General features: G+C 42.4%; 1 long non-coding RNA gene across 2 annotated transcripts; it reads left to right on the top strand.

Annotated features, from left to right (window-relative positions):
- Positions 1–27021: 27021 nt before the first annotated feature.
- Positions 27022–58198, top strand: LOC124723062. 2 transcript variants are annotated; one of them, XR_007006491.1, is made up of 3 exons: positions 27022–27274; positions 32669–32876; positions 56668–58198. It is a non-coding gene; the product is annotated as an uncharacterized LOC124723062 (long non-coding RNA). The 2 variants fall into 2 exon arrangements; XR_007006492.1 differs by lacking the exon at positions 56668–58198 and adding an exon at positions 33336–33850.
- Positions 58199–72089: the final 13891 nt, after the last annotated feature.

Raw genomic sequence — 72089 nt, 5'->3', positions numbered from 1 at the left:
TACTAACCTAAGGACATCACACACATCCATGCCCGAGGCTGGATTCGAACCTGCGACCGTAGCGGTTGCGTGGTTCCAGACTGTACAGCCTAGAACCGTTCGGCCACTCCGGCCGGCGAAATATTTACATGTCAGGAGCTAGCGGAAGGTATAACAGAGTACAAGGACTGCCCATTGGATGCAAATGTTGTCATCAGACAGTAAAGTTCATGAGATGGTATAAAGAAGTACAGATTCTGTTGATATTAGTGCTACTTGAATTTGAAAACTGTGACAGATGCATACACCATCTCCAATGTTATGGAAACGTTTGACATTGTAGGGCAATGCCAATACTTTACAGCAATAGATCTAAGAATTGGATATCACCAGCTAGATGTAATCTCGAAAGATAGACTGAAGACCGCTTTCACAGTCTTGTGGACACGTCACCAGTATAAAAGAATACTGTTTGGGCTGAGAAACGCGCCAGCCATGTTCCAGAAGTTACGTGGTTCAAAGCCAAAAACTTTCATGGTATACTTGAACGATATCATTGTATTCTTAAAGGAAATGCGAGAGAATGTGAAACACTTGGAAGACGTACTCAGCAGGCTACAATCAGCGTATTTGATGCTTAGAATAGACAAATGCGATTTTGTGCAGACACAGCTAAACTGCCTTGGGTATGTGATTAGCAGGAAAGGCATTAACTGATTCCCGCCAAACAGAGGCAGTTTGGAACTTCGCAGTACCACAAACCACAAACAAACTACAGTCATTCCCAGGTTTATGCAGTTATTAACACAAATTTGTAAGGAATGTTGCACAGATTGCAGACCCATTGAGTCATTTGTTGAGGAAGGGTGTGAAAATCCAGTGGTCACCAGAATGTCAAACAATGTTTGCAGCGCTGAAGGCAGCATTAGTTTCTGGTGCAGTACTAGTCTTTTCTGATATTGAGAAGGACTTCACCTTGTAGATGATGCTATCACTTATCGACTTGTAAAGTCATCAGAAGATCAACACAAATTGCTATATGATTTAGGAAAGACATCTGTATGGTGCAAAAATTGGCAGTTGAACTTAAATAACAAAAAGTGTGAGGTCATTGACACGAGTGCTGAAAGGAACCCGTTAAACTTCGGTTACACGATAAATCAGTCAAATCTAATGGGCGAAAATACAACTAAATACCTAGGAATTACAATTACGAAGAACTTAATTTGGAAGGAACACACAGAAAATGTTGTGGGGAAGGCTAACCAAAGACTGCGTTTTATTGGCAGGACACTTGGAAAATGTACCAGACCTACTAAAGAGACGGCCTACACTATGCTTGTCCATTCTCTTTTAGAATACTGCTGCTCGTGTGGGATCCTTACCAGATAGAACTGACGGAGTACATCGAGAAAGGTCAAAGAAGGACCGCACGTTTTGCATTATCGCGAAATAGGAGAGAGAGTGTCACTGAAATGACACAGGATTTGGGGTGGACATCATTAAAACAGGGCCATTTTTCGTTGCTGCGGAATCTCCTCACGAAATTTCAATCACCAATTGTCTCCTATGAATGCGAAAATATTTTGTCGAGGTCGACTTACATAGCGAGAAACGATCATCATAATAAAATAAGGGAAATCAGAGTTCGCACGGAAAGATATAGGTGTTCGTTTTTTTCCGCGAGGTGTACGAGACTGGAATACTAGAGAATTATTGTGAAGGTGGTTGGATGAACCCTATGCCAGGCACTTAAATGTTATTTGCAGAGTATCTGTGTAGATGCAGATGAATGTTGTCGCGACCAGCGCCTTCTCCAGACCTCTCAACTACTGAAAAAACATGATCATGAGGCTCCAAGAGACTGGCATTCAATTCCATTCTCTCTCTTCTTCTTACTCTCTCCAGTTTATTTGACTACCGTTTTCCATAAGCAATGTATTTTCCACTATGAGGGCAGCCTTATTCACAGAGCGTTTGAGTATAGAACTTTGAACAAAATGAAATGAGACTCTGGATAGGCGTCGGGTAATCGGGTGCTAACGCAGCGCTCGGTCCTGTTGGGGGTGCGATTAGCCAAATTTTCAATGTGCCACAGATGCCTAAGATTTCAATAACAATAATAATAACGTTAAAATATATTAAACGCTTTACTATAATAATAATAATTTGTTAACCGTAGTGCTTAGTACATCTCTACAGCTACACTTAAAAGAATTTACAATTCAGATAAATATATCGTTTGTATAATATTTGCACGAAAAATAGAGACATAAACGTGTGATCCAACTGATTAAGAAAAATAATAGCTAAAAACTCTCACAACTTTCACAAAGCCAATATTTACTCGATAAATCGAAATGTACATTCACCATGAATCAGTATTTCACTTAGAACTAAATACCTAGGAATTACAGTTACGAAGAACTTAAATTGGAAGGAACACACAGAAAATGTTGTGGGGAAGGCTAACCAAAGATTATGTTTTATTTGCAGGACACTTAGAAAATGTAACAGACCTACTAAAGGTGAATAATGTAAACATGGGTCCACAGACTATTATTACAAGAGTGTCCAAATGTGAGTAATTCTGTTTGTTTCAGTCGTTTCCGTCCGCGTACGGGGAAGTCCGTCATTCTGTTACTTACTGGAGGACCTTTACATTTCGGTTTTGCCTCACACAATTTCCTGTGGTTTGGAGATTCTAGCTGTGTAATCAGATTTGTTTTTGTCAACATGGCAGTCTGTGATTGTGAACCTTTTAATGGATGGCTGGAATGATTTCTACAGCCAGTTGCGCCACATACCAATCAGCTACGTGGTAAGCAACTGAAAATTAATGAGTCTTAATCATTAGTTGTTATTTTCTAAAATTCCTTGACGTCATCAGTTAGTATTTGTGCTACTTTATTCTACGAAAGTTATCTGAGAAATTTGGCAACTCATTTATGTAAACACATAAATGTCTTTAGTTAAATTTTATGTGGGGTGGAGGAGACTCATGATCCCCATGACACCCCCCACCTCCCCCTCTCCCCTGCCAATACTCTTCTGAATTCCCACCACTAAGTAAAGGGTTTTCATGGGTTAAGAGTTCAAAGCGATTTGAAATGGAACGAGCACGTAAGGACGGTAGTAAGGAAGGCTAATGATGGACTTCGGTTTATTGGCAGAATTTTAGAAGAGTGTAGCTCACCTATAAATGACGCCGCTTATAGAACACTAGAGCTACCCATTCTTGGGTACTGCTAGAGTATTTGGGATTCCCAACAGATCAGATTAAGTAATGACATCGGAGCATTTCAGAAACGAGCCGCTAGATTTGTTACCTGTAGGTTCGAGTAAAACGCGAGTATTACAGAGTTGCTTCATGAACTCAAATGGGAATCCCTGGGGGGAGGACGAAGTTCTTTTTGCGAAACACTATTGAGAAAAATTTGGAGAACCGACATTTGAAGCTGACTGCGGAACAAGTTTAATGCTTCCAACGTATATTTAATGCAAGGATTACGAAGATAAAGTAAGGGAAATTATGACTCGTATGGAGACATATAGATAATAGTTTTTCCCTCGCTGTTTTTGCGAGTGGAAGAGTAAAGGAAATGAGTAGCAGGGGTACAAGGTACCCTTCACCGTCCACAAAACGGTGGCTTGCAGAGTATGTACGTAAATCAAAGTACGAGGGTTGGAACTTAGTGTCAACTATTTATTCACAACCGATACAAAAGAGTTACATGTTTGCACCTGTCACTGTCCTTCAAAGTAGTCACCAGCGTTGTGTAGAACCCGTTGCCAGCGATGTGGAAGGTGTAGTATACCGTTAGCAGAGCCTGTACTCTTTATGGTGCGAATGGAGCGGTCTACTGCCTTTCGAATCTCTGGAACATTTTTGAAGCGAATGCCACGAAGTGGTTCCTTCATCTTCGGAATCAAATCAGAGTCACAAGGACTTAAATAGTATTACTGCTCGTTTTTGGAGAATCACCTGCGAACAACTTTGCGGAAGAAGCGGCGACACTTTCTGCGCAACACACCTATCATTTTGCGCGACAATACGCCGGCGCATACAGCGCAAGCTGTGGCTGCTCTGTTCGGTCGAGGGGACTGGGAAGTACTGTACCATTCACCATCCACCATACTCCCCGGACTTAAGTCCTTGTGACTTGGATTTGACTCTGAAGATGAAGGATCCACTTCGTGTCATTCACTTCAGAACTGTTCCAGAGATTCGACAGGCAGTAGACCGCTCCATTCGCACCATCAATAGAACAGGCTCTGCTAACGGTATACTATGCCTTCCACATCACTGGCGGGTTCTACACAACGCTGGTGACTACTTTGAAGGACAGTAACAGGTGCAAACATGTAACTCTTTTTATCGGTTGTGAATAAATAGTTGCCTCTATTTAAGTTCCAACCCTCGTATATACGTATAATGCTGGGATGGTTCCATTCAAAAGGACAGTGCCGATTTCCTTCCCCCGTCCTAACTTGTCCTCCATCCCAATGATCTCCTTGCCTAATGAGGTCATTAGAGATGGAGCATAAGTTGGGATTAGGGATGGAAACTGGCATTGTGCTTTTCAAAGGAACCATCCCAGCATTCAATATCACCAGTTTCATATATCGTTATGTCGCTTGCAGTGAATCTTTGGGGGATTTCCAATTCCTGTCTGTCGTTTGCCAGGAAGCTTTTAATGAATTTTGAATCAGTATATAAAACGCCATTCTGAACCCTGCACAGGGGCATACAGTCTGTATGGAAGCTATACTTACTTTTACTCTTATGTTTGTGAGTTTCACAGTTCATCTTGACTTCTTATTATTGGAGAGCAAATGTGTTAGCATGTGAGTGTAATAATCCATAAGTCACTGAAGAAACTTCTGAAAGATGTTAGATTACCAATTTCATGATTGTGGAGAATACATTTTTTAACCTTGGCTGCATTGATCCAGAGGGTTATGCCACAGGATAGCAATCAGTGAAAGTATACTAATAATCCTATTTGCACAGATCAACGCAGTAGAGATATTTCTGAGCTCAAAGCAAGCAAAACTGAGATTTTTGATCAATTTATCCACTTGCTGGTATGTCACCTACATTTATTATCTGTCACAATGTCCAGGAATTTCGCACATGAAGCCTATCCAGCATGTGCCTGATGAACTTCTAACTTTTATCGTACTATGATCATTCTTGAAGACAAAAGCTATACAGAGATTAACTGTAATTGCAGTTTACTCAATGTTTTGAATAATGCTGCCGCCACTTGTCTGTAATAATTTTTATTTTATTGTTATACAATCCAATATATCGGCCTTAGGCCATTTTCATGTATCAAAACTTATTTACATGTCAAAAGACATCAGACTGTTATGAAATACAGTATAACCAATACGCTTTACCGACAGGGACTTGTGTTTTATACCATTCTGATGTCTTTTGACATATAAATAAATGTTTTTACTTAAAAACGGCCTAAGTCCAAAGTCTCTATCATGTAACAATAAAATAAAAATTATTATAGTCAATGGTGACAGCATCATCCAAAACAATTACATAGACAATGCAGATGCCAAAAAACTACAGTATCCTAGCCAGTCAACAACAAACCACTATCTTCTTGCCAAGCTTATATTCTCTTACAATAACGTCTCCTGCCAAAACTCCTGACACTATGTCAAAGATTATAAAATTTGCACACTTAAATACTTTCGTTAATATAAAATAATTCTTCATGCTTTTAAGATTTTGGTGTACTTGTTACATAAATATGAAATTATGAAAATTAATGTTGTAGAAGAAAATACTTATTTAGAATAGTTCTTATTCCATATTGTAATTGTTGTTGTTGTTGTGGTCTTCAGTCCTGAGACTGGTTTGATGCAGCTCTCCATGCTACTCTATCCTGTGCAAGCTTTTTCATCTCCCAGTACCTACTGCAACCTACATCCTTCTGAATCTGCTTAGTGTATTCATCTCTTGGTCTCCCTCTACGATTTTTACCCTCCACGCTGCCCTCCAATACTAAATTGGTGATCCCTTGATGCCTCAGAACATGTCCTACCAACCGATCCCTTCTTCTGGTCAAGTTGTGCCACAAACTTCTCTTCTCCCCAATCCTATTCAATACTTCCTCATTAGTTATGTGATCTACCCATCTAATCTTCAGCATTCTTCTGTAGCACCACATTTCGAAAGCTTCTATTCTCTTCTTGTCCAAACTATTTATCGTCCATGTTTCACTTCCATACATGGCTACACTCCATACGAATTGTAATTAGGAAACATAAATGACAAATTCACCATAATTGATTTTTGGATATGGCAGGATGACAAAGATAATTAATTACTTATGTAACCCTTACTCCTGAAGTAAGTTTATAATTATTTGTTAGAATTTTACACACGGAAATAACAAACTGAACTTATAGATAACCCATTCTGACATAAAATGTATAGACTAAAACCCACTGAAACTAGCTCCCACAACTTAAATATATTACAAGCTCTACCTCTGATACTTGAAACTAATTTTTGTTTCATATTGTGCAATGTGGGTTTTTGTAAGATTAGCTGATAAGACGCTAGTTGTCAAGCTGTCTGCCAGTTGTAAGGCTGTTCTACTATTCTCCTGGATGTTAATGTGAGGGTTAGGGCCTTTATCAACACTCGTGTTATTAGCTATAGCATATGTTCTGAAGAATTCTCCACTGTTCATTCTAAATCATCTTTGTTTGTTAAGAATGTCATATTTAAACTGTTTTGTCATTAATGTCTTTAAAAGGCTACAAGAAATTTTGATGTGGCTCATGTAAACATGTGATTAACCCTCACTATTGCCCTGAGACTGAACTTCTCTCAGTAGATACTTGACAATGCATTTGTCTCCATATGTGTGCATTTTGTATTCATATTCACATATGCAGTACAGAGTGATTGATGATAAGATAGTATGTCTGCTTTTGTGAGTGCCTGACACCAAAGGTAATATGGTTGTGCTATAGAAACACGAAAAAAAAAAAAGCCTTTTGATGGGCAATGTCTTAGCAAAGATACGCTTTTCATAATGTACGTAAGATTTCGTCTGTGTAAATTTAATATTTCTGTTTCATAGGTCAGCTGAAGCACGTGCAAGGCCAGTATATGGATATTAACTTTAAAACTATTATTAATTATTGATCACGCTTATCCTAATAATGTAATTATTTGAGAATCGTAAAAATTAAATTTCAGAGTTATAGTCTTTAAGAGAATTATGTGGCTTCCCATTAAATCAAGTAACTATTTTTTGACTGGTCTTTATAAATAGAATTTAGTTAGAAAACAGCAAATCGGACTGCAGTGAGCTATTAAAGTTGAGAGGGCTGCAAAAACAGCTCAGCGAATTATTTCTTTCATCTTACCTGGGACCTTAAAAATCACATATGATACTAAAATCTGCTCGAAGCAGATAATTTAAGCAAGAAGTATAAATACTGAGTGACTTTAATTACTCAGGTTTAATGTTTGATTAACCTATGGGCTACTTAAAGCATTGTTTCTCTTTATGAGATGAATATTTATTTCCTTTAATTAAATGAGGCTTCAAGATTTTCAACGGAGCATTTCTCTTACTGACTGAAAATGACTAAATACTTGTATCCTAGGTGCACGTGCGGTAACATTGTAAACTAAAATAAAATAACCTTCAAGTCGGCCATTTTAACTCTGCGCTTAATTAACATTTATTTCAAAAAAGGAAAATGATATCCACTTGTGGCATTGGCGCTAAATAAACTATATTATCACTAAGACGCAATCATTAATAAACGTCTAACTCAGCAAAACTCCGGTAATTCTCTGATAGTTGACAAGTAGATTCTGGTATTCCTGATAAGAAATTGTTTAAAGGAAACGACACATTTACGACCTTCGAGAAATTAAAATAAGAACGGGCCTGAATGTCAGTGTGTCGGACTGGGAACTGAGACAAACGAGAAATACTTCTTGCTACCGTCACATTTATAACAATAAAAATCCTGCTGAGAATTTTCCCGAAGGCTGACCGGAGTAATTGCAAGTATTCTCCATTATTCCCTGCAGTAACGCGCAGCTTCAGCAACAGGCAATTGCCGGCATTGTTATCTCCTGACATCTCAGTATTTGACTGGAACATTACAAACCCTTGTAACACACAGCAATATTTATTAACATATGACACTGGAGAAATTCGCAATGAAATCGATACCTATTATAAAGTGAATGTGTGTGTATGTTCCGCATCACCCCCTAACATAGTAGACCGATTTTAACCAAACTTGTTACAAATACCCTTTACTGTCAGGCAAAAATCGCTGTAGGGGTAAGAACCACTTACCAATCATAGTCCAGGAGATATGACGCCATAAACAATGAGATGCGTGAAAAACTGCCCATCATGAATGACATTTAATTGTATTAGTTCTGTGCCACTATCTTTATTCGCAATAAATTGCGCTGGCAGTACCCACATATGACGCTGAATGTATGTACACAAATGTAGCTTTGTACGGCACATTGTTCAAGAGATATGACGTCATAAACAATGATATCGTGAAAAATGCCGCAGCATACGTGAATTTTAATACATTTATTCTTTACTACGGCTTTACTACAGTCGAGTCAGCTTAAGGAAATCCCTGACACGTGGCAGCTCTTTTGACAGCTTTTAACTGCGAAGCGCAAATGGCTGTAGGTGAAAACAGCAGTCTATAGAACTATGAAGAGGCGTTGCCATAGAGACGTTTACAAAATCGCGCTGTAGACAAGAAAATCAGCTGCGCCCAGTGTACAGAAATCTATGTTTCATAATTTGGATACTGTACTTACACATTTGCACATTATGTATATTTCTTCGTACAACTGTTTCATAATTTCAAAGGTGTTTTCACGAATACATGGAAATGAGATTATTGCGATATTTCTCTACAAACGCAGTTCATTTTTTTTCTTTTCGTTTCTAACAAAAAATTGGCGTAATGAATACCCAGGCAGTGTCGGTTTGTCAGATAATAAACACATATTAATCTGATGGTGCTACACAAATATTATCTTTTACATGTTACTATGTGTTCAGCATTTCCATCGGTCTCAAATGCTTGCTTGTAATAACCAAGCAATGTGTATCCTTACAAGGATTAATTTGTGTCGTTTCAGGAACGGGGGGTTCTCAAATCTACAAAAGTGGAGTCAGGAGTGTGCTGGGCAGATGGGGTTTGAGGCGGCGCCCACCATTTCCAAGGGGTGTCCCTAACTGCGAGAGTCGAGGTTGGTGGAGCGCGCTGAAGCCATCGCCTAGTCTTTTCAGTCGATAGGCGCATTTAAGAAACTGGAGTCACTCTTCGCATTTGATAACGTGGAAAAGTAGGCCTAAGTGTTTAATGTTAAATGAAGACTCGGATCAGGATCCAGATTTCAGCTCTGGGAAGGAGTCACAATTCTGTCTCCCCACCAAATATAAATTACCATCCACAATTTTAATGCCACGGATGGATAACACTTCACTAACAATAAAAATTTGCATAGGCTCTTCGTGCATCGTTTTCGAAGCTAAGGAAAATACATCATTTGAACACAATTTATTTGTGCGTTTGAGAAGTACATAAAATGCTATTGGTTTAAGAACTTACAACAAACTCTCCCAACTTCGACAACGTGGTACTTTATACAGTATAAGATTGTAATGTACGGGCATCATTATCAGTGTTTCACGCAGCACTATGATTCTGAACACAAGTCAGCTGACTGTTTCTTTGTGAGCGTTTAAATGAGGGAAATACTTTTTTTCAGTCCTTTCCACCTACCTTCAAGAAGTCAGTCTTTCTGATTTTTTTTTTCTCGGTGAAGGATCTTCCTTTTCAGTTTTACTATACTCGACTTCCTGTGGTTTGCTAGTTATACCCGGGAACTCACAAATCGGTTGGTTTTGTTGTTAGCAGCAGGTGTGGTCAGCCTGTGAAGGGCACTTTTGCCTGACTGGAATGTTCTCTGCGTGTGGTAAGACCGCAGGCCCATCTATGTACTTCATACTCTAAAAGTTGGCAGAGAAATTTGGAAACTGGTAAATGTGAAAATATAAACGTTCGAACCCAGAAGGTTTTTGGGGTTCGTAATCTCCCATGCTCTCCGTCCTCAGTCTGCCGGGAATCCACACCTATCCTGTAGCGAGCTGATTTCCGTCTGTGTAACTAAAAATGTTGTCGCGGATGAATTTATGTTCTGTTGGACCCTGTAGAAACTTCCAGCGAGAAAGTTCTTAAGAAAACTATTAAATTAATTTTCGTAGTATCTGAGACATCATCACTGTATCGTGTCACACAAAAACGCATTTTATTTACGGGAGACTCCTTGTACGACAGCGCGCGAGTACTTATATGCTTTTTTCCTCTTTATTGAGTTTCTATTCCCCCCAAAGGAAGCGGGCTGGCAGCAGCCTAGTACGCCGCTCTTCAGCCTACAGAATTTTTGAAACAGAATCAGAAGATAATAAATAATAAAAACAGGCGATAAAAATGGGGGCTTTTAAAGTGTAAAGTGGCAGAAATTTGTGGAAGTTAAAATATAAAACAAAGGGTAGGCGATGCTAATTAAATACACAGGAAGCAGACAGGCACAATAGTAGACAGACAATTAAAAAACACGGTGACAGTCTGGTTCCTATTCGCAAGAGACAAAAAAATCACACCCAGTGACAGTATGGTTTCTGTTCACATCACTCTGGAAAAGACACACAACACTTAACACTTACTTAAACACTGCACTAAAAACTTGACACAGAGATGACACACTACAGCCTAAGGCAAAAGGGGGCGGGGAGCGGACCCAGACAGATGAGGGAAAAATAGGGGGGGAGGAGTCGGTGGAGGAAGAGGACGCATAAGGGGGGGGGGCAGGGCAACTCTGGGGGGAGAAGGGAGGCAAAGAGAGGATAGGCAGGTCATAAGGGAAAAACAGGATGGGAGGGGGACGGGGGAGAGGGAGCACAGGAAAGGAACAGATGTAGGGAGGAGGGGGTGAGGATCAGAGCTGATAGGAGGGATAATTGGAGGGAGAAAGGGCATCACCTGGGAGGGGCAGTTGACGGAAGCCACCTTGGGAAAGGAGATGAAGGTGTAGAGGTGGAGGGTAGGTGGGGAATAACAGTGAAGGCGCGGCAGCGGGTGCAGGTTGTAGAGGAGAGGATCAACCAGGGGATGGGGGGATCAAGTCTGTGGGAGGTGTAGAGGATGCAGATATGTTTGAGGAAAAGGAGGGGGGAAAGAAATCAGGTCATAGAGGATCCGCATCAGGGACAGAAGGCATATGTGGAAGGCGAAGCAGAGTGCATGGCGCTCGAGGATCTGAAGGGACTTTTAGAATTTGGGGAGGGGGGGGGGGGAGTGGAGATCCAGGCAGGACTGGCATAGCAGAGGATGGGGTGGATCAGGATTTGTAGGTGTGGAGGTTGGTAGAGGGGTTCAACCCCCATCTTCAGCCAGAGAGGAGTTTAAAGAGACTCAGGCAGTTGTGGGCTTCAGATTGGATAGAGCAGAGATGAGGGGTCCAGTTAAGGCGATGGTCAATGGTAAGTCCAAGGTAGGTGAGAGTGTGGGACAGGTGGACAGGACGGGTGCAGATAGTAAGGGAAAAATCAAGGAGCCGGAAAGAGGGTGTGGTACGACCTATGATGATTGCCTGGGTCTTGGAAGGCAGGAATTTTAGGAGCCATGGGTTACACCATGTGACAAAAACGTCAAGGTGATTCTGGAGAAGGTGTTGGGATTATTGAGGGGTAGGGGCGAGGGCAAGGAAGGCGGTGTCATTAGCATGCTGCAGGAGGTGGACTGGAGGGGGGGTTGGGACATATTTGCTGTGTACAGGAGGTAGAGGAGAGGGTAGAGGACAGAGCCCTGGGACAGACTCAGAGAGGGGTAGAAGGTGCAGGAATCGGTGTTGTGGACAGTGATGTAGGAGGCAATGAGACTGACATAGTTGATTGGAAGAACACAAGTCTGAAGTTTAAACAGGAGACCAGGATGCCATACATGGTTGTAGGCCTTTTTGAGCTCTAGGGATACAAAAATGGCAGAGTGACAGGAGTTAAGCTGAAGGGAGAGGAGATGGGTGAGGCATAGGAGTTGGTCGTCATCAGAAGAGGAAGGTCAAAAACCACATTGGGTGTTGGGGAGGAGGTGGTGTAGGTGGAGGTAGTCATGGATGCGCTAGGTAAGGATGGATCCGAAGAGCTTGCTGACCACCGAGGTGAGACATATAGGGCGTCGTGAAGAGGTATCAGACAGAGGCTTGTTAGGTTTGAGGAACATCAGGGTATGGGAGGTTTACCACAGGTTTGGGTAGAAGCCGGTGGCAAGGATTATGTTGTAGAATGTGGCAAGGTCTGCAAGGAAGGAGCGAGGGCAGTGTTTGAGGTGACGGTAGTTAACACGGTTGCGGCCAGGGGCAGTGTTGCGTTTGGTGTGAAGGGTGAGGATGATGTCCTGTGCAATGATGGGAATGTTAAGTTCCAATGGTAGTGTATGGCCCAAATACTGGAAGCTAGGAGTAAGGGGAGGAGTGGAGGTATCTGTATGTTCGATGACATTGGGGAAGAGGGACTAATCAAATTGGGGATCATCTGGAATGGAAAAGACTTTGGATTGGTGAGAGGCAAAGTAGTTGGCCTTACTGAGATTGTCAGGAAAGGGACAGTTATCATGGAGGAGAGGGTATTGTGGGGTAGGACGGTTCACAGTAATGTGGTGGAAAGCAAGCCAATAATTGGAAGAGTTTATTGGGAGTGTGGAATTGAATTGTGTGCATGTCCATTGTTAGGCATGGGGTTTCTTCACAGTAAGCATGTTGCGGATGTGTCATTGTAAATGCTGGTGATGTGTAAGTGTGTCCCAGTCACTAGTGTGGAGGGGTTGGGTTGGATTGTTTGGGGAAGGAGAACAGACAGCGAGGTCATGGGTCTCATCGGATTACGGAACGATGGGGAAGGAAGTCGGCCATGCCCTTTCAAAGGAACCATCCCGGCATTCACCTGGAGCGATTTAGGGAAATCACAGAAAACCGAAATCAGGATGGCCGGACATGGGATTGAACCGTCGTCCTCCCGAATGCGAGTCCAGTGTCTAACCACTGCGCCACCTCGCTCGGTTTACTAGTGTGGAGGAAGGATTGGTAGAGTGAATGGGATTCTCGAAGGAGAAGGACAACCTGGGGGGGGCAGGGCTAGGCAGTGAGAGTGGATGACTGTGGTTGTGATATGGGTGGCTATGGCGTCAGTCAAGGTCTGGTGGAGGAAAGTAGCGGTATGGAAGATGTATCCGTGAGATTGGAGAGTAAGGTTGTGGTGTTCAACCTGGGTGTGTACAGAGTCCTGGTAGGCATCCCAGTTGGTGCGGGAGTAATCGTGGACAAGTTTAAGGGGACCGTCAGGTCAAGGAACAGGATGGGGATGGCGACCATCAGAGATAGTGATGAGGATGTGGCCATGGTCACTGTCAATGAGGTCAAGGGCTCCTGAGGTGATGCGCCCAAGGAGGTCGAGAGGGGCTAGGATCACATCAGGAGTGGTGTGGGATTCAGGTCAAATGTGTTGGGGGAAGGGAACCAGGTCTCCCTGGAGGGTGGTGATAAACCAATGCCACCACTGGAGATCTGCAGGAGCACGACTGAGGATATTAGGTCTGTGGCAATCACATAGGTGGAGATGGTGCTGCCAATGTGGGTGAGGAAATTGTACGGGATGGGGATGCGAGGGCGAATGTAGATGGTGGCACATGTAGCGGTAAGGGTGGGGAAGCAGAGGCTGAGGGTGAGATGCTTGGTGGGATTGTTGAGGAGAGGTTGGAGCGGAACAGGGAGGTGTTTAAGGTGGCAGATAGCAACCCCGCCATGGACTAGGGGGTACGGGTTATCGGTGTGGTCGAGAGTGTAAGGTGCTGAGGAGATGGAGAAATGAGGTTGGAGGAAGGTTTCATTGAGTATGAAGGCATCCATGCGGTGTTGATTTAGGATGTGCAGGAAGAGGTGTTTGTGGGTGGGCAGGGAGCGGATATTATGGTAAAGGATACTGTGATACTGTTTCACCATGGTAGGGGAGATTTAGATCAGGATGGTGAGAGAGGTGAAGGTAAAGCAGGCCTGGTTGTGGGAGTATGTGGCAAAGGTGGTGACGCGAAATACGGAATGGTTAGGGAGGGCGATTTGGGAAAGGGTGTGGGGGCGTTGGAAAGGGTGGATGGTTTGTAGGGCTACGGTGACTAAGCGGATAATGTCATCTGCAGTAGGAGGGCGGAGGGAGTTGTGGGTGTGGATGTATCATCTGCTGGACGGACGGGGACAGTGAGCTCTGGAGTGGTGAGAGGAGGCTTTGCTCTACTTTTACACGAGTAGGCAGGATAGGATTCGTTACTTGTATGCTACTGCCAGGATTTTAGTTGCGACGGCTCGCGTTAATACGACCGAGAATATTCCCTACCTACCGGTGTTTTTTTTTTTATTTGCTGCTCTTCCTCACCCTTCGTCACTGCACCAGTTACCTAAGTCGCCGATGCACGCTATACAAAAGCAACTGTGGGTATTTTCAGGCCAATATTTCCATTGAAGTCGTGCGAAATATATTTCTGCGTGTTGTTTTGTGAAATCTGAGTTTAATGTCTTCAGCACACTGTACGTGCATTTTACACGAAACTTTGTTCTTGTTGCTGTGATGGCTCTGCAAACCGTTAAAAATTTTTGTCCATTGTTATTCTCTCCGATTAAAAAACCAAGTGAACAGAGAAGACAAAGAACGGAGAATTGTGGGAAAAAATAATCAGTTTTTTCATGGAGATTGTTCTGTATTTTTATATTTGTCAGATACTCTCCTCTGCCGTAGTATTGAAGTACATATCTATTCACTAACTTTTCGTCGGGATCGTCAAATTCCGTAATTTCTGTTTTCATGTGCTCACGTCTACAGATTCTTCTGGTGTTACTGCACTGTTGATACAAAATACAGTCAATTCGGAAATACTCCAAGGTTTTGTTGTCTTTGTATGGACTTGCACAAAATTTATATTATACGTCGGCTTTTCGCCGATGCACGCTATACAAAAGCAACTGTGGGTATTTTCAGGCCAATATTTCCATTGAAGTCGTGCGAAATATATTTCTGCATGTTGTTTTGTGAAATCTGAGTTCAATGTCTTCAGCACACTGTACGTGCATTTTACACTAAACTTTGTTCTTGTTGCTGTGATGGCTCTGCAAACCGTTAAAAATTTTTGTCCATTGTTATACTCTCCGATTAAAAAACCAAGTGAACAGAGAAGACAAAGAACGGAGAATCTAAATCAGGATGGCCAGAGACGGGTTTGAACCGTTGACCTGCCGAATGCGAGTCCAGTGTGCTAACCACTGCGCCACCTCACTTGGTGGTGTGGCCGTGAGCTGTCCAATTTCGTGATGGCTACTCTACTGATGTGCCTGAGTCAGGGCGGCACTGCCAACCTTCACTGTTGATGCTCAGTTCGGGGTCCACCGCTATGCTGATCTGCTGTACAATTTTACAACCTTTATGTTCCAAATACACAGCCATCACCTTCGCTTTATCCATCAAGGCTGCCAAAAGATAAAGCAACGTGTGCCACCTAGAGAGTGCTAATTGTTTGCGGAAGTTGTCGAAACCATTATAAACGCAGGGCAGCTTGTGGCAACAAATCGTTACTTGCTAGTGATTTTAACTCCGCCAAAATTTGTTTTGGCGATATGTCACGAGTCGGTTTTTCTCGTAACAGTTTATGTAATCTGTTTTCTAGAGTTAAGGAATATTCTTCAATTAAGCCTGCTTTAAGGACCTCACAATTCTGCGAAACTAACAAATCTTCTTCATGCATAATTTGAGTCTCATCCAAGTGTGCCACAATACAATGAACTCTGTCTAGCGAAGTCAGTACACCATGTTCCAAAACAATTCTCTACATGCTGGAACCATAGATGCGGTCGTTTAGTCCTAAAGGTGGGAAGTTCTACATTTCCAAAGTTCCTACCTTGAACTGTAGAGACTAGGGGTGCATGAGAAGAGCTTGCCTCTGAGTTAACATTCCATGATGCCGAGTGTGGAGGTGACTACTGTGGCTCGAATTTGATCATAGTGTCGCCGGTATTGTTACCCACGATATCTCGCTTATCACATTGGGGTCACCACTTGAGTTTTTAATGTGAATGCTAGGGATGAAAAGAAAGCACACTTGCAAAATAACATATAATAATATGTCTAGAAAACAAATTATGGATCCGCTGGTTAGTGACAAAATTATGCATAGCTCAAGAACAAAGGACTACGCACAAGAAGATAACAAGCACTGACACAGGTCACTGAAGTCTTTGTCAGTCCAAGCAATATCGCTTGTAACTATACACTCTTTGCACAGAAAACACACAAATCGTAACAAAAGTAAAGCCCTTAGGTAATTATGTCAGAGAACCTTGTTTTGTTTGTACTACTAACAGCTGAGAGCAATGGAAATGACCCCCTGCTGTTACTACTGTAATTTTTCTTCAGGCTGTGCAGCTCTACTGCATGGCTCAATGATGATGGCATCCTCTTGGGTAAAGTACTTTGGAGGTAAAATATCCCCCCCCCCCCTTTGAATTTTGCGGACAAGGACTACTAACGATGATGGTACCGACAGGAAAAAGAAGACTGGTTCACTACAGGCCAGAATGTGGAATGTTAATTTCTTAGATAGGTTAGAGAATTTAACAAAGGAAAATGAACACAGTCAACTGGGGTAGCTTTGTACTATTTCTTTCTATTTTTTGCAAATACTAGACATAATATAGTTTACACATTACAACAGACATCGTAACATACGAGGGTCGGAACTTTAAAAGTGACAACTATTTATTTACAGCTCGTACAAAACAGATACGTGTTTCAAAGTTTTGCTGACCTTCAAAGCAGTCACCAGCATTATGTATAACACGTTGCCAGCGATGTGGAACTCGTAGGATACTCTTAGCAGTGCCAATTGTGTTAACAGTTCGAGCGGCGCGGTCTATTGCCTGACGAGTTTGTAGCAGTTCTGAAGCGAATGCCGTGAAGTGCTTCCTTCAGTTTAGAAATCGAGTTGAACTTACGAGGGCTTAAGTCAGGGTAGCGCAGTAGGTGGTATGGGACTTAGCAACCCCATCAGTAAAACAAATCAGTAACAGCTTGCAGTGTACTTGCCTAATCATTGGTCCTGCAAAATCATAGTCAGGTCCTGCAGAAAGTGTCATTACTTCTGTCTCTATGCTGTTCATTTTTGGTACACAACCTACGACCAGCTTAGAGACAGAAGCGATGATACTTTCTGCAGGACATGACCATCATTTTGCAGGACAATGATCAAGCACGTACAGCGCAAGCTATTACTGATTTATTTGACTGATGGGTCTGCTGAGTGCCATACCACCTACTGCACTCCCCTGACTTAAGCCCTCGTAACTTCAACTTGAATTCTAAACTGAAGGAAAGACTTCACGGCATTCGCTTCAGAAGTGCTATAAATTTGTCGGGCAATAGACCGCCCCGCTCGAACTGTCCACACAACTGGCACTGCTAAGACTTAAGAGTATCCTAAGACTTCCTCATCGCTGGCAACCGGTTATACACAATGCTGGTGACTACTCTGAAGGTTAGTAAAAGTTTGAAACACGTATCTATTTTGTACGGGCTGTAAATAAATAGTTGCCACTGTTCAAACCCTCGTATTACATCTGTAGTTACTGAGTGCTTGAGAAAATTAAAATTTATAGTAAGTATGCCCTATTAGAGTAAAATTTCAGTTTTAATACTGGTACCAAGTCACGCTGTCACGTAGGTTAACTCTAGACCAGTCTTTAAGAAATAGTATTTTTCTATAACTAATGCTCTGGGTAAATTTAGATCATGCCAAAAGAAAATCAGGTGTTAGTAAGGAGTAGAAACAACCAATGTTAATTCAGTATTGCATGTTTTCTTTGAAACATGAAGATGTTTTTATTGGCCTGGTATTGTTCAGCTTAAATCACTATCGTCAGAAGCTCTCTTCACAGCCAACACAATTTAAGAAAAGTTACAATCCTAAGAGCATGTAGGAAGGTGTAAAGACAATTGAAATAATGACAAGAAATCACAGAGGTTAGCACAAAATAATGCAGCTTGGAGGCACACCAGGCATTTGAAACAAAAGTAATAAGTGGTACAACGTTATCCTGACTGACAGTAGAATAAAACTAGATATAGTGGAAAAAGTGTGGTGGCAAGCAGAAGAGGACTTTTGGTCAGGTCAGAACAGGGTTATGAATACAAAATCAATTTAGGTTAATACAGAGTAGGCCTAACAATGAATAACAAAATAGGAATGCAGGTAAGCTTCTATGAACAGCATAGTGAATGCAGTATAGTAGAAGAAGAGACTGGAAGAATATATAAATCAGATAAAAGAAATTATTCATATAGTTATGGGAGATACAAATGTAATTGTGCTGGGGGACTGGAATTCAATGGTATGAAAAAGATAAGAAGGAAAAATAGTAGGAGAACGTTAACTGGTGGAGAGTAATGTGAGGTGAAGCAGTCTGAGAGTTTTTTGCCCACTAGAGGGTTCCTCAAGTCATCACATCTGACTGTGGAAGACAGTTTGAGGCTTGTTTGTTTCAAGAGCCTCTTTGGTCGCTCAGATGTTGACACATTCGGACAACCAGTTACCATCCATCAAGCAATAGGTTAGCTGAAAAAGTTGATCAGACTCTCAAGGCAACATTAACGGTGCATGGTTCGAAACGAATTTAGGCTTTACCTTTGGTGTTATTAGGCCTTTGTTCCGGCGTGGAACAGGATGTAGGCTTTCCGTTGGTGTAGTTGGTTTTTGGTGAAGAAGTGTGCCTTCCTACATATCTGCTTAAAAACAAACAGCAGGCCTTCCATCTGATGAGCAAGCGTCAGATATCTGTCGGCGTTTCAAGGAAAGAATGCCACTGATCAACGTGGACTCACCAAAACATCATGGTAACGAAACAGCATTTGAACACAGGGATCTGGCCACATCGACGAATGTGTGACGACGCGGTGATATTGTCCACCCTACTCTTCGCCAATCATATAAGGGGCCTTTCCAAGAACTGCAAGGTTATCCAACAACTTCGTGAGAGACTGGAATGTGGCTGCACTCTGCACACCTCGATACAGATGGCGTCGTACCTTCGAGTTTGGCAACCATGAATAACAAATCTCGAGTTGCACCTAGACCTCATGATACATATCTCATCAGTGTACCAGACAGCACTCTAACATTCGCGCTGGTGATAATCGGGGCCAGTAGAGCTATTGGCAACCAGTAGCCTGGTATCCCTGGGGCACAGGACTTCAAAAAGGGGGGTTGGCTTAGCGACAAGTGATATCGATTGGAGTGACACAGCCGCGCGTTATTAGCCGAGCGGTCTCAGGCGCTGCAGTCATGGACTGTGCGGCTCGTCCCGGCGGAGGTTCGAGTCCTCCCTCGGGCCTGGGTGTGTGTGCTTGTCCTTAGGATATTTAGGTGAAGTAGTGTGTAAGCTTAGGGACTGATGACCTTAGCAGTTAAGTCCCATAAGATTTCACACACATTTTTGGAGTGACACAGACTGCAGTGACCTGTATCAGTGTTTGTTATTTTTATGTGTTTACTTCTTTGTTCTTGTGCTATGCTTGATTTTAGCGATAACAAATGGATCTTGTAATTCGTATTTTTAGACAAATTATAGTGTGTTATCTTCCACGTGCGAACAGTATACTCTATTTTCATTCTAACATTCACGTTAAAGAAAATAACTAAAGGTGCTTATAATGCCTTCTTTTGTCGCTCATTCACGTTGTAAATTTGTACCACATTTTATTATGCCTGTTGTTGCACTGTTTGTAGTTACTGTGACTGTTGTTGAACTTGTAACATGGATTTTGACTTTGTTGCTACAGGACTCACAATATTTAGATTTATTGTGAATGTACTAAAAATACACCGAAGCCTTGTAAACTCATACTGCAGAAGGCGAAAATGCTTTCTGCTGTGGCAAACTAAAGGTGTACAACTTTGCTTCCGCTGTTTTTCCCCAACATTTGATGCTTTAATGAAACAAACTGGTTACACATGTATAATTCAAAGTATTTTCCATCGCTGGCCACTACTTTCTCCCATCCTTCGGGCAGTGTACGAATCCCGCGTCGAAAAAATTGTTCATCTTTTGAAGCGATCCACGAATCGATCCAATTTGTTCAAATAGTTCAAATGGCTCTGAGCACTGTGGGACTTAACATCTGAGGTCATCAGTCCCCTACAACTTAGAACTACTTAAACCTAACTAACCTAAGGACATTACACACATCCATGCCCGAGGCAGGATTCGAACCTGCGACCGTAGCGGTTCCAGACTGAAGCGCCTAGAACCGCTCGCCCACACCGGCCGGCGATCCAGTTTGCGACTTCTTCATGAGATCAGAATTGTTGGTCAGCCAGGCCATGCGCCATTGATCTAAACAGGTGATAGAGAGAGCAATGTCGGGAGAATACGGCGGGTGGGGTAGGACTTCCCATTTTAACGTTTCCAAGTACGTTTTGACCTCTTTTGCAACGTGGGGTCGAGCGTTGTCGTGCTGCAAAATCACTTTATCGTGTCTCTCGCTGTATTGCGGCCGTTTGTCTTTTAACGATCTGCTCAAACGCATTAATTACCTTCGATAACGAGCACTTGTGATTGTTTCAATTGTTTTTAACACCTCATAGTATACGACGCCGAGCTGGTCCCACCAAATGCAAAGCATGAACTTGGAGCCGTGAATATTCGGTTTGGCCGTCGACGTGGAAGCATTGCCGGGATATCCCCATGATTTTTTGCGTTTAGGGTTGTCGTAATGAACCCATTTTTCGTCCCCGGTCACAATGAGATGCATAAATCCCTTCCGTTTTTGCCTCTGAAGCAACTGTTCACAAACACACAAACGCCGTTCAACGTCTCTTGGTTTCAGCTCACACGGGACTCAAGCTCCTTCTTTTTGAATCATGCCCATAGCCCTGAGAAGTTCTGAAATGGCTTGCTGTTCACTCCCACTAATCGTGCCAATTCCTCTTGAGTTTGACGCGAGTATTCACTCAGCAATGTCTCCAATTCTGCATCTTCGAAAACATTCTCTCTTCCACCAATATGACGGTTACGACGTTAAAATCACCGTTCTTGAAGCGCTGAAACTACTCACGACACGTTCTTTCACTAATGGCGTCCTTACCAAACGTACTTGAGAGCATTCGATGAGACTCAGCCGCTGTTTTTTTTCATATTGAAACAAAACAGTAACACCTCCCACAAATGACGAGAATTATGCTCGTAAACTGACATTTTCAATCAAGAACAACTTTATGATGCAGCCACAAATCGAATAATGATTGAATGAGTTTATGTTGACGGAGATCGAAGCTAACTACCTGATGTCTGCGATCTGTTTCTTTTGACCGCTACTTACCGTTGTCGCCACCTATCGGCAAACGGCGGAAGCTAAATTGACACCTTCTATTTATTGCACAAGAACTAAACATTGTACAGATGCCATACATATTGCATTTTGAAGAGAAACTCTGAAAGTTTTTTTTTTACAAACATTCGATTTGCGAACCATGAGTGACCTGGCAGACGTCAACACGGTAACCGAATTCTTGCCATACCCGTCCCAGTATAGCATAGTCGACTGTGGCAGTCGCTTCCCGTATTCTCTCCCGAGGCTCTGTTAACATCATGTGGTAAAGGCGGTACATACACCAGATCTTTTATGTGTCCCCACAGAAAAAAGTCACACGGGCTGAGATTTGGTGATCGGGGAGACCATTTCATGAAACACCTGACCCCTTCTGTAGCACGGCCAATCCAACGATGCGGCAGCTCCGTGTTCAGGTACCCACGAACTTCACGATGAAAATGTGGTGGAGCCTCATCCTGCTGAAAGATGGAGAGTTCGATTGCATTTGAGGCATCAGCCACAGGATGTCCAAGTAGGAATATCCAGTGACAGTGCTCTCGGCGAAGAAGAATAGCCTGTACAGTTTTCGACGCGACAAGGCACAAAAAACATTTACTTGGGAAATCACGCTCAAATTCAATGCATTCGTGTGGATGCTTTGTACCACAGATTCGACAATTATGCCTGTTCACTTTCCCATTAGTGTGAAAAGTGGCTTCGTCGCTAAAAATTAAGCGATCAACAATGCCATCCCTATCCTCATTCAATTGTTGCAACTGCGAACAAAACTCAAAATGCTTTTCCATGTCGCCGTCGTCATTGAGCTTCTGCACTAGCTCCAATTTGAATGGTTTCATAGACAGCTTCTATCGCAGGACTTTCCACACAGTCATTGGAGCCATTTCGAGTTCACGCGATGCACGACGCACCGATTTCTTTGGACTCCTTATGAATGTCTCTCGTACGCGCTCCACATTCACTTCACTCACAGTGGGACGTCCGCTTCTCTTTGCCGGACACAAGCAACCCGTCGTGACGAATTTTTTGTGCCAGTGGCAAATAGCCTTCCTTGTTGGTGGCTTCTTACCGTACTTGGTTCTAAACATCTGCATCTACCTGGATACTCTGCAAATCACATTTAAGTGCCTAGCAGAGGGTTCATCGAACCAACTTCACAATTCTCTATTATTCCAATCTCGTAGAGCGCGCGGGAAGAATGAACACCATCCGTTGAACAGCTGTAGCACACTTGTTTTTGTCGAACACAAAGAAAGCTTGCTCCGCACCTAAATTCGGCATGTTTGCGACTATCGCTGACTATCGGCAAATTACCAAACTACGCTGTGTCAGAATACATGAAAAAAAAAACTTTCAGGGTTTCTCTTCAAAACGACATATGTATGATATCCGTACAATGTTTGGTTCTTGTGCAATAAATAATTGAAAGTGTTCGCGGACTTCAAAAATCTGTCAAGATTGTGGGACAGATCTAAAGAATGAATTTGCAAATATTGTATGCACACACACACACACACTGCTACAGAAAATTAAAGATAGATTGTTGTTCTTGGAGTTCCAGAAGCTGCGAAAGTGTATCTGCCGACCGCTATTTTCACTTTCAGTAATAAAGCGAAAACACGCTGAAATCAAATGGAGTGCAGCGGGTATTACTCCACGATAGCTACGACAGTGTGCATGTGTTTCGAATTACAGCCAACAGGGAGCAGTGGTGGGAGGAATGTGGACTAACAAAGTACAACCAAGGTGAAAGTTTTGTGCCATGACAAGAGTTGAGTCTCTTAAGCTGCGCCACTGAGAAATGAGAGTTCACACATGCAATTTCGTTGCAACTACTGTATGCCACTAGCTGTGGCTATACTTTTGTTGCGTCTGTTAACTCAGCTTTACCCATTTCAGTAAGTTTCCTCCATTCTCACCTCTCCAGTGCGGTTATTCACCATTTTCAGGCTCTGAGAGATTTTGTATCTTCTTCCACATCGTTTGATCTTTCAATGCTTTCGTGGCATTCCTATCTGTCTTCTCCAGTTGGCCTCTGTTAAGGGCATATCCAAGCCAGGCTATCCTTCTGCTTTTTATTAATCTTACAATGGCAGCTCCTTGTATGAGGTGACCAATTAAGCGTTTGTTCTAGATGAAACAATTGTTATTCTGAACTGTTGGTTGGTTGTGATTCTTGAGTTTCTCCTGGCGTATTTGATAATCAAAATATCCACGGGTATGCTGCCGGTCTATAGTGTCCAACGGGCACAATATTTCGGCGATCATACATGTCGCCATCATCAGGTGAACTGACGGACTGAGCTCCCGTGAACGTGCCGGCACGGAGATCCGTACGCTATGGCTGCTCAGAGGGAACTGGGTTCGGTCGCGGCGGCGGCCGATTTAAATACCCTCCGCCCGCGGCGCGCTCCCTCCGCCGTCCGCGCCCCGCGCCACGGTCGCGCGGTGGAACAGATTGCGACGGCGTCTGAGATGACGTCGGTGTGATGGCTCTATCCGCCGTGGTCGTCACAACTATACGTTTGCTCGATTTACTCTTGATTAACCCGATCGCTGGTTCCCAAGCCTTGCTAAGATTATAGCCACAATCACGGTTTATGAGGTCGTCATTGGTGCGAATTTCGATGGCCTCTCTAACAACGCTGTCCCAGTATCTCGACGTCTGTACCAGAATCCTCGTGCGGTCATACTCCATGGCGTGATTTTCCGACAAACAATGTTCAGCGACCGCCGACTTGCTCGGATACATCAGTCGAGTGTGCCTCTGGTGTTCACGGCATCGATCCTCGACGGTACGCATCGTCTGACCAATATACGACTTGCCACATTGACACGGAATCCGGTACACGCCGGCCTTCCTCAAACCGAGGTCATCTTTGGCGCTCCCCACCAGTGCACAAGTTTTATTTGGAGGACAAAACACAGTTCCGACCCGATGTTTCTTCAGAATGCGAGCGATTTTCCCCGAGAGTGCGCCTGTGTATGGAATAAATGCAGTGCCTACCTCCTCCCTCGAGACTTCATCCATCTCAACAGGTTGTGCTGCAGTGGTTGGGCGGAGAGCACGTTGAATCTGCCACTCTGAGTACCCATTTTTTCGAAATACAGTTCTCAGATGTTCCAATTCTTGGGGTAGACTACACTGATAAGATGCAGAGCCTGCTAAATGACGATTCCTACCGGAAGATCAGCGTTGACCCTACAAAGAAGGTGGAGAACAAGACGAGGGCGCTTCTCAAGGACGCAGATTAACCGGAGGGTGACGCTAAGAAATTGTTACCCCAAGGTCCGGTACCGTCTAGACTATATGGACTCCCGAAGGTTCACAAAGAGGGGGTACCATTACGCCCCATTGTCAGCAACATCAGGGCACCTACATATTTGTTGGCCAAATACCTGACGGGAATATTAAGTCCTTATGTGGGTAAATGCCTTCATCACATCCGTAATTCCGTGGATTTTGTTAAACGCCTTGATAGCTTCAGGTTGGATGAGTCAGATATCATGGTGAGTTTTGACGTCGTTTCCTTGTTTACGAGGGTACCCCTGCGAGAGTCACTAGAATTGATTAGTCAGAAGTTTGACGAGAAGACCACTGAACTCTTTAAGCATGTCTTGACTTCCACGTATTTTCTTTTTAACGGAGAATACTACGAACAAACGGAGGGAGTCGCCATGGGTAGCCCACTCTCACCGGTGGTAGCGAATTTGTACATGGATAACTTCGAGGAGGAAGCTCTGTCGTCATCCGTATGGAAACCTACTTGCTTTTTCCGTTACGTGGACGACACGTTCGTCATCTGGCCACATGGTATGGATAAACTCCTTGACTTCCTTACACATCTAAACTCCATACACCCCAACATCAAATTCACTATGGAGACTGAAACGGAGGGTAAATTACCTTTCCTTGACGTCTTGGTCAAGAGAAGGGCTGACGGCACCCTAGGTCATGGGGTGTATCGGAAGACTACGCACACTGATCTGTGTTTGCACGCAGACAGCTGCCACCACCCTTCACAGAGGAATGGGGTACTTAAAACTCTAGTGCATAGGGCGCGCACTATCTCTGACGCAGAGAGTCTACCCCAAGAATTGGAACATCTGAGAACTGTATTTCGAAAAAATGGGTACTCAGAGTGGCAGATTCAACGTGCTCTCCGCCCAACCACTGCAGCACAACCTGTTGAGATGGATGAAGTCTCGAGGGAGGAGGTAGGCACTGCATTTATTCCATACACAGGCGCACTCTCGGGGAAAATCGCCCGCATTCTGAAGAAACATCGGGTCGGAACTGTGTTTTGTCCTCCAAATAAAACTTGTGCACTGGTGGGGAGCGCCAAAGACGACCTCGGTTTGAGGAAGGCCGGCGTGTACCGGATTCCGTGTCAATGTGGCAAGTCGTATATTGGTCATACGATGCATACCGTCGAGGATCGATGCCGTGAACACCAGAGGCACACTCGACTGATGTATCCGAGCAAGTCGGCGGTCGCTGAACATTGTTTGTCGGAAAATCACGCCATGGAGTATGACCGCACGAGGATTCTGGTACAGACGTCGAGATACTGGGACAGCGTTGTTAGAGAGGCTATCGAAATTCGCACCAATGACGACCTCATAAACCGTGATTGTGGCTATAATCTTAGCAAGGCTTGGGAACCAGCGATCGGGTTAATCAAGAGTAAATCGAGCAAACGTATAGTTGTGACGACCACGGCGGACAGAGCCATCACACCGACGTCATCTCAGACGCCGTCGCAATCTGTTCCACCGCGCGACCGTGGCGCGGGGCGCGGACGGCGGAGGGAGCGCGCCGCGGGCGGAGGGTATTTAAATCGGCCGCCGCCGCGACCGAACCCAGTTCCCTCTGAGCAGCCATAGCGTACGGATCTCCGTGCCGGCACGTTCACAGGAGCTCAGTCCGTCAGTTCACCTGATGATGGCGACATGTATGATCGCCGAAATATTGTGCCCGTTGGACACTATAGACCGGCAGCATACCCGTGGATATTTTGATTGTTGGTTGGTTGATTGATTTGGGGGAGGGGACCAAACAGCGAGATCATCGGTCCAATTGGATTAGTGAAAAATGGGGAAGGAAATCTGCCGTGCCCTTCCAAAGAAACCATCCCGACATTTGCCTGAAGCGATTTAGGGAAATCACGGAAAACCTAAATCAGGATGGCAGGATGCGTGTTGAAACAGTCGTCTAGTCGCCCAGTCGCCCGCCGGATTGCGAGTCTAGCAGAGCCACCTCTCTTCTTAAACTGTCAGTCTGCCACACAGGTCGTCAGAACACTGCGTTTCCAACACCCAGAACTGCTTCTCGTCAGCGGTCGTTAACCCTTACACTGCGAAATATGTGTACCACTGGTCATAAATGCTGTTTATTGCTGTATTTATTTCAAATAATGGATTGTATTGGTTATATTTTCAATAGTTTATCTAGTTACCATTTTTATGTTTGCAAGTTGGTGGGTTTGAGATAGCCGCGAACAAGTGAATAAAGATAACCGAACAAACATGGGCCCTGACTGCCTGTCGTTTGCTATCGCAAGTAACTAAACGAATTAGCGCGAAGGTTGACTGTGATTTATGCACGGCCGTCATATCCAGGGAATTACAAATGCGCGTGCTTAGTTACGCTGCTGGAAATTTATGCACATGTGCAGAGTTGAACACAAAAAAGGCATGGTGTGGATGCACCTTAAAAGTTAGTTATTCAAAATAACCTTTGACGCACTTGTCCTCAGAGTTGGATTTGCATTCAGGTAGCGTTTGCCATCCGTAGATTTTTTATTCTTCTAACATAAGTGACATAGCTCAATTCACAGCAGCAATTCCCACATTATGAAGTATAAAATCAGTAGGGTACTCGTTTGTAAGCGTATGTACAACTAGATTTCTTCCTCGCCGTATGTATAAACAAAGAAATTGTTGGAAATTCAGTTACTAGTTAGAAAACAGTTATAATAATTATATGCTGTGAAATGCTACTTCTAATGAAGAATGAACATTTCGGTTAATATTGTTTCACAAGTTATCACGAAAATGTTCACAGGTGAGATAATACGAATCATTTCTGCTGAAAGTGCAGGTCTTGGATGATTACTGAAAATACACAACGTAACTAGAGTAGTTTGACACATCTGAATGTAATAGGCATATTAAGTTTTCATTTATGGTGAAGTTTTGTAGATAGAGGGATCAAATTAACATTTGTGCGCATGTTTACTTTCTTTAGACCTGCACGACTGACTTCATATACGTGGTATGGAACTGTGGCAGATTAAGTTGTAGGTGTTCATGTAATGAACTGCTGGGAAGAGATTACAGAAGATGACACAGAATGTTTGGAATTTGAAAGAGACTCTGGTGCAGATGATGTTTTGCTCTACTTCCACACTTTCCAACACTCCTGCAATAACTAATGGTAGTGTGTGTATAACACAGTGGCAAGTAGGCTAGTTGATGAAACATCCAGTACAGATTCAGCCAGTAGGATATACTGTTTGCTTGTGCTTGAAGCATTTCATGAAAATTTTGAAACAGATTGATACTGAAATGGCTGCAAATGTGGATTTTTGTACATGGTCTGAAGTTTCCTGCAGATTTGTTTAAAAAAATTTAGCTCACATTTTGTGCTCCTGGTTCATCGGCATGAATATTAACCACCACACATCTTGTGGTGAACTTACTAATATGTAATAGAGTACATAGGGTGTAGTTACATTGATAACTATTACCAAAGAACACATACTGTTTGTATTTGAGTGTTACATGGGATAAAACATAATTAAAGGATGAATGTCCATGCTGCATATCTGTAGGTTACAACTGGCCTGATTGTAACCACACATATTTGCAATTTTAGCTGTCTGTCTGATAACTTGGAGACTAATAATTTATTAAACATGTTGAAGCATCTATTCTGCTTAGTCTCAAATATTTTATTTCAGTTGACATGGAATATGCCATGTTAGTTAGTTTGATGTTCCGTAGATCATTTGCACGATAATTAAAATTGTGTGAAACAAGTTATTTTGCAGTCATATTGCACATTAATTAGTAAATATGGCTACAAGCTGAACATTTTATAAGTTTTTTGTGTTGTCGCTAAATGTACTGATGAGTCAGTAATTTCCACCCACCACCTTTTACACTTTACAACAGAAATTCTCCTGTGGGATAAGAGTTGTCAAGGAGAAACTATTTCAGTTTTTCTAAATTTCTATGCAGTTTGTCTGACATTTCATATCAGAGGGGAAGTAGTCAAAAGTTACAGTTGCAGGATTATGCACCCCTTTTTGTACTAGAGGCAACTGTAATATTGTAATTACATAAATCATTGTTTCTTTTGAACTGCAGTGGATTATTTACGAAGGACTTCATGAATGGATAATATACTGTGAAGCAGTATTCAGAATGCTGAACTTCTTAAACAGATGTCTACAAGATGATTGTGGGTGAGCATCCCATGTTAGTCTTACAGCATTTTTTTTCTGTTAATATGAAAATGCAGGTAACCAAAGTTCTGCACACCTTGGAAAGTAAGCTCTGCTGCTGATAGTTCATCGAAAGTGTTGTTTTCCTTACTGCTGAGATTCATGCCCTTAGCCTTGATTTCATTTATAGCAAGTTCTCAAATTATGACTTAATTCAGTTCACATATTCTGTCATGAAATTCTACTGCTTATTGCATCAGAGCATATGCATGTAAGAGTTGACTTCGTGTGTATGTAACCTGATACTTGAAGCTTTTGAATGGCTACTTAGTCAGATTGAAAAGCTTTGTAAAGAGGGTAACCACAAGTCTGGTTCCTTCAATAATGCTAAACCAATTAATTAGTTCTCTATCCACTCAAACTGAATCCTTGGAACCAGGAAATGTTGGTAGAATGAGTGTGTACCAAGTAGTAACAAATAATTTATCATTTCTGCCCTGTGAAGACTATCAAAGGCCTGCTATAAGTCTTCATAGACATTATGAAGCTCAATATTATATGCTAATGCCTTTTCACATATTTGCCATAGCTCAATTATCTGATCTGGTAGGCTGAAATTTGCACTGATTCTCCCAGAATCTCAGCCTAAGGAATTAGCTTTTTGTTCGTAATGCTAGTGATAATTTTGTAGGTTATACCCAGCAGAGTAATCCCTTGATAATCTTAACAAGTCTTGTCTCTCTCCTTAATTAACTGTATAATTACACCTAAGAACCACTCTTCCAAATCATCCTTCCCTGATTACTGTAAACTTAATAGTTTGTGGATTCACTTATGGAGACCAGTTCTGCCAGTTTATCAACAGTTCTTGGTGCTTTCTAATTTTTTAGATTGTGCACTACCTTCCACACTTGCTATAATGTGGGCTCTTCTATCTTTCCATCTGCAGTGTAACAGAGTGGCTGCTCACTACTGGTAGCATTGCCCTCAAAAATTCCCTTAAACTACTCTCTCTCCATTTGTGAAAGAGGTATTGTTTATATGCCAGTAAATTTACTTCTTCACACTTACATGCAGTTACTTTTACTCACATTCTTCAGTTCCTTCTGTAATTTTCTTACAAAATTTTGTTTCATTCCTTTGGTAGTACTCTTCCATCGTTTTCTCCTTAGGGTTTCTTTTTTTTTTACCCCACCAATACACCTTTGCTCCCTTGATCCTATTTTTATTGTATAATGCTTTATTTGATCTAGTATTGCATTGTAAGCATTTGTCTTGCTTCGTTCTTATGTTTCACTGCCTGGCTATATTAATCACTCTCCATTTCTCTTTCTCGTTGTTTCCCCTAGTATTTCATGTGATGGGTAAAAGTCTGCAATAGGGTCAGTGGTGTACTTACATGTGTCATACAGGAATGTTGTCAGCACTTGCTGTGAGGTATCATGGGAGCAAAAAGTGTGTCAGCTGTTTGTGTTACACAGCCAATGAGAGAGCAGCAGCCAAATGATGTGTTTGGAAATAATACATTTAGGAGAAAGGGTGAAGCATGTTTGTAAATGAGGATTATAAATTTAATTGCTCCTTATTTGAGCAACTGGTATTTAAACTACTCTAAAACCAACAACAGCATCACAGCCCATGATATATTCAAAAAAGCAATGAAATATTTATCTGCTCTTTGTTCCTACACAATGATACGCATGAGCACAGATCAGTGTTTTTTAATTAAATCATGGAGAAAGGTAGGTAAATCATTGTTTATTAATATATCGAATACGTGACTCTATTAGTAATAAACATCGATCCACCTACTTTCTCCCATGAGATAATTGAACAACACTGGTCCACTTACTCAAAGTGGTGGCATTTGTTGCACTTTCAGATGATTCCATCCTTACAAACCTTTGACTCCTTAAGAGTCAGCACACTGGACTCGCGTTCGGAAGGATGACGGTTCGATCCCGCGTCTGGCCATCCTGATTTAGATTTCCCTAAATCGCTCCAGGCAAATGCTGGGATGGTTCCTTTGAAAGGGCATGGTCGACTTCCTTCCCCATCCTCCCCTAATCCTAAGAGACCGATAACCTCGCTGTTTGGTCTCTTCCCCCTAATACCCAATCAACCTTAAGAGTCATTTGACCACCACATTTGATACGTTTTCATGTTTCTGCAATTAATCCACGAGACATGCACCAATGGATATCATCGCCATGCAGAACTAAAACACTGAAATCAGTCCACTTTACAATACTCATTAACATAATCACAAAATATTTCTCCCAAAACTTGCTAATACACTGAAAAACAGCAAACAAGACAATGGTTTCAATTTTGGCACTAGAAATTCATTGCCTCCATTCTCGCATCTCATTGGTTATTTCAAAGAATCATTCCATTGGCCACACGAAACATGCGTTGTCAACCTATGAGCAGGTGATAGTCACTGCAGTGACTGCCGCAGACCCTGATGTAAACTTTAGCCCATGTGCTGTTGTTGAAGCAGCGTTTATTTTTTTTAACTCTTGAACAGTAGACCTCTCTCTGCTGTACTATATTACATTTATGAACTCTTCTGTTGTTCTTTGGAAGCCGTAGCAAGCTTCTGCCTTTTTTTTTTAGGTAATTGTAAGAATTATAATTAGCTCCTCAGAAAGCATGCACATTTTTTCTGTATCAAGATACTCACCTCTTTAGTACTAATAGGTATTACTTTTTCAGGTCCCTTTGCAGATATTGTTCTCAGGAGACAGTCATTTGCAGCATTTAACTAGTTTGCAGCAGCAAACTGGGTGATCCTCATATTATACTGGTTTGATCGTACAAAATTTTCCAACAACACACTTCTTAAATGATCTTCCTTGCTATGTTGGGCATTATAGTTACCAAGGTCTAATATCTAGGCATTTTATGACATGCTTCATGTAGTTACTGATGGAAACCACATCTTCATTTTATTCTTCTGTTGGCACATATGCATTCATGAAGGTCACAATGTGAAATTTCCCTTTGATATGCACAGTACATATTCTTCCATCATGAGGAGTGAAAGCAACTCCATATCTTTATTAGTTTTCTCTTTTTATGAGTAGCACAGGGGGAATTTCAGCTCATTTGCCTCACAGCTTCCCTGAACCTGATATCTTGGAGTGTGACAACTCCCATTCCATGCCTCAGTTTCTCTTCAGCAGGGTTCTTCATAACTTCTGTGTGAACACTGACATACCCATTTCAAGTGTCCTGTGAGGAGGACCTCTGTATTTTTACATTGTATTATTTAAATTTCACATTTACAAAAAAATTATTTCACAATAAAGTAAAAACCTTTTATTCATATTCAGCACTGTTATTCCACTATGTATTAAAATATGAAATTCCTGAACAAACTTTAAATGGTGATGTATGCTAGGATTGTGTACTTGGCACCCTTGGTATCCTATATTTAAGTTTTTTCTAACAGAGACATGTATTTTAAAGTTCAGCATTTTTTAGTGTCCATCACTGCTATCATTCCAACTCATTGCATTTCATTCACTTTACCATCCTGGACTGCCCATTTTATGTCACTGAAGTTCATACATTTAGTAACTATCTACAATGTATGGCTTTTATTTAAAGCATTGTGAACCAGATGTATTATGTATATGTACTGTCCCACAGTGAAAAACTATAGTATAATTTCAGATGTCTGCTTTAATGAAAGTTACGTTTCTTTCATTTCAGATTGAAGATAGACCGTTATGTTTGTTAATGATGGAGCTAGACACATTGTTTAGGATGCCAGTACTAAACACTCTGTACACAAACTAGATAATAATTTTGGATCAGGAATGCTACCCTGATATGTCAGAGCTCCACTACTTTTCACTCCAAGATGTCACCCAATATGATGTGTTATTTGACAATTTCCAGGCAGTCTTCTGAACTTCAGGTATGTTTGAATCTCATATCATTCCTAAAGTGCAATTTTCGCCCCATCTGACTCATCATATTCATGCACTTACAGCTTAATAGATAATACAGTTGTAATATTATACGTTATAATATGCATATATAAATTTCTTATTCCATCTATATTTTTCTGAAATTCATTATTCAATGTATAGTTTACAACCTGCTTATAAGAACTATGTAATTAGTTCATATAGTAACATTTTATTAAAATAATTAAAATCTGATTCCCTATAATCATGTGCAGTTCGAAATTTCATCCATCATCTAATGGTTATTGTATAGGTCTAAATAGCATTTTGTTTCTTCTGATATCCATTTCAGACATCATCTTTATTCAAAATTGTCAGTTTTCACAATGTTTGAGTCTGAAAACCCAATCCTTTCAAAAATCGTGTATCGTTGTGCTTTAGCCATGATTTTTTTTTTTTTTTTCCAGAAATCTGTTGCGTATTCAAATAGAGAGATACGTCAACAGGAAGAATATGGTTCTTCGATCGGCAATGCCTATATAAGACAACAAGTGTCTGCAGCATTTGTTAGATTGCTTACTGCTGCTACAATGGCAGGTTATCAAGATGTGAGCGAGTTCGAACGTGGTGTTATAGTCGGCACACAAGCGATGGGGGCGGTGGACTGAGCCCTGTGCTTACTGTAGGCTATGGCCACTGCAGGCTTCCTGCGCATTCCGGCGTGCACAGAACCATTGTTCAGTTATGTTCTTCCTAAAAACAGTATACCCTCTATGGTCACAGTGGTTATAGTTTCTGATAACCACGAAAGAGAGCTTCGAAACTAACCAACACTTTGTTATATGTTCATTGTTCATTTTGGACCAAAAAGCAGTTGGTTTAGAAAAATGATAGGAACTTTTTTAACAGTAATTCCTGTAACTTGAGGCTTTTAGCATCGATATGTATGTCTATAACATATTAAAATTTCATTAACATGGAACGAATGTGTTTCAAGATATATAGTTTTAAAGTGAGTAGTGTGTAGCGGAAATGCCCAAATCTCACACAATTCTTCCTACTATCTTAATTAAAAAATAATTACAGAAATTTAAAACCAAATTGTCTCCTGTATCTGGACTCAGAGTTAAACAAAGAATATATCTGGATAACTCATTTTGCGATAGGCCCATAGCTTCGTTTGTAATTAAAGCCTAAAGTTAGTTCTCCACAGTAAGAAATTGGATAGTAAACGTCTGCCTCCTTCTTGCTCGCTGTTTTCTTTTTCAGCTTGTCATGTTTGATATGGTTTATTTTAGTGGTTTCCCAGCCTCATTTTTGATGCAGGATTTGGACTGCCGCTGGCTGAGTTAAAAACCACTTTACTTTCTTTTTTATTTTTATTTTTCACATTTCTTTACTTGGAACATACACACTTACCAAAACATCCTAATATTTCTTTAGTGTGTGATATTTTTCAAAACATAGTGCCATGCAGAGAGCCACATCACATTTTTTGCATCTTATGTGTGTTATTTTTCATTGTGAATGAGTAGTACATACTACCCAGCGTCTCTGGGAAATCTCCTTTTTGTCTATTGCTACGAGGAACCCTGGATAATGTCCCTCTTTATTCTGCAGTTGGAAAGGGCTTTCTTCTTTGATTGTTCATGGGATCGCACTTTTACACGTTGGACTATGAAATTTATCAAGCAACTGACGAATTATTTCGAAGTGGTATTTCGCTAGTGGTATGTTCTGTTGCTTTTGTATTTCAGAAATAGTTTTTGCATTAAGCAGATACAAGTCAGTCAAATGAAAGAATACTTTCTTGTACCACTTCATTGTCTTTCGGATGCATTGTAAAGAAGATAAGAGCACATCTGTCTTATCAACTGCGCCCATTGACTTATTATAGCTGACAAGACAGGCAGGTTTCAATTTGTTTTGGCCCATTTTATGTTCTTTTCTCTTTGTCTCCACAAACTCTGACAATGGTGGTAGGTGTTTCCTGTTTTTGCATACTGTTCCGAAGGCGTTTGTACGTTTATCATGAAGCCACAGGAATAATTGGGGCTCAAATACCAATTGTCAGAATAAATGGTATGACCTACATTGAGGTATGGCAATAACAAACTCAAATCATCATCGTCTGGTTTTCCCCATTCAGCATTTCTAGATTCTATTTCTGTGGCGGCATCAGTGTAGACAATATAATCCAAAATATAGTTGGTTTGTACATCACAAAGGACGAAAATTTTAGTGCCAAAATGGCTATTTTTGTTTGGTATGTACTGCTTAAATTGGAGCCTTCCTTTGAAAAGTAGCAGACTTTCATGAATCACTAGGTTTTCAAAGGGTACTACTGCCTTGAGGAATTTATTTTTTGTGTGCTCTACAATGAGACATATTTTTACAAGTATATCTTGAGATATGGTGGAATTGTCACTGAAGTGCAATAAATGCAGGATCAACTTGTACTGGCCCCTGGCCATTGTGTTAGAAAATATTGGTGTTTGAAGCAAAGAATCTGTCTGCCAGTATTCATTCACCTCTAACGTTTGACTTCTAGGCATAAGCAGAGAACAAGCTAGGAAGCAATAAAATTCTGCTGGCTCTATATGCTTCCAGCGCGCCAATCTCCTGTGTACTTGTCGTCTTTTCTCAGTAATAAATTTATATTTATTATTGATCTGTGTACAGATAGCAGAAATGAATTCCATGGACATTAAGTACCCGAAAAAAAAAAAAAAAAAAAAATCTAAATGACTTCCTGATTCTTCAGAGTCTGCTTTTAACCCCCTAAATGTGTTCACAAAATAGTGTCGTTTTGTCACTGGATGAGCCCCCGTCCACTTAAACTTTCTTTTTCCTGACGTAGATTCACTTACTTCATCTTCTTTTCTGTCTTCAGAGGAAGAATCTTCTGTTCATGATGTCTAGGATTCAGCAATACGTCCAGATCCATCCAACTCTTCATTGGAAGAAAGCTCCGAAGTATCACTACAATCTTCGTTGCTACTATTCATAAGAATATTCACGATTTCCTTGTTCGATAAATTGTATCCCAACATGGCAAAGGCTACACACGCGAATGCTGTTGTCTCACCAGAAGCGAAAAGAGGACTGGCCAAATGTTACACTCGTAAGCAGAAAGGGCCCAGAGGAGTTAAAAACTAAAGCACTTTCCTAAATTACAAAGAAGACCAGATGACACTTTTGTCAGAAACCCAGACAACAGTGAGTAACGGTTATATTGTGTAAGTTTACCTGCTCCCAAGCTCAGGCATATATAAATGATGTTAGCCATCTGGACTTTCGCCTGCTGGGCGTACATCTGCGTCCATAGCAATCTGGCCTTTCTACCTACCATGCATACATGTACGCCCATAGCCGTGAAAGGGTTAAACAGTGTATAGACATGATTTGGACATATTTGTGTTTTATTTACCAAATAAACATTAAGTTCTGAAATCCTTTCAGACTGAATCGGTACAAATTTTCATGTCTCATGTTTGGCATAGAGTCGAGCATGTGTTATCAAAATTTAATTACAATAATATTTATTATGATTCTTATTCAGGTGAAACGGATAAAAAAATGAAGGGTATGCATATTTTACTGTGCGAAAAAATCTTCCTTATGTCTTGGGACACACTACTGTCCATATGCTACAAATTTGTAATGCCAAACCACCATTAAGCTGGATTGTAGCCCAGATTTAATTTCTGCTTGTGAAAGAATTGTTCAGCAGTGCGTGAATACCATCGACACCTCTGCACCCCGCATATAACACAGACCCATTAGATGCCAGTTAATCACAGCAGAATGCTCTGTGCTTGCATCTTTTTGCCAATAACATAATTTCTTTTGCAGCAATATGTCACCCTGTTGTGGACGTGAGAACCAAGTGTTGCTGACCACCACACCATCATTCACATCCACTCTTTCCCACCATCCACCACACCCACTGCGGATGTCACATAAATTGTGACTATCTATAAATGCAGATTTATACCTACAGTGTAATTCTATGATGGTACAAATTTTCTGGGATGTTGGAGAAAACTAATTTTATGAATTTGTACTATGGGACATGTCTGGAAACAACAGAGTCAAAAGTTATAAGTGTAAATCATTCTGGTACCTCTGACATTGAATGTCTTCCACTGTAAACTCTTTGCTTTGCATATTTTGTCATAAGTTTTGAGATGTCCACAGTGGGTGTGGCAAATGGGAGGAGGGAGTGGGTTTAACGATTATGTGGTTGACCATAACACTTGTTTCTCACCTCCGCACCGTGGTGACAGTCTGCTGCGAAAGAAATTGTCATTGGTAGAAAAGTACAACCATAGATCATTTTGCTATGATTAATTGAAATATAATGGGCCTGTGTTGTGTGTGGAGTGCAGAGGTGTGAACACCCACTGTACTGTTGAGCAATTCTTGCACAGGTAGAAATTAAGTCTGGGCTATAATCCAACATAGTGGTTGTTTCGCGTTATAAATCAGCGGTACATACATAGGCTGGGCAAATTCTACAACCACGTGCCCATCTACGCTGTCCCATTATAACTCGATAGTTCTTGTATGAATATTGTGGTAGGCCAGAGGTATTGCTCATATGAAAACATCAGGGGCAGAATTAATAACACTGCACAGAAGCTGCATAGAATCTCCACACCACACTCATCTTGGGGAACCTGTTGTTGTTTCAGGTTAGCTCTGTCTTAAGTGTACTACACGTTGAGAAGCTCTTCAGCATAGGCGCCTTTCGCTTTCATTGACAATACATCAGCACCAGATATATTGTGCTCATGGTACAGGTCATTCTTTCACTGTCTACAGATTGAATGGCTGTTTTGCTTGAAGATGAGTTATTTAGACATCACGTCAGCATTTTGCATTTCTTGCTCTGAATTCCGATAACTGTTTCTCTTTACTTGTTAAAAGAAGCTGGAATCAGACATGGGGTGCATACATTCACAGGTTTAATTTTCAATGGATTTTTGAGTCCACGTTTTGTGTCATTGCATACTGTTTCTGCATAGTAGCCTTTCCCGATTTGGAACTTTATGTTGTTCGCAGCTTACAAAGTCTTTCTGTAGATTTCCACATTCTGCAATTGGTTCTGTATTGCTATCTCTTTATTAGCGTGGTTATCTGTTGGGGATAGTGCCAATGACAGCGATATCAAGAAACATATCCTGAGTCTATAATTATAATAAAGATTTGCTTGCCTACTCATAACGTTTACAGTATAACCACTAGAAACTATGCAAAAATATGAATTGCGTTGAGTGAATGACCCTTTTAGTTTTCAGTAGGCTTAATACAGAGAAACACAAATAATTGTTACAGGTACTAATTTATGATGTTTAGTTTGCAGTCAGTGCATCTGAGTGTTATTAGTAACTATACTCTGCTCGTGGATTGGTTGGTAGGACATGTTCTGAGGCATCAAGGGATCAATTTAGTATTGGAGGGCAGTGTGGAGGGTAAAAATCATAGAGGGAGACCAAGAGATGAATACACTAAGCAGATTCAGAAGGATGTAGGTTGCAGTAGGTACTGGGAGATGATGAAGCTTGCACAGGATAGAGTAGCATGGAGAGCTGCATCAAACCAGTCTCAGGACTGAAGACCACAACAACAACTCTGTCTCCTCGTGGTAGAGTGATCTGCCAGGGGGTCTACATCTTCCCAGCACGTATTTCGATACTGTGTCAGGGAAGACCTCATGAAGACTTCAAGTTACAGCACTGAAATATCAGTTTGGGAAGACACAGACCACGGGCGGAACACCTGATCTCAACGTGATGACAATGAATCACCAGCTAGGTCTGCCACTACATCTATGCTCTATTCCCCAAGCCTAGTTACAGAAATTTGAATAATACTCATTGGCATTTCCTATGGATATTCTGGCCCTCGTCAGCTGAGTTTTTGAGACACCGGCTGTGGTCAATTCCCAGTCTATTCCAGGAACACTTCAGCTGGTATTTTTACTGCTAGTAGCATAACTGAATCTTGGCAACAACATACGATATATTTGACAACTATGTGACTGATAAGTTACTTGTTGGATAGCACATAATTATCCTGCTAAATTCACATGATATATTTGTACCATTTCCATTGAATAATCTGGGTGATTTTCACGTAAGGTTGCGGGGTGCCGGGGCTATCAGTGTATTTAACACTAAATTCTTCTCGAATCTTCATATGGAAATGATGCTCTAAGCGCCCCTTTTCTAATTCCGACTTTTGCTGTTGCACATGGATTAAGAAGAAATGCGAATTGACTGTAATCGACCCTGCAAGTGGAGTAGAAAAGTTTGGCTCCTGCAATAATTTAATTGGATAGAAATTAATTAGATAAAGGAAAGTTTAATTAACGTAGTGAGAAATGAAAGGGTTGCTCTACTGATTAACAGAATGAAGTTCTGTCCAAAATAACAATTTGATTTATTATGACTAAACTTCAAATAATAAATAAAACACATGAAACATTTACAATACATCAAATTGGATACTCAAATAAATGCTGTGAAGTTGAAGTTGTCCATAAACTAGATTGTGACATTTATGACCAAGTGGTATGTGGAGCCAATTCCTTGCAACTCAAATCTTTAGAGAAACACACAGCCAACCCAGCATTAATTTCCGCTACATTATTGATAACTCAGACAATGAACACCCAAGACAGAACAAAGTTAGAAAAGATGTACAGGCGCACTCTGCTGAGCTCTGATTATCACCTAGCAAAATTTCCTGATTTGCCGGTGCTGCGGACGTACATTACCGAGCTCTCTTCTTAACTGCAAGGACACGATCTGGCCTACCGGAGGCGATGGCTGATTGATTCGACGTCCCGTCGTGGTGATGATAATGTTGTGAGTATAGCCTGAAACAAATTCTCCTGGTCTGGTCGTTCCAGACTAAAGACTTCCTAGCAACACAAATACGCCTCTGGGGGAGATGGAGAAGGCTCGCTACACAATCACTGACGATACAGTGTGTGATTTTATCAAGAAAAGTCACACAGTAACTCCGCTAGTCAACTTTAACCAAAACTGCTCAAGACGGACAACATAGGCCGCTTGTACGCAGAACGCTCAATACTCAGAAAGTTACGTTGAAGTCGAAACTTGAGCAACTTTGTCAAACAGTTACAATTAAATGAAAGTATATTAGACAGCCAACGGAAGGCAGGCTGTCCAGAGCACTGAGAGCTCAGTCTTGTAACCTACTCTGACCGAAAGGTGAGAGCTAACTCTCTCAAGAGCACCTGTACAAGCCGAACACAGAACATTCCCGCCCCCACGACAGTGGTCGTGATCAAACATTCCAATCAGCAACTCGAAAACCGGCGGAAAATTCCCCTCTATTGCCGACGCAGTACTATTTCACCAATGGAGATACTTGGCGCCGATTTTGCTACGTCACAGAGCTATTCCCTGGGCAAGTCAATCACAGTTATGATTTTGCAGAAAACGCGGGAATTTGCCCACCAAGACTGCCTAGGAACACAAGTCATTCCCACACCTCGCTGGTAGCCCGCCAGAAAGTGTTTTCACTAAGTTTCTGTGAAGTAACGGAATCTCTAGTCCAGCTGCTCTTCAGGCCCCTCTGGGCGTGTCGGCACCGCTCTTATGACAATATCAGCATCTGGAAAGCATCCACTCGACTCCCTCACACCCTTTCGAGATCAGCAGAACCCGCCTGTCACCGGACCACCCGGGTGACGAGAGACGCTGCGTGGGAAGTCCGCATGTGAAGGAATAGCGACTTTTCACCGCATGCAATTAGAGAGGAAAATCAAATTACTGAGAGTAAGATAGAAATATGAGAGGGGGCTCATGCCACCTCTCAAGGTGTGAAGTAAGGTTAGCAATTTGTGGTTCAGAGTGCAGGAAAGTCGTTGCAAGTGAAAATTGCAACTTTCTTGCCTTTAACATTACATCTTAGCTGTCCTAGCCACAACTGGAGCAATAACGGAGAAGAAACTGCCATAATGCTTTGCTAGCTCTGTGGCGTCATGGTCACCTGTAACAGGAAGGCTGCTTTGGCTTTAGTTTCACTGAAAGCTACATTTTTAGCCATTTTGTGACAGAGATACAGGCAGCCAGATCAAAAATCAGAAAAGAATCTTACTTATTTTGTTTATGAAATTCTACATCTTTGTGGTACTTGAGAGTGACCCAGGACACCAAGTACACGTAGACAGTTTCAAAGTCCAAACTGAGTAATATCTTACCAATTCATGCTGACATAGGCACGTTGTAGTTACAGATGCCTTATATTTTATGACAATAGACTTTCATCATAAGGTTATTGTGGTGTGGTGTATTTCATTGGCATTAGTACATTGCAGATTTTCATAGTGTTTTCCATTATTTTGTTGAACATAACTGTAAACACCAACAATATATTCTCTCACATTATCTAAAACAGGCTGACAGTGCTTAGATAGTTCAGCTTGCATGCTTGTGGAAACCTAAAGGAGCCAGGTTAAAGATGTCATCAAACCAGTTTGGAAGTGCATTTTCATCCTGAAAGGAATTTTCTTGATTGCTTTTTGTTAAGCAGCAAGGAAGATAAAAATTTGAGGACATACCATGAGAAGAATAGAATAAGTGCATGGGGGTGACTCTCGAAACAAATTTCTTGCTAGTTTTGTTTGTTAAATCAGTGGAGTGTGTTATTGTTTAGCAGTAGCCTGGTGAGTCCCTTTTCTTACTTATGACCGCAAAGTATTTAAAGTTATTGGCAACAAATACCAGCTGCAGTAGGCATACTCGTGGGGAGGAGTTCATAGCAAACAGTACCCTGTTTGGGCCATCAGATGCAAAATATTATGTTCTCACAGCCCTTTGATCAATTATGTCTTTGGTGGGGCTTGTCCATTAACTCATTCTGAAGAGATTAACATAAAGGCATCATGACTCGATGCTAGTTACAGTATTGCAGAGGAATGCATGACGAGTGAACTGATGATGTTCAAGCAAAAGTGTAGTAACCTTCATCCCTTTGATATTTGTTGCCTGGAATTGGAGCATGCAGTACGCCCACTCCTAACTTACGGACCTTTCCTATTGAATGCAAATGTCACACAACTCAAACCTTGCCTATTGAATGCCAATGTCACATGACTCTTAAATGGTCATAAATTCATCACATATGTTAGGTATAGTGTCTTCTTGAATGTGAAAAACCATTCATGCCAGAACGATCTTTCAAGAAACGAGAAAATCCTTTGTGATGTATTTGCACAAACGTACTCTCCCCACACTCAGTACCAAAGTTTAGAGCTTGTATTAATCCTAAATCATTTATGTTTGTAAATTTTAACCATACAAACTCCAGTATGTAACTACAAGATGAATAATATAACTTCAAATGAGAAAATGGCAGATGATAAATAAACTCAGTGTCACGCAGTGGTTGGTCAGCTTGTTGGAAGGTGCCTGATGTCCAGCAGTGAGTTGTGTGTGGCCAGTAGCCAGAGGCCACTATAGAGCAAGGAAACTCTCAACCGTAAACTGATGTTGACACTGCCACAAGCTGTTTTTGTGCAATGGTTTCTGGAAGTTTTTGTTCTTACAGGTGAGTTAGAAAGTGAACCGAATTATCTGTACGGTTCCATCAAACTGTTAACTTACACAGTCAAATGTAATGCAATCTAAAAATAAAGGGAATGGATTGGGCTAGAACGCGAGACTTTATTTCTATGTTGCATGAAGCTTACCACTAGACCACAAGCAATTATAGCACTGTAACAGCTTGTGAAGAGTGACAGCACTTCCTCCATACACATTTCCAAATCCTACAGTATTACCATCCTATGCATCCTTCTTGGATGAATACATTGATCGCCAGTACGGGGTGCGTCCCTCTATTCTGTTACCCTCTGGAGTCCACTTTCGGCTCATGCTACAGTGACTTAATTTCGCACTACCTGCCACTTTCCCGGTAGGTGTGAACCCTTCACCATATTGGCTTCGTGATGTGACCCGTGTTAACCTTGGCCTTCATTCGCTTCCTAGGGACACTACTCCAGCCTCGCTCTGTTGCCTTCAGTTTCACGACCTGCGCATGGAACTTTGCGATAGTACCTTTGGACTGACCACGGTGTCGGGTGTACCTTCATCATTGGCGCCCGTGTCTTTCAATATCGACTTCTGCCACATTGCTCAGTATTTACAGCCAAGCTCTTTGCCCTGTATCAGACCACGGAGTACTTCGGCAAAACAGCCTTTTCGATTGTGTCCTCTGCTCGGACTGAATCAGCTCCCTTCAGAGTCTTACGTGTGCTGTACACAGCCCATCCCTTAGTGCAATGGGTCCAGGAAAACTGTCACTTCCTCACTCTTCGTGGAGCCACTGTGATGTTTATGTGGGCTCCTGGTCGTGTCGGTTTGCCAGGAAACGAGGCTGCTGCCAAGGCTGCAATCCTCATACCTCAGCCCACTCGTTCCTATATTCCCCGCGATGATCTCTGGGGTCTGTCAGGTGGTGGTGTCCCTTTGGCATCGCCACTGGTCCTTCCTTCACGGGCATAAGCTCTGGCTTATTAAGCCTCTTCCAGGGGCTTGGATGACCTCCTTTTGGTCCTCCCACTGGGAAGAGGTCATTTTAACTAGGTTGCGTACTGGGCACTGCCTTTTTAGCCATCGTCATTTGAAAAGTAGGCCTACCCCACCACTTTGTTCACATTGCACCCAAGTTTTAACTTTCTGCCACTTCCTGACAGAATGCCCATTTTCTAACTGCTTACATTCCCACTTGGGTTTGCCATCTGAATTATCGGCCGTTTTAGCAAATGACACGCGGGCTGTCAACACGATTTACTTTTCATCTGCCAAAGCAATAGGGCAAAGGCCATTTAATTTTTAGTCTTGAACCTCCATTTCTGTACGCTGTCTTTTGTAGCCCTTTTGCCACGTCCCTGTTTTTTACTGTCTTCTCTTCTGTCAGTTGGGACTGAAATATAGTCGTTTTTAAATCCTCTCTGTCTTTGTGTTCTATAGTTTTGACTTGGGCGTGTCTGAACCCCAGTTGTTTTTGTGCCCTAAAGCAAAATAAAACTAAAGAAAGCGGATACCAACCAGTGGCTGAAGGAGCCATAGGCTACTTGTCGTAGGGCATCACGATTTTCTTTGGTACCTGGAACTAATTCAATGAAGTCCTCACAGTCATCCAAACCACTTAAAGAAAACGGACGAAAAGAAGTATTCAAAGACAAAGGAAATTCTAGTGACCCCCATGCCTATGGATCCCACATGTTCAGCTTCTGTGGCTGCAGCAGGGATCCCGGTGGCCCTCCATCGGCATTCCAGGAAATGAACGTGTTGATTGGTTGGCCAAGCAGGCCACCCCTGGAGCTTGGTCTCATGGAAAGAGACCTCCGGTCAGCCCTACATCGCAAGGTCCGTGATGTCTGGAGCTCTGAATGATCTGTCGTGAACACACCAAATAAGCTCCACATGGTAAAGTCGTCCACGGCCGTATGGAACTCATCCTTGAGGAGCACACATGGGGACTCAGTTGTTCTCTGCCATCTCCGAATTGGACATACGCGGTTGACCCACAGCTATCTCCTTCGCTATGAGAACCAGCCCAAGTGTCGCTGTGATGCAGGGCTGACAGTGATCCATCTTCTGATGGACTGTCCCATTTTAGCCCCCTTGTGGCAGTCCTTTAATTTACCAGCTGCACTTCCTTTAATTCTAGGTGATGATGTCTCTATAGCTGACTCAGTTTTATGTTTTATCCATGCAGCTGGGTTTTATCACTCACTCTAGTGTGGGCGCTCTCACAAGATTTCTCAGGCTACACCCACTCCAGCAACTTTTAATTGTGACGTGGATACCAAAATAGTGTCTTTTATGGTAACAAGTTGTGTTGGTACCTCTATCAACGCTTTCCAGCTGGAGGTTCTTTGTTTGTAGTTGAGTGGTTGACCTTCTACCTGATCCATCAACCACTGTAGTCTGTTTTACTCTAGTCAACTATTTGCTCTGCTCCTTTTAAGTTTCCTCTATTTTGTGTTATTGCGGTGTTCATTTTAGCTCTGTACCCCTTGGTGTTCCCTCCCTCTGGGTGCAAAGGTTACGCTTTTACTGTACAGGCCTTTTACAAGTATGTCTGTTTGGAACAGGGGACTGATTGCCTCGATGTTTAGCCCCCAGCAAACCCCAAAACCAACCAACCCAGTGGCCCTCGAGGCTCCCATTTGCTCCACATTACATATCTCAGAACCTGCATGTCTTGATACCGTACTCTTTCAACCAGTGGCAGCAGGTGACCCTCTGACATAACCTGCTTCCTTGGTCCCTTCATGCCATCACAGTATAATGACAGAACAATTCTCCCATGGAATTGTAGTGGTTTTTTTCCATCACCTTGCTGAGCTATGACATGACTTACGCTCCTTGCCTGCTTTCTGCATCGCCCTTTGTGGTCACCGGGGATATTTTAAGAATTGTACTGGTTATATAACAAAATTGGGCCTCGTGACACAACTTTCTAGGCTGTGACTATTCAGGTAATGTCATTTCAGGATTTTACCTTCTGTAATGTTTATCTCCTTCCCGATGGTGGAATGCATTAAAATGCATTGTCTGCATTGGTTTCTCAGCTCCCCCTACATTTCCTAATCTTGGGCAACATCAATGCCTATAACTCCTTATGGTGTGGGACCATGATCACTGACCATGGTAAAGACATCAAAACTTATCTATGTGGCAGCGACCACTTCCCAGTCTTCCTCAGTGTCACTACCCTGGGTACCCACCTAGATGGGCTCTCCACAATGCTTTCACCTCTGTTGTCATTCTGAGCTCACTGCTACATGGAGGCATTGATGAGGCTGTCCAGAATGCAGCAGCAGCCATTATATCGGCAGCTGACTTAGTGATCTCTTATGCTTTGGGATCCTCTTGTCAGATGGTAGTACCCTGTTGGACCTCTGAAATTGCTGAAGCCATTCGGTATCGTAGGCATGCTTTCCAGCGACATAAGTAGTGTTCATCGCTTGAGCATCTCATTGTCTTCAAACGACTGTGTACCGTGGTCCACCACTTAATAAAACAATGGCAGCAAGGATGCTGGGAATCGTACATTTCAACAATTGCACCACATATACCTCCTTTGCAGGTTATGGTGATGAGACCAAATGCTCAAACATCTATCAGTGGATTGCCACTGCCATCTCCTTACCATCTTTAACCATATCTCTAGTAAGGGTGAGCTTTCTCTCAGTGGTGAGAGAGGAGCATAATCAGCCCGGCATTGAATCCAGGTATGCACCCCTTAGTGATGGACAGCTATTGCCCAATTAGTCTCACCAATATTCTCTGTAAGTTGCTCGAACACATGGTGAGCCAGTGGCTGTCTTGGCTCCTTGAGTCTCGGGGCCTTCTTGCTCCAGCCAAGGGCAGTTTTTGCGGGGCTGTTCGACTGCTAATAATTTGGTTTGCCCCCATGCGGGTCTGGGGGTAAGAATAGGTCCGAGGTATTCTTTCCTGTTGTAAGAGGCGACTGAAAGGAGTCTCACATGTTTCTGCCTTTATGTGATGGTCCCCTGTAGGGTTTTGACCTCCATATTTCAAAATTTTTCCAGAGAGCCAATTGGGGAAGGGTGCCGTAAATTGTGCATCGTGTCCATCATGCATTCAGATCTTTAACCCACTTTCTTGTTGTGCAGTCCTGCTCATTCTCCATCTCTCTGGCGAGGATACATTCCTGGGTGTCGCTTTCTGCGCCGACGATGTCATGGACTTCTTTTCACCTGCTATCGAGCATGGTAGCCAATCCGTTGTGGTGGGGCCGCCATGTACCCTGTTGGTTGTAGCCCCCTGACAACACAGCGATTGCTCTGCTGATGCCTGCGCCCTTAACTCCCCGCGTATGCCAAGTAGTAGATGCGCATCACCCTGCGGCATTAGAACTCCCGGCAATGGCCATCCTGCCAGGTGGCCCTTGCTGAGGCTGTGTGGTGCACGTGGGAAGGGCCCTTGGTAAGAGTGGATGGCATCAGGGTGGATGACACGCAATGAAGCATGGTACATCATCTCTTGCTGGTGGCCAACCACCAGCAGTCTCTAAGTGTTCCAGAGCTCAATTCAGTGGTCTGAAGTACGAGCCCAAATTGTTCCCCTCCCTGGGCACACCCCATAAGACCTTAAATATGGTCCAGCATATTATATTCCACAGGGACCTTCTTTTGCAGTCTGATAACGAGCTGCGTGCCAATTTAGAGTGGTGAGGTGTTCATTTTGTCTGGTGCATTCATCGGGGTCCGAGGGATGCTCTGGTTGCCTTCATCTTGGCCTTCGAGGGTGATACATTGCCTGAGAAGGTCGAGGTGATGGTCTGCCGTTGTGATGTCAAGCCCTATATCCCTCCCCCGATGTGGTGCTTTAAGTGCTGGAAGTTCGGCCATATGTCTTACTGCTGTACTTCCAGCCTCACATGTTGAGATTGCGGATGCCCATCACATCCCAATACTTCTTGTGCCCCACCTTCCATCTGTGCCAACTGCGGAGAGCATCATTCACCTTGCTCCCCGGACTGCAGGATTTTACAGAAAGGGAGGAAAATCATGGAATATAAGACCCTGGACCGACTGACTTACACTGAGGCTAAGCAGAAGTTTGAACGCCTCCATCCTGTTCATATGACCACTTCTTACACCACTGCTACAACTGTTATAGCCCCATCTGCTCCACCTACCCCAGTCACCTGTCAGAGCCGGAAGACTACACCTGCCCCCTTGACGGTAGGAGGCAATTCCCTCCCTGTTGCTCCTGCACCACCTACTTTGGGAGCAATCCCCCCCCAACGATAATGGATGTCCGTCCCCAGTTCTAAGTCGGAGAAGTGCCCAACTTCTTCGGCTCCTCTCACTCGGAAGGGGTCCCTGGGGGGTCCCTCCCTTCCCAAGTTTCCACTAGTGGTCAAGTTGACGCCCACCAGTGGCTGAAGTACCCCAAAGCAGCTAGTGGTAGGGCTTCATGATCCTTCTCAGTCCAGGAGACTGAATCAGTGAAGCCCTCCCAGCCAGAGACACCAAAGGAGCAGCAAGAAAAGTCCAAGAAGAAGACCCCTAAGAGCAAGGAACTTGGGGTGGCATCCACCCCACCACTACCTATAAGCTTTGTGTCTGCTGAGGACCTGGATCTCGCCGGACCCTCAGACACAATGGATATCAACTCGTCGATGGCAGCAGGTGACCCTGAGGCATAACTCGCCTCATTGAGTGTTCAGTGCCTTCCCAGCCTCACGATCATATATACTCCAGTGGAATTGCAGCAGTTTTTTCCACCACCTTGCTGAGCTCCGACAACTTAACAGCCTTCACCCTTTCTTCTGCATTGCTCTCCAGGAAACTTGGTGTCCGGTGATGCAAACCCCAGTCCTCCATGGCTATCAGGGTTGTTATAAGAATCAGGCAGCTTGTATGAGGATATCTGGTGGAATCAGCATCTTTGTCCTTAACTCTCTTTACAGCGAGTGTGTACCTCTTTCTAACACCTTTAGAGGCTGTCGCTGTTAGGATGTGGATGCCTCAGGCTGTTACTGTCTGCAGTACCTACCTTCCACTGGATGGTGATGTCCCACAGCATGTATTGGCCACACGGATAACCCAACTGCCACCACCTTTTCTGTTCCTGGACAACTTAAACGCCCATAACCCTTTGTGGGGTGGATTGGTGGCAACAGACCAAGGCACTGTCGTTGAGCAAGTGTTGGCACAGCTCGACCATTCCCTCTTAAATACTGGTGCCTCCACACATTTTAGTGAGTGCTTGTCACGTACTCAGCCATCGACCTTTCGGTCTGCAGCCCTGGCGTTCTACCATCTGTCCAATGGAGTGTGCATGACAACTTGTGCAGTAGTGACCACTTTCCGATCTTTGTCACTGCCACAGTGTCGCTCTTTTGGGCGTCTCCCCAGATGGGCCTTGAATAAGGCTGACTGGGACCTGTTCACCTCCATTGCCACTATTCAACCTCTCTCATGACGCCATTGATGTGGTGGTTCACACGATAACCACCGGCATAATTTCTGCAGCGGAATCTGCAATTCCCTGTTCTTCCAGGTCCCCTCGGTGGAGGACTGTGCCTTGGTGGTCACCAAATACCACTGAGGCAATTAGAGATCACAGGCAGGCCCTACAATATCATAAGCAGCACCCATCACTGGAACACCTCATTGCCTTTAAGCAGCTCCGTGCCCAAGCCCAATGCCTTATAAGCCGATGGAAGCAGGAGTGCTGGGAAAGGTATGTCTCCAACATTGGCATCCATACCTCTCCATCGCAGGTTTGGACCAAGATTAGGCAACACTGTGGCTATCAGACCCGACCCCCGTCAGCGTACCTGGGCTTTCCCTGAATGGAGCAGTGTGTACTGCATCTGACATGATTGCAGAACTCTTAGCAGCGCATTACGCTCAGAGTTCCGCTTCTATGAATTACCCGCTGGCCTTCCGCTCCCTGAAAGAGTGGTTGGAACGTCGGAGTCTCCATTCCATGCGTGCCATCCCGAATCAGCTTCTTTGTATGCTGACAGCTTTTGCCTGTACTACAGCTCCACTGGAATTGCAGTTGCTGAATGACAGCTGCAGGGCGCTATCCGCAAGGTGCGGTCTTGGGCCGTAATGCGCGGCTTCCTGTTTTCGGCCGCCAAGACTTGCGCCATGCATTTCTGCTGGCATCGCACTGTTCACCCTGAGCCACAGCTGTACCTTGATGGTGAACCTCTTGCTGTGGTGGAGGCACATTGGTGTTAGGGATTGCTTTTTGATACCTGGTTGACTTGGCTCCCTCATATTCGGCAGCTTAAACAAAAATGCTGGCAGCATCTTAACGCTCTTCGTTGCTTGAGTCACACCAGCTGGGGTGCCGATCAGTCTACCCTTCTAAGACTTATCAGGCGTTGATTCAGTCCCGTCTCGATTATGGGAGCCTGGGTTATGGTTCGGCATCGCCTTCTTCGTTGCGGTTGCTTGACCCCATACTTCACTGTGGGATCCAACACGCAAGTGGAGCTTTCTGCACCAGCCCTGTAAACAGCCTACTTGAGGAGGCTGGTGTTGCTCCATTGCGGATCCGGTGCCACCGACTACTGGTCGCTTATGCTGCACATGTTTGTAGTTTGTCTGGGCATCCAAATTACCATCTCCTGTTCCCAAACTCAGTCGTCCATCTTCCGAAACGGCAGCCCCATTCAGGTTGTATGATTGCGGTTCACATCTGATCTCTTCTCTCTGGGCTTGAGTTTTTCCCTCTCCTACCTCTTTTCCGGGCCCATATCCATATACCCCTGTGGTATGCACCCTGCCCATGCCTTCAGCTGGATTTGGCATGAGGCCCGAAAGCCTCAGTCCCTCCTGAGGCCCTCCGCCGATGCTCTCTTTCCATCCTTGCCTCGTTTCACGGCTCTGCTGTAGTCTACACTGAAAGTTCGGTGGTTGCTGGTAGAGATGGTTATGCTTCTACTCTTGGGGTTCAATGTGGACAATGCTCATTGCTGGATAGCTGCAGTGTTTCCAGTTCAGAGCTTGTAGCCATCTCTCGCACCCTAAGAGTATATCCTCTCCTGCTCAGGTGAATCCTTCGTCATCTGTAGTGACTCCCTGAGCAGTTTACGAGCTGTTGACCAGTGTTTCCCTCACTCTCGTCTGGTGATGGCTGTCCAGGAGTCCATCCACACTCTTGCCCATTGCGGTGCTCCGTGGTTTTTGTGTGGACCCCGGGTCATGTCGGCATCCCAAGTAATGAACGTATTGACAGGCTGGCCAAACAGGCTATCAGTGAACTGGCCCTGGAGATAGGCCTTTAGCAATGTGATCTCCAGTCAGTATTGCGGCAGAAAGTCCTTGGCACCTGAGGTGATAAATGGCGCACCCTGCCTTCACCCAACAAGCTTTGTGTCATCAAGGAGACTACAGATGTGTGGTGCTCCTCCATGCGAGCCTCTCGCAAGGACTCAGTTGTTCTCTGCCGGCTACACATTGGCCACACCTGGCTGATGCACGGTCATTTATTGCGCCACAAGACCCCACCTCTCTGTCGGTGTGGATCAGCGTTGTCAGTGGTCCACATCTCGTTCGACTGTCCACTTTTAACTGCGCTGAGACAGACATTTGCGCTGCCTGATACACTCCCTGCTCTTTTAATGGATGACGCTGCCATGGCAGGCTTAGTTTTGAGTTTTATTCAAGCAGGGGGCTTTTATCACCAATCTGAGGGTTTGTCTTTTGTGCATTGCATCTGGCCTTTGATCTACAGTTTTAGATTAGGGTTTTTGGTGTGTCTCTTGGTGGTTGGCTTTTCCTTTTCTTTGTTTCCATGGTCGGCCAACCACTGTAAAACTCTGTGTGCTTTTAATTCTTTTATTACTGGTCTTTGTCTGTGTCTTTCTTGTTCTGTGTCATCCCTTGTCATCTATGTTGCTTTTTATTCCCTGTGGGTGTTTCATGGTCTACATCTACATCTACACATATACTCTGCTAGCCACCAAGCTAGCATGATTTGAAAGTTGGTGGTAATATTATATGCTCTACATCCTCGGTGAAGATCGGATTTCGGAATTTAGTAAACAGCCCCTTCCATTTAGCGTGCCGTCTATCTGCAAGTGTATCCCACTTCAAACTTTCTATGAGATTTGTAATGCTCTCGCGATGGCTAAATGTACCAGTCACGAATATTGCCGCTCTTCTTTGGACCTTCCCAGTCTCTTGAATCAGACCCAACTGGGAAGGGTCCCATACAGACGAATAATACTCTAAGACTGGACGAACTAACGTATTGTAAGCTATTTCCTTTAAGGACTGCAGCACTTCAGGATTCTACCAATAAACCGCAATCTAGAGTTTGCCTTAATCTGATCATTCAATTTGAGATAATTTCGAATAGTCACACCCAGATACTTGATGAATGTTACCACTTCCAAAGACTGGGCATTTATTTTGTACTCGTACATTAATGGGGATTTTTGCCTTGTTATATGCAGTAGGTTACACTTACTAATATTCAGAGATAACTGCCAGTCATTACACCACACATTTATTTTCTGCAAATCCTCATTGATTTATTCACAACTTTCGTGTGATACTACTTTCCTGTAGACTACAACATCATCGGCAAACAGCCTAATGCCGCTGTCAATACCATCAATCAGATCGTTTATGTAAATCGTAAAAAGCAGCGGACCTATTACGCTGCCCTGGGGCACACCTGAAGCTACACTTGTTTCTGTTGAAGTCACCCTGTTCAGGACAACATACTGCTCCCTTTCTGTTAGAAAACTTTCTATCTAACTTCATATGTCATCAGATAGACAGTAAACGCGCACTTTTTGGAGCAAGTGACAGTGCGTAACTGAGTCGAATGCCTTTCGAAAGTTGAGAAATATGGCATCAATCTGGGAGCCAGTATCTAGAGCCTGTTGTATATCATGCACAAAGAGGGCCAGCTGTGTCTCGCATGACCGCTGTTTCCTAAAACTGTGCTGCTTTCTGCAGATGAGCTTCTCAGAGTCTAGAAAGGTCATTATGTCTGAACACAAAATATGTTCCATGATTCTACAACAAATCGATGTCAGTGAAATTGGCCGGTAATTATGTGCATCTGATTTTCTACCCTTTTTATAGATTGCTATGACCTGGACCTCCTTCCACCCCAGTGGTACTTTCCACTGTTCCAATGATTTCTGATAGATGATGGATAAGAATGGTGCTTTATTTGTAGCATAGTCAACATATAATCTTACGGGGATACTGTCTGGGCCAGATGCCTTCCTGGCACTTAAGGATCTTAATTGTCTTACACCCAGATACACTAAACACTGTGTCAGCCATCCTTTCGTTTGTTCGATAATTGAAAGGGGGAATGGTGCTGCAGTCCTCTACCGTAAACTAGTTTTTGCAAGCTAGGTTTAGAATTTCAGCCTTCTGTTATCATCATCAGTTACATTACCCGTACTGTCAGCAAGAGAAGGTATTGAATTATTTGTATCGTTCATAGATTTTACGTACGACCAAAATTTTATGGGGTTATTTTTAGAATCTGCAGATAAAATATTGCTTTCAGATTTGTTAAAAGAATCTTTTGTCCTTCTGACAGCTGCTTCCTTTTTGTGGAAAAGGGACCAATGATCTTTGCAGTCTGGTCCCTTCAACCCCACAAACCAACCAACCAATTTAGTTTGCCTGGAGTCTGCCATCCAGACAGCTTTTGGCCAACATCTGCACCTTATTTGTGTCTTCGTCAACCTACAGAAGTCACATTACATCAAATGGTGACACATCCTCACTGCCATAAGTGAGTGGAGCCTCAAGGCTCACTTTAGTTTTTTGTCCAGAACTTTTTGTCGCACTGCACTTTCTGTGTTTAATTTGGTGCTTCCCACAGTACTCTCCATATCTAAGAGAATGGGGTCCTGCAGGGTTCTGTATTGAGTGTCCCTCTCTTTTTAGTGGCCATAAATGGTGTAGCAGCAGCTGTGGAGTCTTCAGTATCACCCTCCTTGTATGCCTACAATTTTTGCTTTTACTGTGGCTCCTGTAGTGAGGTGTGCTGAACAGACTGCAGGAAGCAGTCCAGTCATGCGCCTTCACCTGTGGCTTTTAGTTTTCTGCTGCCGACACTTGCATCATGCACTTCTGTCACTGTCGAACCGTTCGTCCACAACCATAACTTTACCTTGACAGCCAACTACCCAGTGTGGTGCAGACTTATCGCTTTATGGTGTAAAAAGTCTGGCTGGCATGTCTTCCCCATCTTCGCTGCCTCAGTAACAAAAGCTGTGGTGAAGACTGCACTACCCTTCAGCAGCTTTACAAAGCCCTGATCCTGTCCCATCTTGATTATGAAAGTCTGGCATATTGTTCAGCTTCACCCTCACCATTGTGGTTACTGGACCTGATACACCACTGTGGGGTCCAGCTTGCAACAGGAGCCTTTTAGGTAGCCCTACTCGCAGAGGCTGGGGTCCCTCCACTACAAATCAGGTGTTATGCTATACATATTCGCATCTCCCCTAAGCATCCAAACTGTCATGTCCTTTTTCTTAGTAGGGAGGTCCACCTCCCCCAACAGAGATCCAGACCTGGGGCCTCAATTGCTGTTAGACTACAGTATCTCTGCTCTCTGTCGCCTCTTATCAGAGAGCGATTGTGTAAGCTCCAGTAGTGTGTATGTGTATCCTGACCATGGATCTGTCTCGATTTATCACTGAAAGAAGTTGATGCCATGGAGTTTTGCCATGGCAACATACAAAGCACAGGGCAACTTCACACTCTGCACAGCAGGCCATAGCAGGCAGCAATGGCCGGGCAGTTAGTATGTAGCTGCCAACCTTGTTGCGGAGAATCTCCATTATATCTCACATATTTTCTTGAGAATGGGAACAGACATGACACTCCTTGCACCATTAAAAATAAATTTCAATATGGTAGCTACATTTTATACCCAGCAACTTATGTCCTAAAATCCACCAAACGTAATGTAGACAGTGACTACTTTTTTCAATGCAAACTTTCAAAATATGTGTGATGTTGTCCTTTACTTCAAAGTATCACAATAATTACCAGCCATAGCAAAAAGGTAAAAAGTTCATTATCAAGCTTCAATGTGTGACTATAATATGTGGAAAAATAATATTTTTAATACAAAATAGTTTCCTCAAAATTGAATGAGAGAGACTGCACAGCAGAGAACATATGCAATCCCAAAACAATGGTTTTTATTTTTTTTACGTGAAAACTAGAAGTTTCACTGAAAAACTAACTACAGAAAGGACTGTAGCTATGTTTCATTTATGTAAAGCAATTTTTAAAGGCAAATTGGATGACATAAAATTTCACTTCCTTTGTACTGTAGGATACGTTTTGCGTGGATTGGCCAGCACCACAGTAGTTGTGGGTGCCTGGATACCCAGCTGCAGGGGAAAGTAGATACCGCTCATGTGATCTGAAAGCCACTCTGTAAGATGGATTTCTAGGTTCAGAAGTGGTATACATAGATTGCTCAGCAGTTGATGGATGAACTCATTTTTCTTTTCATGCGAGGTGCAGTGAACTACACTTCTTGCCGAATGGATGCAGTGTCTTCACTGCTGAATTGGTGGCCATCAGAAGAGCCCTTAGCCTTGCTGGTTCTTGTACTGGCAAGATGCTTCTAAACTGAAGCAACCATCTGAGTAGTCTTCAGACTATAGACCACGCATCAGTTAAAACTATCCAGGATCTTCTTTCTGACTGCCTTCAAGCTGGACAGCCAGTCATCTGTTTGGAGTGCTAGATATTTGGGGATATCAGGGAATGAACGTGCTGACCATTTGGCAAAGTTAGCTACCAGGATGCCAATTTTGGAAATGGGGTTCCCAGAACTGGATATTTGGTCGACTCTACACCATCAATTGTTGTTTTTCTGAAGCTCAGAATGGTTTGCCCCTAACAAACTGAGGGCAATAAAGGAGATCCCAACCACATGGCAGTCTTCCCTTTGCACTTTTTGCAAGGAATCTAATTTCCTTTGTCAGTTGCACATTGACCAAATGTGACTGACCAACAGACTCAGTCTTCGACATGAGGGCCCATCTTACTGCCGATGTTGTGACCGCCTATGGCCCACATACTACTGGACTGCCCAAGTTTGGCTGCTTGGATGTGATTTTTTAACCTTCTTGATACACTATCTCTGGTGCTAACAGACGATACCAAAGCAGCTGACCTGGTTTTACATTTCACCTGCAAAGGTGGTTTCTACACGTCTGTTTGAGGTGGGCCCCTTTGGCCTCATTGACTGTCCGAGGGGTTGGAAGGCATCTCTCACCTGCTCTGACCTAGGCGTCCCATGGTGACCCTTGCTCGGTGGTCTGGCCTAGCCCCTACCCTTCCCACCCTTTTATTCTCCTTGTTATTTTATGTTTGTCATTTTTAGTGCTTTATCTTTCCTTAAATTTTACAGTCTTGTCTATGATGCCCATTTTCTTGGGGTAATGGAGAGTTAGGTGGTGCTGGTGGGATGCAGAGTGTGCATCTTCCACAGTATACCATGCTCTGGGGACCTCCAACTGCATTCCAGGCAGCGTGGCTCGCCCACCTTACACTCTTTCTCTACCCCCTCCTACTTCCCTTGATCTTCTCTGTTTTACTGTATCTCGCTTACAACTGCACTGCCGAAGATTTGCCTTTTTTTCTCCTTCTTTGGGAGATTATTTGTGGTTCCATACACATAGGATGAAGGGACTGATGATGTCACAGTTTGGTCCCTTTAACTCTAACAACCAGCCAACCAACCCCATATCAAAAGTATTGTATTTTTTAGAATTGGGAGATATAGGTCTTGGTAAAAGCAAGCAGTTAAATCCAGTCTTGACCTGGTTTCACACATTGAAATTTGTGATGATATTCATAAATATTTTCTAAATGAAGAATTTCTTGATACAGAAATAGATTGAATTGTCTAGAATTCAAAACCAAGAGTATGCCACCATCTGTATTGGCACAACCAACGGATTATTAAAATGCTACTACTTTAATCAGTGTTGCCCTGACTTGCAAGTTTCTGTAATTCTCTCTCAACCTCCTTTCTTTTGGCTATTGGAGCACAGTAAGGGTTTAATATATAAAATGCTTGAGGTGGTTTCTTTTGCAATTAATTTTAATTTTTCACCCTCTGGTATGTCACTAAATAAATCCCTATTACCTATACAAATAACAAAACTGTAATATTGTTGTCTGTCTGTTTGAATGTGCTAATCTCCAAAACTACTGCTCAGGTTATCATGGTATTTTCACAGGTAACTTGAATGTAGCTTGGGGCAACGTACACTGGTAAGCCAAAATGTTGTGGCCACTGCCCACAACAAGATTGGATGTTTCTTGGTGGCATTATGGGCCCGTGACGCAGTAACAAAAATATGTAAGTGGAGCAGATACTGATGGGAGAACACCATAGTGAAGATATGGGATGCAAATGGGGAAACTGACAGCTACAAACCACCTGCATCCCTTCATGCTTAATGTCTTCCCCAGTGGTGATGTTCTCTTTCAGTAGTACAATTGTGTGTGCCTCGGAGCCAGAACCATGCTACAGTGGTTTGAGGAGCATTATAGTGAACTCACGTTGATGTCTCAGTGACCAAATTTGCCTGATGTAAATCCTATGGAATTACATGACCTGTGTGTATATCTTTAATGCCACATAGCTCCACAAACCTGCCAACAAACTATCGGATGCCTCCACAAAATTTTGGGCGAACTGCCGGATGTTTGCAACTTCCTGCCACAATATTTTGGTGCAGAGTCTTCTGGCCATCTTCAGGTGATACTGGCGAAAACTCCCTGGGCTCTGGTATTTAAGGCCCCTCCGGCCCATGTGTGGTGGATTCAATTGGCGTTGCGCATGCGCTACTTGAGTGCATCTGATTCTGCTGTGCCGCGCACCCTCCCTGGTGAACACTCACCGCATCAATATCAATTCGATTGTCTTCCTGCAGTTCCATCACAGAACTACGCCAGCTACAGAGGACATGAAGTTTTTCGACGATTGGATTCCACGCCGAATTCAGTTGGAAACCGTCGTCATGATTAATAAATACGAGGGTGAAGAAGGCGAGTATGCCCCTGATGTTCTATGATGCGATCGTGGAAGTATGAATCATTTGCCCTATGTAAGATTTGCCACATTCACACAGAATTCTGTAAACAACTGCCTTGCGCAGCTCTAGGTCGTCTTTGACAGATGCCAACAGTGCCGAAATTTTTGCAGGAGGGCGAAAGATTACTTTCACTTTATATTTTCTTAGTATTCCGCTTATTTGCGCTGAAATATTACCGGTATATGGTAATGGAGAGAGAGCTGCAGACCAGAGGAGAGCGCTGCAGACCTGTGAACGATGGAACAAAGAAGAGGAAGAGGCCTTTAAAACAACTGCCAATTTACTATATATTGGTAATATTGTCTCTGTACTTTATATTGAAACAAAAGTTTCTCAAGGTTCATGACAGTTATTGCGCTTTATGTAAGAACAAGAACATTTATAAGGATTAGGCATCTGAATCAGTAAGCAAAGTTGTAAACCATGAAGAAATGTGCCAGGAGGAGGAAGCAGCTATGGATTGCATCTTCATCTGGTAAACAGCAATAGAAATCTGGAACACACTATGTTAATACATGCTTTGTCATCATATGAATGTTATTTTCAGCTTAATTACCACTTATTCAGTCATAATGTGTAATTCATCTGCCATGCCACTTGTTCTAATTTGTCCACCTGTGTACGGAACCAAACTGAAAGTGAAATGAATGAATAAAACACCAGAGCACCTGTAGTGTAGCTCATTTGCTGTATAATCATACTAATGCACTGCACTATTCAGCCTCACTGTGACGTCAGGGGCCACCAGCCAATAGCGAGCATTGTTGCTGGAATGGCCTCCCCTGATTAACCTTTCTGTGTGATTTGACATATGCTAAATGACGTACGTTTCTACAAACCACTGAGAGACATTGTTTTTGGTATGCAAATGAGTCTTGTATGAGAAGTATGCATTTTTGATCCATTTGCTGTACAGCTTTGTAAATACTGTGGTTTTTATGTTGTTGTTTAAACTTCCAGTGATGGGGGCCAAAACCAGTGATGAATAAAATTTGTGTACAGCTGATGGCTATAAAAATAAGTTCTTTCAAATAATAAACCATTTTAATAAATTTCATCTAATTATAGACCTGATATAAACAGGTAAAGGGTTTTATTGACTAAAAAAATATACAGGGCAGTCAACAACACCGTTATCACATAATTTTACATGACCTTTTGTAATCATCATCAGTATTGTCATCCCCATTCAGTGGCCAAATATCTTCAGCGTAGTCAGAAGAAGGAAGACAGTGAAAGTAATGTTGAGCAACAGGTATGACAAAGGACAAAAGCTCTTCCTTGTCCTTCGCTTCTGTAACAGCCTGTGGTCCTGTGTACAGCATTCCTTGAGGTATGCTGTTACCTAAATGTTTGTTGTAAGAGTTTGCCATTTGTGCTGTTTACAAAATGCGGAATGTCATTTCAGTACTATTAAAAAATAAGAAGGTGGAGTTACCACCTCTTGGTCTTCATTTGGCACAATTGTAAATAGCTTTTTAAATACTGTCTTTAACAATACTGCATATCTTTCTCTCTCTCTCTCTCTCTCTCTCTCTCTCTCTCTCTCTCTCTCTCTCTCTCTCTCTCTCTCTCTCTCACCCTCACCTTCACACTGGCCCCCACGCCCAAACTGCCTTTTTTCCTGGTTGTTTTCTCACTGCATGGAAATTGGAGTCTTGGTAGTGTTCAGTGACGCCGATGTAGTAATTGACTCTGACACGTACACTACTGTCAGAGATTAATGATGAGAGTGGAGAAACAATTCTCTACTGTTGTTACAGTGCTTCATTGTATCAGTCACTTTTTGTATATTTGTTTTTCTCTGAAGTGTATTATACAGGATGACCCAAATGTCCGTTAACATTTGAAAATGCACATAATTCACAGAAAAATGTAGGTAGATAGGAAAAATTGACCCACATGCCTGATATGATGAGTGTTATCAACCAAAAAAGTCCAAAAACTGGCCATCAGCTGTCACATGACAGCAACACGTCAGTGTGCCAAATGAGAATCGTATATAAATGAGCTATAGTGAGAGATGAGTCAGATGGACCACAAATCATGGCATGCTGACCTTATCAAAACATCACTATTAGTAAAGCCTTACTATCACATTGGAGAATTCTACTACTGCTGCTTCAGAATCCTATAGCCATAAGAAGGCCATTTGAACAGGTAAAGGTCCTGAGACAGGTGCCGCTGTGAAGAAAATGATTACAAAGTTTGAAGCTATGGGTAGTGGGTGACCAGACAAATCTGCTACTGCTGCTCAAACAGTTCAGGGAGAAATGGAGACTTTATTGAGTTCATCTCCATATGGTAAGTTAGCGCTCATGAAATTGGACAGTGTGCTGGCATTCCATGCACTATATGGAGAGCACTGAAGTGCACCCTCCAATGCCATCTGTACAGAATCCAGCACCTTCATGAAATGTTAGCCACTGATTTTGTGATGCGGAGAGCATTTGCAGTGTGTGTACCCCAAAAAAATGGGGAAGATGATGATTCGTTGTCTAACCTGTTATGGGCTGACAAAGCCCATTTCACACTCCAATGGTCTGTCAATGGGCACAACTGCAGAATTTAGATTTACATCAATCGTGATTGGGCCTATTTTCTTCATGGAAATGGTATTTCTGCTTTCCAAGCTGTCAGTGTGATGGGTGCAAGGTATGCTGTTATGTTACAGAATCACATCATCCATAGCCTGGCTGATAAACACCTGCTGGAAGGTCGAAGTTATGACTTCTATGCAGGATGGCACTCCACCGCATATTGCTACCCATCTGCAGGATCTGTTGCACACAATATTTGGTGAGGATCTCATGCTGAGCCACCACTTCAGTCATGTATGGCCTCCCAGGTCACCAGATGTCATTCTGTGTGGTTATTGGTTGTGGGGTTACCCAAGTCGCAAGTCTACCGCAATCATCAGACTTCATAAGGAATGCTATAAGACATCAGATGGCAATTTATCACTGTACCTACTAATGTGCTGTACAGTTCTGTTGACAACCTTGTTCCTTGGCTACAGGTATTGTTGATGAATCATAGCAGACATGTTGAGCATTTGTTACAAAGAACATTATCATTATTAAAAATAGTTTTGCTAATTATTGCTTTTGTATCATATGAAGCACCATCTGTGACTCATTTTGTGCATTTTTTTCCCTTCAAGAGAACCCCATGTCATTTCAAGCATGTGTCAGTTTTTCTCTCTCTACCTAGATTATTCCATGAAGTATTGAATTTTCAAATGTTAATGGACCTTTGGGTCTACAAGATTAATTTGATCAGGTCACTATCTAAGAAACAAATATGAATGATGAAACTGGGTTCTGTTAAAGAGATATGATACTACAGTTGTACCAAAGTGTTCCAGTGCATCTGGAAGAACTACCTTTCCTATGCGGATTTGGGAACTTCATAATTTTGTAAGTATGTTTAATGAAAAGGTAGCATTTTTAAAAATCATTGAATTAAAAATTAACTACATTCATAAAAAAGTTGCACTTAACAATCTGAGTGTATCATTAATCAAATAATTAAAATTAGACAAACATCTAAAAATGTTAAGTAGAAAAAAAATCTGTATCTTGTTGTGTATAGCAACTGCTGTACATTGGTGCTGGTCATGACTGGCAGGATGATGGTTCAAACCCAAGTCAGGCCATTCTGATTTAGATTTTCTGTGAATTCCTTAAATCACTTCAGGCAAATGTCAAGATGGTTTCTTTGAGAGGGCGTGGCAGACTTCCTTCCCATCCTTCCTGTCCTTCCCTAATCCGATGGGACCGATGACCGTGCTGTTTGGTCCCCTCCAACCAACCAGCCAACCAACCATGACTGGCCGGCTGAAGAAAACTGGCTGTGCAGCAAGATCTGATGCAGGAATGACCAGGGTTAAATCTTTAGTGCAGTGATTAGTAAAGGAACTGAAACCATTGATGCTTTAGCATGTGTTAGTTTCATTAGTGCTTGAATAACAATAAGATCCCTGATGCGTAAAGTGTACTTCCAGTGATTTAATGACACCAGATGCCTTAGCTATGCAGCCTCAATTTAGATGACAAGTGTATCACTGTCTTTTAAGAACAATGACTGACAACTCCTTTAATATTATTAATCATCCACAGAAGGCTTTTTCTTATTTCTTTTTTATTTATTTGTACAGCAGGTAGTAACAACAAACTTCAGAGCACCAAAAGTACTGCCCAGAGACTCAAGTAAAGAGTATATTCCTTTTATTTTTTAACTTTCGTCTACTGCTGTGTCTCACTAGTCTCCTAACAGCAAAAATCAAATACATGTGCCTGACAGCATTTTGCTTAAGCATCCACTCAGCAACCTTTAGAACTTACAATATCATAGTGAAGAACAAGAAGCAGCAGCAGCAGCAAGACCTCCAATATTGAACATAAGTGTAGGTGGCAGCTGTATAAACAAAGTGCACTGTTGACACACATATTATGATAGCAACAGTGCATCTTTAGTCATAAGCCGTTTTCTTCTCTTAGGCACAAGATAGGAATGTGAGAAGTTGGAGAACTCATGTATATATCCTAGCTAATGCTGAATCTTCCTCTATGCACCCTTCCACACTACTCCCTCTGAATTGCTGAATTGTTAAAATTTGAAGACAAAATAATTCTGCCTGGTGTGCAAGGAATGAAGCAGGTGAAAGGCCGTCATAGGAAGAACGTAATTTAAATTCCAGAAAAGACAGGTGCTGGTGAGTGAATACTAGCAAACTATTAGTTTAATAAATAATGGTTGCAAAATATTGATATGAATTATTTCCAGAAGAAAAAAAAAACTGGTAGAAGTAGACCTCAGGGGATGAACAGCTTGAATTCTGGAGAGAAATAGGAACACACAAGGAACCTCAAACCCATATCCTATAATATTGGTGGAAGAAAGGCAAACTGACGTTCATAGCATTTCCAGTTTCAGAGAAAGTTTTGAAACTGTTGACTGGAATACTTATCAAAACTAACAAGGTGAGAGGTATAAAATACAGGGAGTGAAAGGCTATCCACCACTTTTACACAACCAGATTCCAGTTAGTGAAGACACAAAAGGGAAGCAGTGTTTGAGAAGGGAGCGACAGGGTTGTAGCCTATTTCCTTCAATCTGTACATTGAGCAAGCAGTAAAGCAAACGAAGGAGAAATATGGAAAGGGAACAAAAAGTTAAGGGAGAAGAAATAAAAACTTAATGATGACATTATAAGCCTGTCAGACAGCAAAGGAAGTTGAGAGCAGTTCAACAGAATGGCTCAAAAGTGAAAAGAGTAATGGAATGGCATTGAATCAAGTGATGCAATGCTTAGTATAAAGTTTTATACAGTGTAGGATACTAAAGTACTGAATTAGGCCATGTATCAGGTAGTGCAATATTGTTTACAATGTGTTATTTACTATACTAGAAGTTTTCCTGTGCAGTATTATCAACAAATAACACTTGTAGATGAATAAACATTGGAATACTATCTTAGAATTTATACTTGGATAATTTTGTCAGTTTTATATCCTCACAGATTAAAAAAGAAAAACATTTCGGGCAAACTAATTATAGCCATGTTTGTGACACATTCATATGTAAAGATATCTTGAAGTGTGGCTAATACTGGATTTCCTTCGAGAATGCCCAAATATTATGTAAAAAAAACTGATAAACCAAGCAGACTATTAAAAATATCAATTGATACTTAATATGACAAAATACTTAGCTTCAAAACTTTCATAAAAAAAGTAGTTATTACCATTTGATAATTTATAGGTAATTGAAAGCTTGTTGTGTTGAGATAAATTACACATAGTAAAAATGTCAATTGTCTTATTGAAATTTAAAATGTTCTCATTCTCACTACTATTGTCGAAATAAAGTTCATTGATCTGTCAACATGTTGACTGCTGCGTACATAGTGACGGATGTTTCATGGCCAGGCCACAGTGTCAGGTGTGAGACTGCTGTGGCCACTTGTGGCCTCCTGGGAGTTGGTGCATTCCAAGCAAGAAAGCTAAATTATAATTTTGTAGTTACTGGTAGTTACTGATCACATCAAAGAATTAGAAATATTGCATTAAAGTTCCATAAATCTGTTTTATTTTTAATATCATTTTGAATGATTATTAGTAACATCTATTAAGAGGTTAAAATGTAAAATTCATGTTTACTTTGGACCATGTTTTGCGCCATCAATCAGGGAAGATAAACACACATGCTTTTGGTAAATTCTGATTATGTATGGTGATTAGAACTTCTATTGCAACCTGCATGGTTTTGAAAAACATGTGGAGTAAGCTTGTGTAAATAATGGAGATTATTGATACTGACAGTTTTTTTATTTATGGCAGCTGAAACTACAATCCTGAAGATAACTACGCAGTTTCGACTATTGAAAACAGAGGATAAGTGGCCCCTTGAACAGTATCAGAAATTGAATACATTAACTCGTATCAGGCATGATAGGACATGCCAATTTGTCGAGAATTCAAGCAGTGTTCATATTAATGAAAAAGAGATAAAGAAATGATGAGTTTTGCTACTTGGGCATCTAAATAACTGATAATGGCTGAAGTAGAGAGGATGAAAACAGGCAACACCAAGTAAAGCATTTTTGAAATGAGGAACTTGTTTACATCTAATATAAATGTAAGTGTTGCAAAATCTTTATGTGAAGGTATTTGGCATGCAGCCTTGTATGGAAGTGAAAAATGGACAATAAGCATTTCAGATGATAAGAGAATAGCTTTTGTAGTTTGGAGATACATAAGAATGCTGAAGATTAGATCAAGTAACAAATAAGGTGGTAACTAGCCCAGATACCTGTATGCTAAAACGCCATTTCTGGAAATGGGGAGCAGCGGCAGCCCAGGATCGGATCCACCTGGTGGATTAAAGATGGCTGGTGTGCTGGCTGGCCCATATGTGGTTTTTAGACTGTTTTCCACATCCTACTAGGTGAATACTAGGCTGATCCCACCTCAGTTACACGATTTGCAAACATTTAGAAAATAATTTTTTACACTAACTTTACTTACATTTTATTGATGGTGTCAATCATTTAAGTTTCTTAATAACAAATAAATAATTGTACAAACCTGTGCTTTATAATTTTTACAATAAATTTGTTAGGAATTACACAATACAGTGGAAAGTTCTTTCAGATAAATGCAATTTTTGATATAATGCAATAAATTTTGATCCAAAAAAAGTATGCCTTCTAATACAGTGGCTACCAGATAGTATTTACGTTTGAAATAAATCAATTTTTGTGTTCACAAAGAAAGATAAGTGTATACTGGGTGATCAAAAAATCAGTATAAATTTGAAAAATTAATAAATCACAGAATAATGTAAATAGAGAGGTACAAATTGACACACATGCTTGGAATGACATGGGGTTTTATTAGAACCAAAGTTCAAAAAATATCCGACAGATGGCGCTTCATCTGACCAGAATAGCAATAATTAGCATAATAAAGTATGACAAAGCAAAGATGATGTTCTTTACAGGAAATGCTCAATATGTCCACCATCATTCCACAATAATAGCTGTAGTCGAGGAATCATGTTGTGAACAGCACTGTAAAGCATGTCCGGAGTTATGGTGAGGCATTGGCGTTGGATGTTGTCTTTCAGCATCCCTAGATATGTCAGTCGATCACGATACACTTGCGACTTCAGGTAATCCCAAAGCCAATAATCGCACAGACAGGTCTGGGGACCTCAGAGGCCAAGCATGACGAAAGTGGCGGCTGAGGACACGATCATCACCAAACAACGTGCGCAAGTGATTCTGATTCTGATAATACAGCTTCACTAAAAGCGCCTTTTCAGGTAACGTCAACATGCTGTGACTGCTGGCACATCTGATTCTCTCTCTTTTTTTCTCCTTTATTGATTTTCAATTCCCCCCGAAGGGGGCGGGCTGGCAGCAGCCTATTACGCCGCTCTTCAGCCTACAGAATTTGTTTTAAAAAGATGAAGATAATAAAAAATAATAACAGTTGGCGATAAAATCGGTGACTTAAAGATAAAATGGCAGAAAATTCTGGAGCTTAAAACATAAAACACAGGGTTGATGATGCTAATAAAAGACACAGGAAGCAGAAAAATAATAGACAGGCAATTAAAAAACATGGCGACAGTCTGGGTTCTGTTCACAAGAGATATAAAATGCACACCCCGTGACAGCATGATTTCTGTTGGCAACACTGTGGAAAGACGCACAACACGGAACACTAACTTAAACACTGCATTAAAAAGTTGGCACAAAAATGACATACCACACCCGAGAGCAGGTGGCGGGGAAACTGGTCAGATGACGGGAAAAAAAGGGGGTGAAGGAGAGGAAAAGTGAAGGGGGAGGGGGGAAAGGAGCCAATGGAAGATGAGGATCCATAAGAGGGGTTGGGGGTGCTGAGCAGACGTGCCAGGGAGTGGGGAAGGCAGAGGAGGGGAGTACAAAAGGACTCGTGGGGGGAGGGGGGGGGGGAAGGAGATAGGGAGATGGTAGGCGGGGAGAAAGCACAGGATGGAAGGGGGGAGGAAAGGAGGGGGATGAGGATCAGAGTTGATAGGAGGGATAAATGGAGGGAGAGAGGATTCTCTCTCCCATTACAGCTCCTTTTATACACGATTGACATGCGCAGTCACTGACGTTTTGCTGTCCAGCACCATCTGTCGGACATTTTGTGAACCTCTTCTTTTTTTTTTTTTTTTTTTTTTTTTTTTTTCCCTGTAATAAAACCTCATGTCATTCCAACCATGTGTGTCAATTTTTACCTCTCTACCTACATTATTCCGTGGTTTATTGAGTTTTCAAAATTTTCTGATTTTTTGATCACCCGGTATATATTAAGAAAAACAAAGTTTTTGTGAGTACAAAAACATCCAAATGTGGGCAGTTCTCAAAGTTATTGTGTGTGTATCTACGTGTATACCCAATATAAATAGCCTGCTATTAACAAGCAATGAAACTCAGACCATGTGCATCGGATTCTTAATTAAAAGTGAGTGAGATTAAGTCATTTGTCATTACAAGCGCCACTCCTATTTGAATGGTACATTGCTGATATGCTCACCAAGAAGATTCAGAAAATTTGGTTATGCTGAAGAATGGGCAATAGCTACCGGTAGCAGATCGATGGACAAAAGAGGAAACATTAACAAATGACTTGAACATCCTAGCAAAATACGTCTGGAACTGGAGACACACATCTTGAATAAGATATATGTAATGTGTGAACTTGGGAAATGGGCTCCTGCATCATTGACATCCAAAAAATAAAACGAGGTGGTGCAGTAGTTATCACACTGGACTCGCATTCGGGAGGATGACTCTTCAAAACCGCGTCCATCCATCCTGATTTAGGTATTCTATGATTGCCCTAAATTGCTTCAGGCAAATGCCAGGATGGTTGCTTTGAAAGGCCACAGTTGATTTCTGTCCCTAGTCTTCCCTAACCCGTACTTGTGCTCAGTCTCTAATCACCTCGTTGTCAGCAGGGCACTAAAGGCTAATCTCCTCCTACATTCAAAATACTTACGAGGTACACTAGGTAGAAATCTGTCGTTTTGACAACACTAACATGGCCACAAAGGGAGAAAAATCATAGAAAAACTATGGGGCACCTCATGGGGATGCTATACTGTTATGCTTCGGTATTCTACATTGAGACTGATTTACTCTATGGAGCAATATTGTTCTGTGATTTGGCTGAAGAGCCGTAGTGTAAAAACGGTAGACATTCAACTGAACCACACAATGTATTTAGTCTGTAGCAAAATCAAATGTATACCAGCCCTAAACTCCTCATTGACTGCCACATGCATGGCGATGTATGGTTCACAGCGAGGCTCTGTTGTGGCCACTACTGGGCACCCAGCATTAGATGTGAGCCTTTGCTTTGGCTGCTGACGGCCTTATGGCAGTCAACATGTTAAGCCATATCAAACCAACAATGCAGGCATCTGCTGGATATGAGAGACCAACCAAGCTCAAAACCCAAAACTAGTATTAAATGCAAACATCAGTGATGATGAAAGGAATAGGTTGCACTGAAAACTCAGCAACTATTAATTTCAAATTAATAAATGAGTGGAGGCAGATTTGAACCCAAACTGCTCAACTGAAAATTCACAACATATCTTATGTAACTACTGCCACGTAAGACATGATTAGCTATTAATCAGATCAGGACCAACTTTGGCAGTTGTACTGATGCACTTGACAAGTGGAACATAGTGCCTGCTCTAAACTTTGTGACCCTGGTGGCGATGGACAGGCTATCCATGACATCACATTACACTTCAACCGGAGGGCGTATGGGGGACATCCAAATGATTTTCTGATGGTAATAATAAATTCAGTTGATTACAATAACTCCCATGTCCAGTTTTCAATTATGATATTTTGTTATAATTAGCAATTGTACACCTGTGTTTTAATGCCCTGCAGCTTTTCAATGTATCTCTGTTACTTTACCCCCATGAACCACAGACCTTACTGAGGTGGTGTGGCCGGCAGACAGCTGTACTGTCAGTGCAACCGCGACAGCGAAGTATACTGAAAGCTAGGGAAAACTGTAGCCTTTATTATTCCTGAGGGTGTGCAGTTCTACTATATGATTTATTGGTGATGGCATCCCCATGCGTAAAATATTGTGGAGGTAGGAGTCCCTGTTCAGATCTCCAGGCAAGATCATCATCATCATCAGGAAATGAAAAACTTGCACTCTGCAGGTCAGAGAGTGGAAGTCCTAGATTCTTTGCTTGGCTAGTTGTGTTAGAGAATTTCAGAAAGGGAAATGGGTAGTCCAAAGTTATCCATGAAATTACTGAAGTGCAGTGGCAAGAAACATATTTTTGGCCAGGTAATGCAGGAGTTGGCCTAATAGTGAATAGGAATGTAGATGAGGTACTATGAACAGCGTAGTGAACACATCGCATAACCTTCAACGAAATAGATGTGAAGCCAATACCCACCACAGTAGCACACGTTTGTATGGCAAATAGCTCCATGAATGGAGAAATTACCCATCCAGATAGCTACTCTAGTTTATGTACCACTTCTGGGACTTGTGGAGGCGAGACTGATCCAGATTGAATCCGCCTTGCGGATTAATGATTAGTGCTTGCGAGCCAGCCAGCCTGGACGTGGTTCTTTGCAATTTCCAACACCCCTCTAGGCGAATACCAGGCTGGTGCCCACATCTAGCCTCAATTACACATTATGCAAATATTCAGAACACTTTCCGACACTGGCACAGAGGATTAACTCCAGACACAACAAATTGGGTTAAAAGGAGACTGATGATCTTAGATGTTCAGTCTCTTCAAACCCTTAGAGCCAGTTTCCAAGTAGTGTGCCGTGTCCAGACTGTTCGGACTGTGCTCCGACTCTTGTCATGAAGCCTGGGATCACGACTGAACTCGTCCTATCCACTTTGCAGTGGCCTGAAGTACCTCATTTCCACAGTCTGCTGTGTCCTCGCTGTGCGCCCGTCGTGCTGTAGGGCATCCATCGGGCGAGCAATTCCATGACAAGTGTGCAGCGGAAACACAGTACGTCAGGTGCTGGTGCGTCACCTGTTGCCGTTCGTTTGGTATCCGAACTGCTACGACTCTCTCGAATGCACATGTCCTTTCTCACCTCACACTAGGCTCTCGGTGTTTTTTGTAGACATGGACGAGGAGTTTGTAATACTTGTTCAACAGCATCCGGAACTCTGCGATTTGTCACATGAAGATTACGGCAGTAGTCTTGTCAAAGACAATGTATGGACGGACACCGGTGAGGAGCTTAACAAATCCAGTAAATAAAGGTTTTGTTTTCCTGTTCATGTTACCTTTTGTTGTACATTATGAAAGTAACAATGATAGTATTTTTCATATGCAGCTATAATTCTGCTTGTTTGTAGCGATGAATGCAGAAGCAAGTGGATATTACTGAGGTCGTACTGAGCTCGTTCTATATGCAAAACCACATCTGGCCAGGCTGCAATGAAGATAAAGAAATGGAGAGTGGAAAAAGATAGGCAGTTTTTAAATTCCTTTCTTCAAAACCGTGATACTTTCACCAATGTTCAAAGTTCCGTAGATCATTTTGTAAATGGAGAAGAAAACGGAGATCGCAGTACTTTGTCTTCCGCGAATTCTGCAACATCAAGGCATGCTGGTCAGATAAATAGAAGCCAATGGTCTTCGATCTCGCATGGAAACGGCATTGGAGTCGGGACAACCGAACCAAGTGTAAGAGAAGAAAAGAAAATGGAATTCCTCGAAGATAGAGCGGGTACAATGATGCCACGATACACTGATGTCACTTTCCCATCTTGATACTGCGAAAATGAAAGAGAGAGAGAGAGAGAGAGAGAGAGAGAGAGAGAGAGAGATTCAGCACTGTTAATACAAAGGACATTAAAATGTGAAAGAATCGAGAAAAAGAAAATGCAAATAGCCATTTCTCCCAAAGTTTTCTGTTTCCCTCTAGCCCAGTAATGACTCTTCTTTCTTTCCCGCTCTTGCTTTCTTCTCAGCAAAACTAAAAAAGTCCCGAGAGCCAGAACATCGTCATCTATTTGCTCCGTCGATAGCAACACAGCTCGCACACGGTATGTTCATTATGGAAATACGTGCGATGCGACATCGCAAGAGCACAGTCGGAACACGGTACCGTGTGTGGAAATCGGCCATAACAGCAGTAGCAGACATGTTGAAAGAATGTATGATAAGGTATTAAGGGGTATGAAAATTTAATTGTTGTTTGACACTGGAATGTGACTGTTGGACAACGAATAGAACAGGGACTGAGTTAAAGAACGAGACGAAGCAGTCCGGTAGAATTTTGTGCTGAGCATAATTTATTACCAACGCTTGGATTAAGAACTGCCAAAGAGGGTTGCATACATTGAAATACCCCTCCATAATTATCAATATTAAATCACGCAATATTGAAATGAAAATATTTTTCATCTTAATTTTGCGTGGTGTTCCTTTTTTTACTGCAAGTGTAAAAAGTTAGCTACACCATATGCATAGTTGGGAGTACACATCCCATTATCATGAATACTATTTTAAGTTTGATCTTTTGAAAGGTAAAAGTCATTTTGAATGGTTCTTAGGTATGTACAGAATAAAATTACACATTTTCTTCAGATTAATAATTTATTCGACAATTCTAAAGAACTGACAAACCAGAACCCCACGTTCACAGCCATGATAACGTTTGCAAATTTCTAACTGTGAATCTCTCTTCTTGTTACATATGAAGTTGTGATTAAGTGTATTACAAAATGATGATATTGTTACAATGATGGTGTGACAAGTTTTTATCCTAAACTGGCGGAAGGTTTCGGCGTTACTCAGGTATTTATTTATAGCCATGCGCCGATGTCCATATCACGCAGCGTCTGGCCGTGTGCTTAATGCTTGTAACGTCATATCTCCTGAACTATATGTCGTACACTGATATAATTTTGTAGGTACATACAGTGACATACGTGGGTACTGTTTGCGGATAGAGCTAGTAGCAAAGAAGTAAAAAATTTAAGCATCACACATGATGCCGCAGTTTTTCGCTCATCTCATTATTTATCATGTCATATTACATCAACTGTGTGTCGTACAGTGATACAATTTTGCACTTACATTCGGTGGTAATGTGGATACTGTCTGTAAAATGTCAGGAATACATTTAATAGTAAATTATGACGTCGTGCCTCATGCGATACCTTTACTACACTACTGGCCATTAAAACTGCTACACTACGAAGATGACGTACTACAGACGCGAAATTTAACCGACAGGAAGAAGATGCTGTGATATGCAAATGATTAGCTTTTCAGAGCATTCGCACAAGCTTGGCGCCGGTGGTGACACCTACAACGTGCTGGCATGAGGAAAGTTTCCAACCCATTTCTCATACACAAACAGTAGTTGACCGGCGTTGCCTGGTGACACGTTGTTGTGATGCCTCGTGTAGGGAGGAGGAATGTGTGCCATCACGTTTTCGACTTTGATAAAGGTCGGATTGTAGCCTATCGGGATTTGCTGTTTATCGTATCGCGACATTGCTGCTCGCGTTGGTCGAGATCCAATGACTGTTAGCAGAATATGGAATTAGTGGGTTCAGGAGGGTAATACGGAACGCCGTGCTGGATCCCAACGGCCTAATATCACTAGCAGCCGAGATGACAGGCATCTTATCCGCATGGCTGTAACGGATCGTGCAGCCGCCTCTCCATCCCTGAGTCAACAGATGGGGACGTTTGCAAGACAACAACCATCTGCACGAACAGCTCGACGATGTTTGCAGCAGCATGGACTATCAGCTCGGAGACCATGGCTGCGGTTACCCTTGACGCTGCATCACAGACAGGAGCACCTGCGATGGTGTACTCAACGACGAACCTGGCTGCACGAATGGCAAAACGTCATTTTTTTGGATTAATTCAGGTTCTGTTTATAGCATCATGATGGTCGCATTCGTGTTTGGCGACATCGTGGTGGACGCACATTGGAAGCGTGTATTCGTCATCACCATGCTGGCGTATCATCCGGCGTG

Source organism: Schistocerca piceifrons, chromosome X (assembly GCF_021461385.2).
Source record: "Schistocerca piceifrons isolate TAMUIC-IGC-003096 chromosome X, iqSchPice1.1, whole genome shotgun sequence".
Lineage (NCBI taxonomy): Eukaryota > Metazoa > Arthropoda > Insecta > Orthoptera > Acrididae > Schistocerca > Schistocerca piceifrons.
This window is presented reverse-complemented; position numbering and strand designations above follow the sequence as displayed.